The sequence below is a fragment of the Dromaius novaehollandiae genome, chromosome 5 (genome assembly GCF_036370855.1).
Source record: "Dromaius novaehollandiae isolate bDroNov1 chromosome 5, bDroNov1.hap1, whole genome shotgun sequence".
NCBI lineage: Eukaryota > Metazoa > Chordata > Aves > Casuariiformes > Dromaiidae > Dromaius > Dromaius novaehollandiae.
Genome location: NC_088102.1, coordinates 72,478,256 through 72,539,203, shown reverse-complemented (window position 1 = coordinate 72,539,203; position 60,948 = coordinate 72,478,256). Strand labels below are relative to the sequence as shown.

The 60,948-nt window shown below is 62.3% G+C and overlaps 4 protein-coding genes across 4 annotated transcripts in view; all 4 read right to left on the bottom strand.

Annotated features, from left to right (window-relative positions):
- Positions 1-948: 948 nt before the first annotated feature.
- LOC135328613 (scavenger receptor cysteine-rich type 1 protein M130-like) lies at positions 949-26,899 on the bottom strand. The gene is made up of 20 exons (XM_064513493.1): positions 26,800-26,899; positions 24,425-24,739; positions 23,687-24,126; positions 18,246-19,305; positions 17,803-18,111; positions 16,654-16,971; positions 16,363-16,575; positions 15,594-15,980; positions 15,180-15,317; positions 14,739-14,834; positions 14,395-14,478; positions 13,962-14,090; positions 6,005-6,319; positions 5,412-5,705; positions 4,990-5,310; positions 3,928-4,065; positions 3,488-3,583; positions 3,142-3,225; positions 2,713-2,841; positions 949-1,163 (listed from the first exon to the last, which is right to left on the bottom strand). The coding sequence occupies exons 1-20, from the start codon at positions 26,897-26,899 to the stop codon at positions 949-951; spliced, it is 5,181 nt and encodes a 1,726-aa protein (XP_064369563.1).
- Positions 26,900-27,146: 247 nt separating this feature from the next.
- Positions 27,147-33,333, bottom strand: LOC135328612 (scavenger receptor cysteine-rich type 1 protein M130-like; the record flags this gene model as incomplete). Its single annotated transcript, XM_064513492.1, has 13 exons — positions 27,147-27,254; positions 27,356-27,447; positions 27,629-27,757; positions 28,434-28,529; positions 28,875-29,012; positions 29,298-29,675; positions 29,944-30,279; positions 30,357-30,674; positions 30,974-31,288; positions 31,506-31,814; positions 31,960-32,274; positions 32,434-32,751; positions 33,303-33,333. Coding segments are annotated over 13 exons (2,883 nt in total), but the record flags the coding sequence as incomplete, so codon positions are not given.
- Positions 33,334-43,654: 10,321 nt separating this feature from the next.
- Positions 43,655-51,480, bottom strand: LOC135328611 (deleted in malignant brain tumors 1 protein-like). The gene is made up of 11 exons (XM_064513491.1): positions 51,414-51,480; positions 50,543-50,863; positions 50,058-50,372; positions 49,608-49,916; positions 49,051-49,365; positions 48,432-48,749; positions 48,021-48,353; positions 47,427-47,750; positions 46,609-46,704; positions 45,849-45,983; positions 43,655-43,794 (listed from the first exon to the last, which is right to left on the bottom strand). The coding sequence occupies exons 1-11, from the start codon at positions 51,478-51,480 to the stop codon at positions 43,655-43,657; spliced, it is 2,673 nt and encodes an 890-aa protein (XP_064369561.1).
- A 7,677-nt stretch (positions 51,481-59,157) lies between these two features.
- Positions 59,158-60,948, bottom strand: part of LOC135328610 (antigen WC1.1-like) — a 6,258-nt gene continuing 4,467 nt past the window's right edge. Inside the window, exons 10-12 of the mRNA XM_064513490.1 lie at positions 60,546-60,641; positions 59,893-59,976; positions 59,158-59,282 (exon numbers count right to left, since the gene is read on the bottom strand). Coding sequence (XP_064369560.1) covers positions 59,158-59,282; positions 59,893-59,976; positions 60,546-60,641 — 305 coding nt within the window. The remainder of the gene's footprint in view (positions 59,283-59,892; positions 59,977-60,545; positions 60,642-60,948) is intronic.

The following is a 60,948-nucleotide window of genomic DNA, read 5'->3' as shown; positions in this document are numbered from 1 at the left end:
GATGATCTGAGCAGAGCTCCCCGCCTGGGTGCTGCAGTGGGTGCAGGGTGTGTGGGCCCTTCCTATGCCTGATCCCGCATGGGTCTGGGTGTGTCACACTGTGCCAGGGAGCATGACAAGAGCCCTTCCTTGACAGGGACTGTCCTGTGCTGGGGGCAGCATCTGCTGCAGCCTCCTTGCTGCTGTGGGGCTGACCTCTGGCACCAGGTCCCTCCGCACTGCAGCCCTCCACATGGGGCAGGCACTGGGGCTGGCTCTGGGCTAGAAAGCTCCAGGGCGACACCAAGTCAAGCCCAGCCCCAGGCTCCATGGCACATTGGCAGGAGGGCCTGGGCTCCTCACAGCAGCCTGTGGGTGGATGGAGGTGCTATCCAGTTGCCTGCAGGCCTGTGCCCCTCAGCCCCACAGTCCCCATGGCAGCCACGCTTGCCGCATGCAGTGCCGAGGCAGGAAGGAGTTGGTTCCCCCACTGCACACCAGCCCCCAAGGGGAAGCAGCTGCAGCAGCCCGAGTGCTGCTCTGTGTCAGAGCACAGGCATCTGCTGGGCCTGCTGAACAGCCAGCATCTCACCACCTGCTTCTGTTTCTGCTCAGCCAGCTGCATTTCAGAGTATGATAACGCTAGGCTTCTGTGTATCAGTATCTCTTTGCAGTGCCAGTGCCACAGAGACCTGGAGCAAATCCAGAGCAACTGAGAGGCTCTTGGACAAATCTGAGGGATATGGGAGACCGGTGTTGGTTCCCTTGAGCCTGCTGGTCATTTGGGACATTTTGGGTAGGAGTGGGGACATCCCCCAGGTGAATATCGCTCTGCATGGGTGTTGTCACTGGTAGGGCTTTGCCTCCCCAGCATCTGCCTAAGTGCAGCACAGGCAGCAGGGAATGAAGGAGAGCCTACAGCGAGCACAAGAGTGGTCTGTTGTGAGGCTCAGGAGATGAGCTGATGTCTCAGGAGGATGGCCTGGATAAGCTGGCCTGAACTCCAGTGAAAAAGGGCACATAGAGGAGGAGGAAGGGAGGAGGAGCTTTGCCAACAAGGTCTCCCAGGCTGCTGTGCTTAGGGAAAGGGCTCAGGCAGGAGAGGAGGGTCCAGCAGTGCATTAGAATCATAACTGCCTGCAGGAACTGTCTTGTCATGTGCGCTTTGTATTTTTGTTTGTAATCTAAACGAAGAGGAAGCACAGTCAGCCTGAAAGGGAGCTCGATTTCTTAGGAGCTCCTCGTCAGTAGGGTTACTCTAACAGCATACCAATGCTATGTGACGCCTGTTTGACGCCATGGTTAAGGAGAAGTGCGAAAGGCTGAGGAAGGGCTGGTGTGGAGCCAGCGTCAGGAAATGTGGGAGGAATGGAGGGATGTCGTCCAAGCAGGCAAGGATGGGGCTGAGAAGGTCAAGGCCCATTTGGCTCGTATGATGCTTAAGGGATGGGAGCATCTGTCACACGAGGAAAGGCTGAGAGAACTGGGCCTGTTCGTGGTGGAGAAGGGAAGCCTGATGGGGGGGGGGTCTCTATTGATGGGTATAAATATGTGAAGGGAGTGTGTGAAGAAGATGGGGCTAGACTGCTTTCAGTGGTGCCCAGTGATGCCTGCAATCAAGGAGACAAAGCATCTGCCCTGCTCTCCCAGATGGGGGCTTTTACTAGGTGGCAAGCAGGAAGGCAGACCATAGCCTCCCTCCAAGACATCTCCAATTTTCACACTATTGTCCTGCCTTTGTGTTTGGGCTGCAGGCCTGCCTTACAGCAAGGGAAACCTCCAGCGAGGAGAGGAAGCCTGCCAGCTGCTCCACCACTGCTGCATCAGGCAGCGCTGCCCATGCTTGGCTCTTTCTATAGAGCAACGCTTGCTCCACTGCAGTCCCTGCCATGGGCAGTGTGCACCACCAGCGATGGCAAATGTCGACCTGGTGCAGCGCTGCTCTGGGGCGGGTGAAGGCAACAGTGGTCAGAGCGCCGTGTGTGGTGACATCCCAGTGTAGGACAGTGCGGGCGAAAGACCTGCAGCAGCAATAGCAATTAACTGGAGCCGTGTGAGGCCGGCAGGAGAGTTACTGGCTATGTGCAACAGAGCTCACTCTGAGCAGGACATGCTCCTTGTCCACCCCAGCCACCCCTGGCGATATGGCAATGTGCCCGAAGCCCTCACCTTGGGGCCGAGGCTCCAAACATTTTTTAATTTTTTTAATAGAAGAGAGAGAAATGCACAGTGGAAGCACAAACTCAGGCAGCGCCTGGAGGGCTGCGCGGGAGGGATGATGGAGGCATATCTCCATGGTGCCCATAGTCCCTGACTGGCCCGAGTGGGCGGTTAATGAGACAGACGATGCGTCCTGTGGCTGGCCTGTGGCTGCGTGGGTGCAGAGCCCCATGGCACCACACGTGTCCTCAGGGACTGCTGCAGTGTGGCCCTGCCATGCTCACAGCAACGTCCCGGGGCTGATGATGCCCACGTCATCGTAGCTCGCGTCCCTGGGAACCGAAGCCTGACCGTCAGTCGTGGCTCCTCACTGCTTTGGGTGGCTCAGCGAGGACCAGCTCCCCGCTGCGGACAGCATGGCCGGTGTCTGTAGGGGCCATTTCATCCCCCCGCTCCCCCTATGCCTAGGCACTGCCCACTGCTGCGGCACAGCACATGGGAGCTGTCTCTCCTGGCAGGACATCATGGCACTGGGAACAGCAGTGCTGCTGTGCAGGCTGCGGCACCTCTTACCTCCCAGCGTGGCCACTTCAGAGACATCTCTGTCACTTGGCCCCAGAGCAGCAGCCTGTCCCGGGTGCAGGACAGCTGTGGCATCATCATACCCATCTGGGGGGTCGTGCCTGGGCAGGGCAGGGGTGTCTGCGACAGACGGGGCAGTGAAATGAAGGCTGGGGCAGGGGTCATGTTGTGCCAGCCCCCACCGGCCACAGAGCTAGGGGTGCCGACATTGGGGCCTACGGCATGGGGCTGCCAGCTCTCGGATGGAGCCAGCAGCCCAGAGGCTCGTCCCTAGCCACGAGTGTCGGCCCAGAAAATAACCAAGGGCCACATGGCCATGCTGCACAGGCACCATGTGAGGCCCCAGGCTGGCACCGGCTGCAGCGCGAAGGCTGCACTTCTGGGCACGTTGCAGCACGGCCCTGCACTCCGGCCCCATACCTGCTGCTGTCGCGGGGCTGCTGACCTCCACGCTGTCGCTGGTGTAATACGGCAGCTTCGTCACTGTGCCCTCCGACACAGAGCCTGGAGGATGGGGCGTTAGGAGAGGCTGCCCAGTCCCACGGCCTGGCCAGCACCCTGGGCAGGACAGCCTCACCGCACAGTGTGGACTGTGAGGGGCCAGGATACAGCCCTGCACTGCAGCTCCCCGTGGCCAGCACATGGCTGGGCTCCCAGCACAGCTGCTGCAGCGGGTGCGTGGGGGCCTCAGCGCAGAGACCTCCCTCCCCTGGAAGAGGCGCCGGGCTGGGCTGGCCTCTTCCCACGGGAGTCAGGGTGCACACACCTGAGCCACTGGGCACCTCCTGGTACTCTGGCGTCAGAGTGTAGTCAAGCTCCTCATAGACGGCCTCAGAGATTGTGTCCCCAGCTCTGCCAGGGCCTGGAAAGCAAGGGCAGCCATAACCCCAGGCCATGAGCACAGCACATGGGATGGTGGGGGTCACCAGCTGTGCCCCCGATATCCCTGTGGCCCAGCTCCACTGCTGTGCCCCATCCACCGAGTGGCTCTGGTGCCCCTGCCTGGCCCTCGTGCCGCGCCAGGTCCTGCCGTCGCTTGGCACTGGCCTCCTGGCCTCCAACGCTGCACCTGCCCCCAGCCTGTGCAGCTGGGCCGCCCCATGGCCGGGCAGTCCCGGGAGCCATCAGCAGCCCCAGCCCTGACTGGCTCTGCCCTGGCGCCTCGTCCTGGTAGATTCAGCCCCGGAGAACCCTGGTGCGACCCACCTCTGTGCCGAGCCATGGCACGCCATGCCTGCACGGCGAGGGCCCCCAGGGCCAGGCAGAGCAGAGTGCCCAGGACAATGCAGAGGATGGTGGGCACCGGCATGGCCCCAGCACCCCCCGCGGGGCTCCTGTGGGCACCTGCGAGGACACCAACACGGCAGAGCTGGAAGGATGTCGGGAACCCTGTCCCATCCTGCATCACTGTGGACCCACAAGAGGATGCAGGGGAGCAGCTTGAGGGACAGGGAGGCCAAGGAGGGCACCCCTGTGCCTGGGGGGACTGCATGCAGCTCAGGGCAGTGCTCGGCAGCTGGGGTCTCCTTGCCAGAGCTGCTCCCCCTCCACTGGACTGCGCCAGCTGGAGGATCCCTGGGGCCACCACGCTGCCCTGCGCAGGCAGAGCTACCTGTGCAGGCTGCGCCGTCTGGGCATCCAGTTGCCATGGCTGGCGTGGGAGTCACTCTGGTGCCTCCAGGGTCCCCGTCGCACGTGATGTGGGTATCGCCAGGGGAGTCGCAGGGCTGCAGCTGCCAGGGTGCTGAGGGGCAGTGCCAGAGGGAGTTGGCCCCCAGCTCGCACTGCACCCAGGCCAGCCACGCGGGGCCTGAGCCCTGTGTGGTTGTGAGGGCAGATGCCAGCTGCCCGTGGCCCCATAGCCCAGCTGCTGGCACACCACGGCGGCTGTGGCCGGGCTGGTGCCATTGGCGCACACACTGCCTCATGTCCCATTGTAGAAGACCTCCAGGCACCCGGTGCAGCTGCTGCTGCCCACCAGCCGCAGGACTGTGAGCTCTGCAAGGGGGCAGCATGGTGGGGGTGCATGGCTCAGCTGGAGCTGGGCAGACACCCCCACTGTCCTGGCCACTCCACCCACCTCCCCTGGAACTAAGAGAAGCACCCCAAGGAGCGGACACCTCGAGGCAGTGGGGCAAAGGTGCCATCTCACCCCCCAGGACTGCCCAGGGTGTGGGGAGCTAGTCAGGGAGGTCCGTGGGGAGGGCTGGTGCTACGGCCGGTCCCACAGCCCTGCTGCCCCTGGACACGGTGGACCATGGCGCTGACCTGAGCAGAAGGCTGCCACGTCAGCGCCCTGCTTGCAGCTGTGATGCCCTGGGTCCGGGGCTGGGGCCGGGCAGTCCCAGAATGTCACCTTGGCCCCGGAGCAGCCACCGGCGCCCAGCCACACTGGCACCGAGCCCCGGGCATAGTGGGCCAAGCCGGGCGCTGCCAGGGCCTCTCCACAGCCCAGCTGGTGGCAGTCGACGGTGGCGTCCCAGAGGTCCCAGGCGTCCTCGCAGACATGGATCCAGGCCCCCTGCACGTAGACCTCCACTCTCCCAGCACAGCGCCCAGGGCCGCTCGCCAGCCGCACCTGCTGGCTCCCTGCAGCCAGAGACAGCCCGGGATGGGGCAGCCGCTCGGTCCCCCATGGCGCCCTGGGGCCCTTCCCGGCACACTCACCTGAGCACACAGACACCGCTTGCTTGACGTGGCCAGCAGTGTGGTGCTGGGCAGCGTGGAGTTGCACTGGGCCAGGCGAGCCTCCGTGCCCGTGCACCGGAGCCCACTCAGCCCCAGGGGGCTCGAGCCTGGCCCCGGCACTGGGGCGGTGTAGGCCTTCTGCACTGTGCCACACCGGAGCTGCTGGCACACCACACTGGTGCTGCTGGCGTCCCACTGCTGAGCCAGGACTTGGCCCCAGGCCCCACCCAGGGCCACCTCCAGGCGGCCATCACAGCGGCTCTCCCCATCCACCAGCCTCAGGGGTTCAGTGCCACCTGGCCCCACAGAGAGGCGAGATGTCCTGAGGCGCTGTGGGGACCGCAGGGTGCCAAGGAGCCCCATGGGATGCTGGGGGACAGCACAGCCCCACTGCCCTCCTCCTGCCCATGTGCCTGCTGCCCTGTGCCTGGGCTCAGCCCTCCTCCTGCCCTGACATGGCCCTGCTTCCCCAGACGGGCCCTGTGCCCCACAGCTCCTGGTGGCAGTGAGAGGGAGGGCCACACCTCCTTTTGGGGTGCCAGGTCCCCTCCCCACAGCAGGCCCTCCTGTCTGACACCACCTGCCCTGCACGCACCTGAGCAATTGACTGCGGCAGTGCGGCCTGGTGAGCAGGCGGGGGTCCCCAGCACCGTGGCAGGGCACTCTCCCAGGTGGGACTTGGTCCCGCTGCAGTGAAACGTGTCCTGCCACAGCGGGTCGCTCCCTGTCCCAAAATACCCTCTGTGGGGCACGGAGGCGGCAAAGCCGCAGCTGAGGTGGTGGCAGAGCACCTGGGCATCGGGCATATCCCAGCTGGCATCGCAGAGGGAGCCCCAGGTGCCGCGTGCCTCCAGCTCCACCTGCCCTGCGCACTCTGTGCTGCTGTTCACCAGCCTGAAGCCCGTGTAGGCTGGGAGGGAGAAAGGGTGCTGGAGACGACGGCTCTGTGCCCCGTGCCTCTACAAAGGTGGGAGTACTCAGGCATGGCAGCCCTCTGCCTCCCCACACCCTGCTGCCTCCCCGCTCCCCTGGGGACTGCCACAAGCCAGCCTGCAGCCTCCCTGCCACATCCCTGACCAGGGCACCCCTGTCTCTGCTGCCCTTCTCCCCGCACCCCCTGCTGCAACCTCTGCCTTGCACCCCGTGCTCTTATGGGAGCAGATGATGCCGGCATCACTGGCATTGGTGCAGCCCTGGCCATGGGGCAGCCTGCGGGCGCAGGCAGACAGGAGGGATTCGTTGCCTGCACACTCAAAGCCCCCATCCCAGATGGGCACGGCTCCTGCCCCAAAGCGTGCCGCCCCAATGATGGCCAGAGCTGCTCCACAGCCCAGCTCCTTGCAGATGACATGAGCGGTGTTGAGGTCCACGTGGGCCTTGCAGAGGGCAGGCAGCTCCAGCCCCGGGGAGCCCACAGGCACTCACCCCTGCAGAGCTGCACGCACAGCAGCAGCCCCAGCACTCTGACAAGGAGCTGGCTGGTGGTGGCCATCCCAAACACCTCCTGCCCCACAGTGCAGCCCCCAGCACCCGCTCGCCTCCTGGGCCACCAGAGACTGCTGTGGTGGTGGGGGCAATATATAGGCAGAAGCGCAGGCCCCGCTGCCAGGGGAGCCAATCAACGGCATTAGGCACCTTTTGAGACATTATCAGGAGGGTTATCTCCCATCTGACGGAGCCCCAGCCTCCAATAACCTTCTCCATCCCCGTGCATGCCCATATATGCGTCTCGGCTCCACTTCTGCCATCATGCGCTCCCCACCAGTGGGTGGGTGCCTGCCTGGCTGTCCCCGTGGGGAGCCTGATGATGATCTGAGCAGGACTCCCCACCTGGGTGCTGCAGTGGGTGCAGGGTGTACGAGCCCTCCCTATGTCTGAGCCTACGTGGTTCTGGGTGTGTCACACTGTGCCAGGGAGCCTGGCAAGAGCGACAGTTCTCTGCAGGGGGCAGCATCTGCTGCAGCCTCCTTGCTGCTGTGGGGCTGACCTCTGGCACCAGGTCCCTCCGCACTGCAGCCCTCCACATGGGGCAGGCACTGGGGCTGGCTCTGGGCTAGAAAGCTCCAGGGCGGCACCAAGTCAAGCCCAGCCCCAGGCTCCATGGCACATTGGCAGGAGGGCCTGGGCCCCTCACAGTAGCTTGCAGTCGGATGGAGGCGCTGCCTGCAGGCGTGTGCCGCACAGTCCCAAACTTCCATGGCAGCCATGCTCACTCCACACAGCACCAAGGCAGGAAGGAGTTGGTTCCCCCACTGCACACCAGCCCCCAAGGGGAAGCAGCTGCAGCAGCCTGAGTGCTGCTGTGTGTCAGGGCACACGCACCTGCTGGGCCTGCTGAACAGCCAGCATCTCACCACCTGCTTCTGTTTCTGCTCAGCCAGCTGCATTTCAGAGTACGATAATGCTAGGCTTCTGTGTATCAGTATCTCTTTGCAGTGCCAGTGCCACAGAGACCTGGAGCAAATCCAGAGCATCCAATGTGCTCTGGGGACAAATCTGAGGGTCATGGGAGACCGGTGTTGGTTCCCTTGAGCCTGCTGGTCAAGGAGACGTTCTGCCCAGGAGTGGAGACCTCCCCCAGGTTAACATTGCTCTGCATGGGTGGTGTCCCTGGCAGGGCCTTGCCTTTGTGATCATCACATTTAACCTCCCCAGCATCAGCCTGAGGGCAGCGCAGCCAGCAGGGAATGAAGGAGAGCCTCCAGAGAGCACAAGAGTGGTCTGTCGTGAGGCTCAGGAGATGAGCTGATGTCTCAGGAGGGTGGCCTGAATAAGCTGGCCCGAACTCCAGTGAAAAAGGGCTCATAGAGGAGGAGGAAGGGAGGAGGAGCTTTGCCAACAAGGTCTCCTAGGCCACTGTGCTTAGGGAAAGGGCTTAGGCAGGAGAGGAGGGTCCAGCAGTGCACGAGGATCAAGATGCCTGCAGGAACTGTCTTATCATGTGTGCTCTGCATTTCCGTTTGTATGCTAAAGCAAGAGGAAGCACAGTCAGCTTGAAATGGAGCTTGATTTCTTAGGAGCTCCTCATCAGTAGGGTTACTCTAACAGCACACCAATGCTATGTGACACTTGTTTGACACCATGGTTAAGGAGAACTGCGAAAAGCTGAGGAAGGGCTGGTGTGGAGCCAGCGTCAGGAAATGTGGGAGGAATGGAGGGATGTTGTCCAAGCAGGCAAGGATGGGGCTCGGAAGGTCGAGGCCTATTTGGCTCGTATGATGCTTAAGGGATGGGAGCATCTGTCACACGCGGAAAGGCTGAGAGAACTGGGCCTGTTCTTGGTGGAGAAGGGAAGCCTGTGGGGGGATCTTTATCAGTGGGCATAAATATCTGAAGGGAGGGTGTCAAGAGCTTTTCAGTGGTGCCCAGCGATAGGACAAGAGGCAACGGGCACAACCTGAAACCCAGGAAGTTCCGTCTGCCCAGCAGGATAAGCTTCTTTCCTGTGAGGGTGACAGAGCCCGGGAACAGGTTGCCTGGGGAGGTCGTGGAGTCTCCGTCTTTGGAGGCGTTGCAGAGGCATCTGGATAGGGTCCTGAGCGATGGGCTTTAGATGACCCTCATGGGCAGAGGCATTGGCCGCGATGATCTCCAGAGGTCCCTTCCAACCTCTGCCGTTGTGTGCTTCTGTGCTTCCGTGAACACAAGGCAGAGCGCAGGGCAGCTTCAGTCGTGCCACGCTGTCGGCCCTGTGCAGATGCACTGAAACATCACCCCAAGGCAAAAGGATCTGGAAAGCTCTGGCCACTTCAAGGCCTTCCTGACACAAAGGGCTTCCTTACCCTGTGCGGCATTGGCCTGAGGTTGCACTGCCACTGCCGAGCTGCTAGGCCCTGCTCCCTGCTAGTGCAGGTGCTGGTGCAGAACTGGGAGGGCAGAGGGAGACAGTGCCTGGGATGGTTCAGTCCAGCCTGCACCTGCGTTCCCCCCCTGTATGGCCTGTTTCTCCCCACCGACTGCAGTGGGAACATGGGAGGATGCCACTTCCAGTCTGTGCCCTTTTCAGGTCTGGTGAATCAGGCATGGCCCCAGCCCTGTCCCCTTGTTTCCCTCCCACACAACACCTGGAAGGGTGGCTGCTTCAGCATCTGCAGTAGGTAGCTAGGTGGATTTGGTTGTCAAGGGGACCTATGCTCGTGGCTGGCTGTACCAGCAAAGCAGTTCAGCCCAGCAATGCCTTGCAGGTCTCTTGGGCCTCCTCTAAGTTGTGGCAGCAGCCCTCACCCAAGGGCAGGGGAGTTCCCAGCACCTCGCTCCACCTCGGAATGCACCCTTCATCCAACATCACGGAACCCCCTTCCAAGGCAGGGATGAGGGTGGCCAGCACCTGCCCACAGTTGCGTCACAGCTGGTGGGAATCCTCCTCTGCCCAGGCAAGCTCAGCTGCCATGTGGGGACATTTTTTGCAGCTGCAGTGCAACAGACAGCTCCAGTGCCCCAGTGTGGGGATTTTCCCACTGTGTACAGACACCAGGGATGAGGTGCAGACCAGCAGCTGAGTCAGGGCTCTCGCAGGACACATCCTCCCTTGGCTGCAAAGCTCAGTGCATAGCCACTTGCTTCCCTAGTTGAAAGAGTAGCAGGTCACAGCAACAGAAGCTGTCGGGAAGTGGACTAGTGGCAGGGGCTTGTCAGACCTCAGCATTCCGGTATGGACTGCGTACAAATGCCGGCAGGCCTTGCAGAGAGACAAGAGTGGCATAGAAAGCTCATGCAGCATATGCACTGACCACATAGAGAGGAAAGAGCAGCATAGAAAGCTAATGCAGCGTAACCATTGAGCATGTAGACCTTCTGTGTTTAACTGGCGGAACATTCATGGGAGGTACCAAAGCTGTGAGCTGATTATGGAGATGGAAGTGCAGCAGCTGGGAAGCCAGAGAGGGATATTTAGCATTGAGAGACATGCCTTCAGCTTTCTTCCCAACCCTCCTTTGTACCCCTTGTGGGTGATGCCTCCAATCACGGACACAAACCGCGTGCCTTGCTGTCTCGGATGGGGCCAACGCTTGGTGGCATGCAGGAAGACAGGCCATGGCCTCCCTTTGAGGCACGCCTACCCATAATGCCACCGTCCTCCCCCACCGGTATGACAGCAGCAAAATTCCCTTCTTCCCTTGAGTGCAGCCAGTTCCTGCTACATTTCTTCCTTTAATCCCAATGTGTTCAGTCTTTCAATCGAACAAGAAAAAGAGAAGAACTGCCGCCGGAGACCACACGGCATGGTCCACCTCGATGGCGATACACTGTCCCGGCCCCACAGCATCCGACCTCAGGGGGCCTGCACGGCCACAGCCCTGCTGCCATGCCCACTCCCTGCCCATGGCTTTCACTGCCCTGGTGCTTCTGGGGAAAAGAGGCAGAAGGTATCCAAAGCCTCACAGCTCACGGGGTTTGCCACACTGGCCTCCAAGCAGCCCTGGTGCACCCAGGGCTGTGCAGGCGAGAGAGGGACACTGTGGTTGTCCTGTCTCAGTGTCTGCTCAGGTGAACCATATCTGTGTTTCAGTGCTTTCCAGCTCTGAATCAGGGAACGGGAGCCAGGGTTAAGCACATGGGAGGAGTCCCACAGGGCCCTCCCAAACCACTCTGACCCAAGCCAGGCTCTGTGCCGGCTCTTGTTGGGGCAGCAGGTCACAGGGGCCTTGAGCTCTCGTTTCAGGTTCCTCTTAAGCTCGGGGGTGCACAAGTCTAGAGAGTTCAACTCCGTACTTGCATCCCGCTAGGACACCACAGGGCCTGCTTGCTGTCTGAGCAAAAGGCATTGGCCATGCAGGGTCCCAGGTGGCTCGTGAGTCCATGTGGGCTGTGCCTGGAAAAAAACACCCAGACTGTGAAGGCCAGGGGAGTGAGTGCAAGTGCAGGCTCCAGGCACTTCTGGTCCAGCCCAGATGGAAGAGTCCAAGTAGGGGCAATGACAGAGCTTGGAAATCAAGTGTGCTGCACCCCCTGCTGTAGTGGGGCTGATTTCTTTCCAGTTGAGGTAGAAAACATAGTCAAACTGTGTATAAAGGACTGCTCCTGCCCACTCCACGGTGATCTTCCTCCTTGTCATTGTCTTTCCCATCCCTGCAGCTCCCAGCAGCACAGTGGTGTGTGGCGCTTGTCCTTCTTCATGAGGTTGAAACAGCCGTGCCATAGTAACAGCAGCGTTGGCTTGCTTGTTGCCTGTGGCTGCATGTGTGTGGCTTACACTTGTGGTTTCCTGAACTACTCTTAGAGCACTCCAATGCCAGGGGACATCTGTTTGACACCATGCTTAAGGAGAACTGCCAAAAGCTGAGGCAGGGCTTGTGTGGAGCCAGCCTCAGGAAACATGGAGGAATAGAGGGATGTTGTCCGAGTAGGAAGGATGGGGCTCAAAAGGTCCAGGCCGAGACCCCGGCCCCTTTGGAGTTTAATGTGTTGAGGGATGTGAAGCAAGCAGGGCTTCTTTAAATCCATCAATAACCAAAGGAGGAGAAGGGAAGTTGTGGGCTCACTGCTGACTGGGCAAAGTGCCCTGGTGACAAAGCATGTAGGAAAGGCAGAGATCCTGAATGCTGCTTTGCTGCATTCTTTCCTGCAAAGACCGCCCTCCGCATATCCCAGGCCCTGGAGAGCAGGGAGAAAGCCTCAAGAGAGGCTGACTTTTCCAGATCCAGAGTAGCAAGTGTGGATTCCCAAAGGGGGAAATCATGCTTAACCAACGTGAGAGCCTTCTAGGATGGGACGCCTGGCTGGGTAGATGAGGGGAGAGCAGGGCAAGTTGTCTCCCTTGACTTGAGCTTTGGACACTGTCTCCCATCACATCCTCACAGGCAAGCTGAGGAAGTGTGGGTTAGATGGGCAGACAGTGAGGTGGCTTGAAAACTGGCTGTCTGGCAGAGCTCAGAGGGTTGTGATGAGCAGCACAAAGTCTCGTTGGAGGCCTGTAGCTAGCGGTGTCTGCCGGGGTCTATGCTGGGTCCAGTATTGTTCATCTTCTTCCTCAGTGATGTGGATGAAGGGACAGAGTGCACCCGCAGCAAGTGTGCTGATGATCGAAAACCAGGAGTGGCTGATAGCCCAGAGGGATGCACTGCCCTTCCGAGGGAGCTCGACAGTCTGGGGAGATGGGCAGAGGGGAACCTCATGAAGCTGAATCAAGGGAAGTGCAGAGGCCTGCCCCTGGGGAGGAATACCCGCTGCAGCAGTAGAGGGTGGTGGCTGACCTGCTGGAAAGCAGCTGTGCAGAGAAGGACCTGGGAGGCCTGGTGGACAACAAGCTGACCGTGAGCCAGTACCGTGCCCTTGTGGCCAAGAAGGCCAAGGGTATGCTGGGCTGCATTAGGCAGAGTGTTGTCAGCAGGTGGAGGGAGGTGATCCTTTGCCTCTACTGAGCCCTGGGGAGGCCACATCTAGAGTGCTGTGTGCAGTTCTGGACTCCCCAAGACGAGAGAGACATGGAGCTCCTGGAGTGAGTGCAGCAAAGGGCTCCTAAGATGCTGAAGGGACAGGAATATGTGTCATAACCTCCCTCCAAGACATCTCCACTTGTCACACTATTGTCCTGCCCTTGTGTTTGGGCTGCAGGCCTGCCTTACAGCAAGGGAAACCTCCAGCGAGGAGAGGAAGCCTGCCAGCTGCTCCACCAGTGCTGCATTGGGCAGCACTGCCAATGCTTGGCTCTTTCCGCAGAGCAGTGCTCGCTCCCTGGCAGTCTCTGACGTGGGCAGTGTGCACCACCAGCAATGGCAAATGTCAACCTGGTGCAGAGCTGCTCTGGGGCGGGTGAGGGCCACAGCAGCCAGGGTGCCATGTAGGGAGGCATCTCGGCTTAGGACAGTGCGGGCGGAAGCCCCCTAGCAGCAACAGCGATTAACTGGAGCCATGTGAGGCCGGCAGGAGAGTTACTGGCTCCATGCAACAGAGCTCACTCTGAGCAGGACATGCTCCTTGTCCACCCCAGCCACCCCCGGGATACAGCAATGTGCCCAAAGGCCTCACCTTGGGGCCGAGGCTGCAAACATTTTTTTATTTTTTTAATAGAAGAGAGAGAAATGCACAGTGGAAGCACAAACTCATGCAGCGCCTGGAGGGCTGCGCAGGAGGGATGTTGGAGACACATCTCCATGGTGCCCATAGTCCCTGGCCGGCCCAAGTGGGCTGTTAGTGAGACAGACGATGCCTGCTGTGGTTGGCCTGTGGCTCATGGGGGCAGATCCCCATGGCACCGTGTGTGTCCTCAGGGACTGCCACAGCGCGGCCCCGCCATGCTTACAGTGATGTCCTGGGGCCACTGACACCAACATCGTCGTAGCCCATGTCTCGGGGCGCTGAAGCTGGTGCATCTGTCGTGGCTCCTGGCAGCTCCAGGTGGCTCAGCGAGGGCCGGCTCCCCGCTGCGGACAGCATGGCCGGTGCCTCTAGGGGGCATTTCATCCCCCGGCTGCCAGGTCCAGGCCAGTGGTCCCCGCCATGCCCAGGCACCACCCACCGCCGCAATAGAGCACGGGGGAGCCACCTCTCCCGGCGGGATGGCACAGCGCTGGGAATGGCAGTGCTGCTGTATGGGCTGTGGTGCCTCTTACCTTCCAGCACCGTGACCTCGGAGACATCTCCGTCGCTCAACCCTGGAGAAGCGGCCTCTCCCGGGTGCAGCACGGCCGCGGCATCGTCATACCCATCCGGGGGGCCATGCCTGGGCAGGGCAGGGGTGTCTGCGACAGACGGGGCAGTGAAATGAAGGCCAGGGCAGGGGTCGCGTTGTGCCAGCCCCCACTGGCCATGGAGCTGCGGGTGCCGACATGGGGGCTGGGCCTGCTGCATGGGGCTGTCAGCTCTCGAATGGAGCCAGCAGCCCAGAGGCTCGTTCCTAGCCACGAGTGTCGGCCCAGAAAATAACCAAGGGCCACGTGGCCATGCTGCACAGGCACCATGTGAGGCCCCTGCTGGCACTGGCTGCGGCATGACGGCTGCACCTCTCGGCACGCTGCAGCACGGCCCTGCACTCCAGCCCCGTACCTGCTGCTGTCGCGGGGCTGCTGACCTCCACGCTGTCACTGGTGTAATACGGCAGCTTTGCTGCTGAGCCTTCTGATGGAGAGCCTGGAGGATGGGGCGTTAGGAGAGGCTGCCCAGTCCCACGGCCTGGCCAGCACCCTGGGCAGGACAGCCTCACCGCACAGCGGGGACTGTGAGGGGCCAGGATACAGCCCTGCACTGCAGCTCCCCGTGGCCAGCACATGGCTGGGCTCCCAGCACAGCTGCTGCAGCGGGTGCGTGGGGGCCTCAGCGCAGAGACCTCCTTCCCCGGGAAGAGGCGCCGGGCTGGGCTGGCCCGAGCACGGGAGTCAGGGTGTACGCACCTGAGCCACTGGGCACCTCCTGGTACTCTGGCGTCAGAGTATAGTCGAGCTCCTCATAGACAGCTTCAGAGATTGTGTCCCCAGTTCTGCCAGGGCCTGGAAAGCAAGGGCAGCCATAACCCCAGGCCATGGGCACAGCACATGGGATGGTGGGGGTCACCAGCTGTGCCCCCGACAACCCTGTGGCCCAGCTCCACTGCTGTGCCCCATCCGCTGAGTGGCTCTGGTGCCCCTGCCTGGCCCCCATGCTGCGCCGCGTCCTGCCCCTGCTCGGCACTGGCCTCCTGGCCTCCAACACTGCACCTGCCCCCAGCCTGTGCAGCCGGGCCGCCCCATGGCCGGGCAGTCCCGGGAGCCATCAGTGGCCCCCAGCCCTGACTGGCTCTGCCCTGGCGCCTCGTCCTGGTAGATTCAGCCCCGGAGAACCCCAGTGCGACCCACCTCTGTGCCGAGCCATGGCGCGCCATGCCTGCACAGCGAGGGCCCCCAGGGCCAGGCAGAGCAGAGTGCCCAGGACAATGCAGAGGATGGTGGGCACTGCCATGGCCCCAGCACCTGCTGTGGGGCTCCTGTGAGCACCTGTGAGGACACCAAAACACGGCAGAGCTGGAGGGAGGCTGGGGACCCTGTCCCATCCTGCGTCACTGTGGATGCATAGGGGGATGCAGGGGAGTGGCTGGCGGGACAGCGAGGCCAAGGAGGGCACCCCTGGGCCAAAGGGCCAACTGCTGCATGAAGCAGAGGGGTGACAGTGCCCGGGCAGCTGGGGTCTCCTTGACAGAGCTGCTCCCCCTCCACTGGGCTGCGCCAGCCCGAGCTGGAGGGTCCCTGGGGCCACTGCGCTGGCAAAGCTACCTGTGCAAGCTGTGCCGTCTGGGCATCCAGTTGCCCTGGCTGGCGTGGGAGTCACTCTGGTGCCACCAGGGTCCCCGTCACATGTGATGTGGGTGTCCCCAGGGGAGTCGCAGGGCTGCAGCTGCCAGGGTGCCGAGGGGCAGTGCCAGAGGGAGTTGGCCCCCAGCTCGCACTGCACCCAGGCCAGCCACGCAGGGCCTGAGCCCTGTGTGGTTGCTGGGGCAGATGCCAGTCGGCCCGTGGCCCCGCAGCCCAGCTGCTGGCACACCACGGCGGCTGTGGCGGGGCTGGTGCCATTGGCGCACACGCTGCCCCACGTCCCATTGTAGAAGACCTCCAGGCGCCCAGTGCAGCCACTGCTACCCGCCAGCCGCAGGACTGTGAGCTCTGCAAGGGGATAGCATGAGTGGGGCGGGGCACAGCTGAGCCAGGGCTGGGCAGACACCCCCACTCTTATGACCACGCCGCCCACCTCCCCGAGGCACTAAGAGAAGCACCCCAAGCAGCGGACACGCTGGGGCAGTGGGGCAAAGGCACCATCTCGCTCCCCGGGACTGCCCAGGGTGTGGGGAGCTGGTCAGGGAGGCCGGTGGGGAGGGCTGGCACCACGGCCAGTCCCATAGCCCTGCTACGTCTGGCCCCAGTGGAGGATGCCACTGACCTGAGCAAACGGCTGCTGCGCCAGCACCCTGCTTGCAACCACGCTGCCCTGGGGCTGGGGCCAGGGCCGGGCAGTCCCAGAGTGTCGCCTCGGTCCCGGAGCACCCACCGGCACCCAGCCACACTGGCCCCGAGCCCCGGCCGTAGCGGGCTGAGCCGGGCACTGCCAGGGCCTTGCCGCAGCCCAGCTGGCGGCAGACGACGGCAGCGTCCCAGAGGTCCCAGGCGTCCTCGCAGACATGGATCCAGGCCCCCTGCACGTAGACCTCCACTCTCCCAGCACAGCGCCCAGGGCCGCTCGCCAGCCGCACCCGCCGGCTCCCTGCAGCCAGAGACAGCCCGGGATGGGGCAGCCACTCAGGCCCCTGTGACACCCCGGGGCCCTTCCCAGCACACTCACCTGAGCACACAACCACCGCCTCCTCGGTGTGGCCCGATGGCACGGCGCTGGGCAGCGTGGCATTGCACTGGGCCAGGTGGGTCTCCGTGCCTGCACACTGGAGCCCGCTCAGCCCCAGGGGGATCGAGCCTGGCTGCAGCACTGGGGCGGCGTAGGCCTTCTGCACCGTGCCGCACCGGAGCTGCCGGCACACCACACTGGCACCGCTGTCATCCCACTGCTGTGGCAGGACTCGGCCCCAGGCCCCACCCAGGGCCACCTCCAGGCGCCCGTCACAGCGGCTCTCCCCGTCCACCAGCCGCAGGGGTTCAGTGCCACCTGTCCCCACACAGAGGGGAGATGTCCTGAGGCACTGTGGGGACCGTGGGGTGCCAAGGAGCCCCACAGCTTGCCGGGGGACAGCACGGCCCCACTGCCCTCCTCCTGCCCATGTGCCTGCTGCCCTGTGTGTGGGCTCAGCCCTCCTCCTGCCCTGACATGGCCCTGCTTCCCCAGATGGGCCGTGTGCCCCACAGCTCCTGCTGGCAGTGAGAAGGAGGGGCACCCCTCCATTTGGGGTGCTGGGTCCCCTCCCCACAGCAGGCCCTCCTGTCTGACACCACCTGCCCCACACGCACCTGAGCAATTGACTGCGGCAGCGTGGCCCAGTGAGCAGGCGGGGGTCCCCAGCGCCGTGGCAGGGCACTCTCCCAGGTGGGACTCGGTCCCGCTGCAGTGAAATGTGTCCTGCCACAGCGGGCCGCTCCCTGTCCCAAAATACCCTCTGCGAGGCACGGAGGCAGCAAAGCCGCAGCCGAGGTGGTGGCAGAGCACCTGGGCATCGGGCATGTCCCAGCCGGCATCGCAGAGGGAGCCCCAGGTGCCGCGTGCCTCCAGCTCCACCCGCCCTGCGCACACCGTGCTGCCGTTCACCAGCCTGAAGCCTGTGTAGGCTGGGAGGGAGAAAGGGTGCTGGAGACGATGGCCCTGTGCAGCTACAATGGTGGGGGCACACAGGCATGGCAGCCCTCTGCCTCTCCATGCCCTGGGGGCTGCCACAAGCCAGCCCACAGCCTCCCTGCCCCGTCCCTGCCCTGGGCACCCCTGTCCCCGCTGCCCGTCTCCCCATGCCCCCCGCTGCAGCCTCTGCCCCGTGCCCTGCTCTCTTACGGGAGCAGATGATGCCGGCGTCACTGCTGTGCGTGCAGCCCTGGCTGTGGGGCAGCCTGCGGGTGCAGGCAGACAGGAGGGATTCGTTGCCTGCACACTCAAATCCCCCGTCCCAGATGGGCCCAGCTCCTGCCCCAAAGTGTGCTGCCCCAGTGATGGCCAGAGCGGCTCCACAGCCCAGCTCCTTGCAGATGACATGGGCAGCGTTGAGGTCCACGTGGGCCTTGCAGAGGGTTGCCCAGCCTCGGCCCTGCCTGACCTCCACACGACCCGAGCAGGCACTGTCCCCACTGACCAGCTGCACAAACCCTGCCGGGGAAGAGAGTCCGGGGTCGCCTGGAGGTCCCTGGGACATGTGGAGGGGCTGCCACCAGAGCTTTGGTGCTGGCACAGGTGGCCCCCGGGGGCGAGACAGCCTGGGCTGTGACCACCACAGCTCTTACCTTGGCAGACCACGCCAACATCCCAGCTATGGCTTCCATTGTACAGCTCCCATCCCTTGATAGTACATTCCCAGAGGGCGGACTCATCCCCGCGACAGTCAACGACAGCCAGATGAATTGGTCCAGACCCTTTCCCAAAGCGGCTCCAGGCATGGGCGCTTTTGGCTGAGCCACAGCCCAGCTGCTGACACACCACCTCGGCATCTTCCATGTCCCATTCGTTATCTGCCACCGTCCCCCACTGGCCCCGCAGCTTCACCTCCACTCTGCCGGCACAGGGACCACCTCCATTCACCAGCCTCAGCTCCACGGCATCTGCATTAGAGGTGCCCTCAGGGCATGAGAGTGCTGCCCTCCAGCGCCACTCCCACACCCGGGGAGTCCCTGGTGGGGAGGCACTGGGCATGGCCATAATGGCTCCCAACCGCGTGCAGCCAAAGGGCTGCCCCCCAGCACAGTCACCTAATCCCTCACCTGAGCATGTCACCCCCACGTCCCAGTCATGTCCGCAGTAGTGCTGGCCCCAGCCATAGTGGGAGCAGTGGTGGAGCGCTGTCTCGGTGCCACGGCAGAAGAAGGGTTGCAGCCAAATCCGGCCAGCACCTGCCCCAAATGGGGTGTATGGGGAAGTCCTGGCCACGGTGCCACATCCCAGCTGCCTGCAGACCACGGAGGCTCCGCGGACATCCCAGATGAAGTCATAGCTGCACACGGTGCCCCACTGGCCCTCGTGCTTCACCTCCACCCGGCCAGCGCAGCGGCTGCCTCCGTCAACCAGTCTCAGCTCCTCAGTGCCTGTGGGTGCCCATGTGGGACCACAAAGGAGGATGTGGAGCCCCCACATGATGCCACGGGTGCCTGGTGCAGCCTGCCCTGCCAGGTGGGCCCAGGGGGCTATGTCCCACAGCTGTTCCCTGCCCTGATGGCCTCCACTCCCCACTGTGGGGCTGGCTCTTGGGCCCTGGCATATGGCCGTGTATGTGGAAAAGCCCTGGGGGCACTGCAGGATGCGAGCTGTGAAGAAAGGCAGGGCCATATCCAGCCCCTGAATGTCCAGCACCTGACGCAAGGGGAAAACTGTGGGGCATGCATACTGCCACATGTGCTCAGTGTTTGGCCCCACTGCAAAAACCCTGTCCCCAGCACACCCCAGGCACCGCGAGTGCCCGAGAGCTGTCCAGGTGGGATGTCTCCACTGGTGTCCTTGGGAAGCCTGCCCAGCAGGTCACACACAGGCCCATGGGGGCCACCCCAGCCCCATCGTGTCTTCCCCATCCCCAGGGCTGCCTCCCACTCTCGGCATGAGGGCAGGCAGCTCCAGCCCCGGGGAGCCCACAGGCACTCACCCCTGCAGAGCTGCATGCACAGCAGCAGTCCCAGTGCGCTGGCAAGGAGCTGGCTGATGGTGGCCATCCCAAACACCTCCTGCCCAATGCTGCAGCCTCCAGCTCCTGCTTGCCTCCCAGGCCACCAGAGGCCCCCGCTATGGGGAGGGCAATATATAGGCAGAAGCGCAGGCCCCGCTGCCAGGGCAGCCAATCAACAGCGTTAGGCACCTTTTGAGACGTTATCAGGAGGGTTATCTCCCATCTGACAGAGCCCCAGCCTCCAATAACCTTCTCCATCCCTGTGCATGCCCATATATGCGTCTCGGCTCCACTTCTGCCATCACACGCACCCCACCAGTGGGTGGGTGCCTGCCTGGCTGTCCCCGTGGGGAGTCTGATGATGATCTGAGCAGGGCTCCCCACCTGGGTGCTGCAGTGGGTGCAGGGTGTGTGGGCCCTTCCTATGCCTGATCCCACATGGGTCTGGGTGTGTCACATTGTGCCAGGGAGCGTTGCAAGAGCCCTGCCCCAACAAGGACTGTCCTGTGCTGCGGGCAGCATCTGCTGCAGGCTCCTTGCTCACTGGTCCCTCCTCACTGCAGCCCTCCACATGGGGCAGGCACTGGGGCTGGCTCTGGGCTAGAAAGCTCCAGGGCGGCACCAAGTCAAGCCCAGCCCCAGGCTCCATGGCACATTGGCAGGGGGGCCTGGACCCCTCACAGCAGCTTGCAGGCGGATGGAGGTGCTGCCCAGCTGCCTGCAGGCCTGTGCCCCTCAGCCCCACAGTCCCCATGGCAGCCACGCTTGCCCCATGCAGTGACGGGGAAGGAAGGAGTTGGTTCCCCCACTGCACACCAGCTCCCAAGGGGAAGCAGCTGTGGCAGCCTGAGTGCTGCTCTGTGTCAGAGCACAGGCATCTACTGGGCCTGCTGAACAGCCAGCATCTCACCACCTGCTTCTGTTTCTGCTCAGCCAGCTGCATTTCAGAGTATGATAACGCTAGGCTTCTGTGTATCAGTATCTGTTTGCAGTGCCACTGCCACAGAGACCTGGAGCAAATCCAGAGTGACTGAGGGCCTCTTCAGACAAATCTGAGGGATATGGGAGACTGGTGTTGGTTCCCTTGAGCCTGCTAGTCAAGGGGACATTTTGGGTAGGAGTGGAGACCTCCCCCAGCTTAATATCGCTCTGTGTGGGTGGCATCACTGTCAGGGCTTTGCCTTTGTGATCATCACATTTAACCTCCCCAGCATCTGCCTAAGTGCAGAGCAGCAAGCAGGGAATGAAGGAGAGCCTCCGCCGAGCACAAGAGTGGTCTGTCGTGAGGCTCAGGAGATGAGCTGATGTCTCAGGAGGGTGGCCTGGATAAGCTGACCTGAACTCCAGTGAAAAAGGGCACATAGAGGAGGAGGAAGGGAGGAGGAGCTTTGCCAACAAGGTCTCCCTGGTTGCTGTGCTTAGGGAAAGGGCTCAGGCAGGAGAGGAGGGTCCAGTAGTGCATGAGAATCAAGCTTGCCTGCAAGAACTCTCTTATCATGTGTGCTCTGTATTTCTGTTTGTACTCTGAAGCAAGAGGAAGCACAGTCAGCTTGAAATGGAGCTCGATTTCTTAGGAGCTCCTCATCAATAGGACTACTCTAACAGCACTCCAATGCTGTGTGACACCTGTTTGACACCATGGTTAAGGAGAACTGCGAAAAGCTGAGGAAGGGCTGGTGTGGAGCCAGCCTCAGGAAATGTGGGAGGAATGGAGGGATGTTGTCCAAGCAGGCAAGGATGGGGCTCGGAATGTCAAAGCCCATTTGGCTCCTACGATGCTTAAGGGATGGAAGCACGTCACACGCGGAAAGGCTGGGAGAACTGGGCCTGTTCATGGTGGAGAAGGGAAGCCTGTGGGGGAATCTTTATCAGTGGGCATAAATATCTGCAGGGAGGGTGTCAAGAGCTTTTCAGTGGTGCCCAGCGATAGGACAAGAGGCAACGGGCACAACCTGAAACCCAGGAAGTTCCGTCTGCCCAGCAGGAAAAGCTTCTTTCCTGTGAGTGTGACAGAGCCCGGGAACAGGTTTCCTGGGGAGGTCGTGGAGTCTCCATCTTTGGAGGCATTGCAGAGGCGTCTGGATAGGGTTCTGGGCGATGGGCTTTAGATGACCCTCATGGGCAGGGGCATTGGCCGCGATGATCTCCAGAGGTCCCTTCCAATCTCTGCCGTTGTGTGCTTCTGTGCTTCCGTGAACACAAGGCAGAGCGCAGGGCAGCTTCAGTCGTGCCACGCTGTCGGCCTTGTGCCAATGCGCTTAATTGTCACCCCAAGGCAAAAGGATCTGGAAAGCTCTGGCCACTTCAAGGCCTTCCTGACACAAAGGGTTTCTTTACCCTGTGTGGTATTGGCCTGAGGTTGTAATGTCACTGCTGAGCTATCAGGCCCTGCTCCCCGCTAGTGCAGGTGCTGCTACAGAGCTGGGAGGGCAGAGGGAGACAGTGCCTGGGATGGTTCAGTCCAGCCTGCACCTGTGTTCCCCCCTCTCCCCGTACGGCCTGTTTCTCCCCACTGACTGCAGTGGGAACATGAGATGATGCCACTTCTGGTCTGTGCCCTTTTCAGGTCCGGTGAATCAGGCACAGCCCCAGCCCTGCCCCCTTGTTTCCCTCCCGCACAATGTCTGGAAGGGTGGCTGCTTCAGCATCTGCAGTAGGTAGCTAGGTGGACTGGGGAGTCAAGGGGACCTGTGCTCGTGGCTGGCTGTACCAGCAAAGCAGTTCAGCCCAGAAATGCCTTGCAGGTCTCTCAGGCCTCCTCTAAGTTGTGGCAGCAGCACCCACCCAAGGGCAGGGGAATTCCCAGCACCTTGCTCCACCTCAGAATGGACCCTTCATCCAACATCCTGGAGTCTTCTGCCAGGGCAGGGATGAGGGTGGCCAGCACCTGTCCACAGTTGCATCACAGCTGGTGGGAATCCCTCTCTGCCCAGGCAAGCTCAGCTGCCATGTGGGGACATTTTTCCCAGCTGCAGCACAACAGACAGCTCCTGTGCCCCAGTGTGGGGATTTTCCCACTGTGTACAGACAGCAGGGATGAGGTGCAGACCAGCAACTGAGTCAGGGCTCTCGCAGGACACATCCTACCTTGGCTGCAAACCTCAGTGCATAGCCACTTGCTTCCCTAGTTGAAAGAGTAGCAGGTCACAGCAACAGAAGCTGTCGGGAAGTGGACTAGTGGCAGGGGCTTGTCAGACCTCAGCATTCCGGTATGGGCTGCGTACAAATGCCAGCAGGCCTTGCAGAGAGACAAGAGTGGCATAGAAAGCTCATGCAGCATATGCACTGACCACATAGACCTTCTGTGTTTAACTGGTGGGACAATCACGGGAGGTATCAAAGCTGTGAGCTGATTATAGAGATGGAAGTGCAGCAGTTGGGAAGCCAGAGAGGGATATTTAGTATTGAGAGATGTGCATTCAGCTTTCTTCCCAGGCCCGCTTTGTACCCCTTGTGGGTGATGCCTCCAATCACGGACACAAACCGCGTGCCTTGCTGTCTTGGATGGGGCCAACGCTTGGTGGCAGGCAGGAAGGCAGGCCATAGCCTTCCTCTGAGACATCTCCATCTTGTTTTTTGGCTGCAGGCCTCCCTTACAGCAAGGGAAACCTCCAGCCCATGGCTGCAAGTCTCTGACTTACACTTGTGGTTTCCTGAACTACTCTTAGAGCACTCCAATGCCAGGGGACATCTGTTTGACACCATGCTTAAGGAGAACTGCCAAAAACCGAGACAGGGCTTGTGTGGAGCCAGCCTCAGGAAACGTGGGAGGAATAGAGGGATGTTGTCCAAGCAGGCAAGGATGAGGCTTGGAATGTCCAGGCCGAGGTCCCTTTGGAGTTTAATATGTTGAAGGATGTGAAGGACAGCAAGCAGGGCTTCCTTAAATCCACTGGTAATTGAGGAGGAGAATGGAAATTGTGGGCCCGCTGCCGACTGGGGCAGGGGCCCTGGTGACAAAGCATGTAGAAAAGGCAGAGATCCTGAATGCTGCTTTGCTGCAGTCTTTCCTGTGAAGACTGGCCCTCCCCACATCCCAGGCCCTGTAGAGCAGCTGCCGGTGCCCAGCCACACTGGTCCAGAGCCCTGGCCATAGTGGGCCAAGCCGGGCACTGCCAAGGCCTCACCGCAGCCCAGCTGGTGGCAGACGACGGCGGCGTCCCAGAGGTCCCAGGTGTCCTTGCAGATGCAGCTCCAGGCCCCCTGGACATAGACCTCCACTCTGCTGGGGCAGAACCTGGGGCCGCTCACCAGCCGCACCTGTCGTCTCCCTGCAGCCAGAGACAGCCCAGGCTGGGGCAGCTGCTCGGGCCCCTGTGGTGCCCTGGGGCCCTTCCCGGCACACGCGCCTGAGCACACAACCGCCGTCTCCTGGGTGCGGCCTGGTGGCACAGAGCTGTGCAGTGTGGCATTGCACTGGGCCAGGCCTTGGTCCCAGGCCCCACCCAGGGCCACCTCCAGGCGCCCGTCACAGCGGCTCTCCCCATCCACCAGCCTCAGGGGTTCAGCACCACCTGGCCCCACACAGAGGGGAGATGTCCTGAGGCACTGTGGGGACCGTGGGGTGCCAAGGAGCCCCACAGCTTGCCGGGGGACAGCACGGCCCCACTGCCCTCCTCCTGCCCATGTGCCTGCTGCCCTGTGTGTGGGCTCAGCCCTCCTCCTGCCCTGACATGGTCCTGCTTCCCCAGACGGGCTCTGTGCCCCACAGCTCCTGCTGGCAGTGGGAGGGAGGGGCACTCCTCCTTTTTGGGGTGCTGGGCCCCCTCCCCAGGAGGCCCTCCTGTCTGACGCCACCTGCCCCACACGCACCTGAGCAATTGACTGCGGCAACATGGCCGAGCGAGCAGGCAGGGGTCCCCAGCGCCATGGCAGGGCACTCTCCCAGGTGGGACTCGGTCCCACAGCAGTGAAAAGTGTCCCGCCACAGCGGGCCGCTCCTTGTCCCGAAACACCCTCCGTGGGACACGGAGGTGGCAAAGCCGCAGCCGAGGTGGTGGCAGAGCACCTGCGTGTCAGGCATGTCCCAGCCGGCATCGCAGAGGGAGCCCCAGGTGCCGTGCGCCTCCAGCTCCACCTGCCCTGTGCACTCTGTGCTGCCGTTCACCAGTCTGAAGCCCGTGTAGGCTGGGAGGGAGAAAGGGTGCTGGAGACGAAGTCCTCATGTCCCCTGCTCTGCAATGGTGGGGGCATGCAGGCATGGCAGCCCTCTGCCTCCCCATGCCCTGGGTGCTGCCGCAAGCCAGCCCACAGCAAACCTGGTGGAATAGAGGGATGTTGTCTGAGTAGGCAGCGGTGGGTCTTGGAAGTTAATGGCCCCTTTGGAGTTTAATGTGTTGAGGGATGTGAAGGACAGCAAGCTGGGCTTCTTTAAATCTATCGATAACCAGAGGAAGAGAAGGGAAAGTGTGCGCTCACTGCTGACTGGGGCAGGGGCCCTGGTGACAAAGCATACGGAAAAGGCAGAGATCCTGAATGCTGCTTTGCTGCAGTCTTTCCCATGAAGACTGGCCCTCCGCATATCCCAGGCCCTGGAGAGCAGGGAGAAAGCCTCAAGAGAGGAAGACATTTCCTTGGTGGAGGAGGATGGACTTAGGGATCACTGAAGCAAACTGGACATCCACAAGTCCATGAGCCCTCATGGCATGCCCCCAGGGGTGCTGACGAGCTGGCCAAGGTGCTTGCTAGGCCCCTCTCAGTCCTCTTTGAAAGGTGCTGGAGTTCAGGAGCGGTGCCTGAGGCATGGAAGAGAGCCAGTGCCACTCCAGTCTTCCACGAGGGCAAGAAGGAGGGTGCAGGGAAGTACACGCCGGGCAGCCTCACCTCGATCCCTGCCAAGGTGATGGAGCAGCTCATCCTGGACACCACTGGCAAGCATGTGGTGGCTAAGAAAGTGATCCAGAGTAGTGAGCGTGGATTCCCAAAGGGGGAAATCGTACTTAACCAACGTGAGAGCCTTCTAGGATGGGACACCTGGCTGGGTAGATGAGGGGAGAGCAGGGCAAGTTGTCTCCCTTGACTTGAGCAAGGCTTTGGACACTGTCTCCCATCACATCCTCACAGGCAAGCTGAGGAAGTGTGGGTTAGATGGGCAGACAGTGAGGTGGCTTAAAACTCGCTGTCTGGCAGAGCTCAGAGGGTTGTGATGAGCAGCACAAAGTCTCGTTGTAGGCCTGTGGCTAGCGATGTCTGCCAGGGGTCCCTGCTGGGTGCAGTATTGTTCATCTTCTTCCTCAGTGATGTGGATGAAGGGACAGAGTGCACCCACAGCAAGTGTGCTGATGATCCAAGGATGATCCTGAGAGGAGTGGCTGATACCCCAGAGTGCTGTGCTGCCCTTCCGAGGGAGCTCAACAGTCTGGAGAGATGGGCAGAGGGGAACCTCATGAAGCTGAATCAAGGGAAGTGCAGAGGCCTGCCCCTGCAGCAGTAGAGGGTGGTGGCTGACCTGCTGGAAAGCAGCCGTGCAGAGAAGGACCTGGGAGGCCTGGTGGACAACAAGCTGACCGCGAGCCAGCACTGTGCCCTTGTGGCCAAGAAGGCCAAGGGTATGCTGGGCTGCATTAGGCAGAGTGTTGTCAGCAGGTGGAGGGAGGTGATCCTTTGCCTCTACTGAGCCCTGGGGAGGCCACGTCTGGAGTGCTGTGTGCAGTTCTGGGCTCCCCGAGACAATAGAGACATGGAGCTCCTGGAGCGAGTGCAGCAAAGGGCTCCTAAGATGCTGAAGGGACGGGAGCATGTGTCATGCGAGGAAAGGCTGAGAGAGCTGGGCCTGTTCATGGTGGAGGAGAGAAGCCTGAGTGGGGGGATTTTTATTGATTAGTATAACTATGTGAAGGGAGTGTGTGAAGAGGATGGGGCCAGAGTGCTTTCAGTGGTACCCAATGATGCCCGCAATGAAGGAGACAAAGTGTGTGCCTTCCTCTCCTATATGGGGCATGTGCTTGTTGGCAGGCAGGAGGGCAGACTGTAGCCTCCCTCTCGGACGTCTGCCCCTGTAACGCTACTGTCCTGCCTTTGTGTTTGGGCTGCAGGCCTGCCTTACAGCAAGGGAAACCTCCAGTGAGGAGAGGAAGCCTGCCAGCTGCTCCACCATGGCCGCATCGGGCAGCGCTGTTGATGGTCGGCTCTTTCCACAATGCCGTGCTCACTCCATGGCAGCCCCTGCCATGGACAGTGTGCCCCACCTGCGATGGCAAATGTCAGCCTGGTACAGCACTGCCCTACGGCAGGTGTGGGCCACAGCAGCTGGGGCACCATGCGGGGAGGCATCCCGGTGTAGGGCATCGTGGACGAAACACCGGCAGCAGCGACTGTGATTAACCAGAGCTGGGTGAGGGCAGCTGGAGAGTTACTGGCTCTGCGCGAGAAGGCTCATGCTGAGCAGGACGTGTTTCGTGTCTGCCCCAGCCACCCCTGGGAGATGGCAACATGCCCAAAGCACCGACCCTGGGGCCAAGGCTCAAAAATTCTTGGTTTTTTTAATAGAAAATGCACAGTGGAAGCACACACATGGAAGGCTGCATGGAGGGCTTCATGGAAGGGATGATGGAGGCAGTTCTCCACAGTGCCCGTAGTCCCCAGCAGGCCCAAGCAGGCGGTCAATCAGGCAGACGATTTCCTCTGTGGCCAGGCTGTGGCTCTGTGGGGGCAGAGTCACACGGCACCACGCATGTCCTCAGGGACTGCTGCAGCGTGACCCCACCATGCTCACAGTGACGTCCTGGGGCCGCTGACACCAACATCATCGTAGCCCACGTCCTTGGGCACTGAGGCTGGGGCGTCTGTTGTGGCTCCCGGCGGCTCCGGGTGGCTCAGTGAGGGCCGGCTCCCCACTGGGGACAGGAAGGCCGGTGCCTGTAGGGGCTGTTTCATGCCCTGGCTGCCAGGCCTGGGCTGGGGCTCCCCACCGTGGGGCCCACCACTGCGGCAGAGTGCAGGGGAGCAGCCTCACCCGGTGGGACAGCACGACGCTGGGTATGGTAGGGCTGCTGCGCGGGCTGCAGTGCCTCTTACCTGCCAGCGCCGCTGCCTCAGAGAAATCTCCGTCACTCAGCCCCAGAGCAGCGGCCTCTCTCGGGTGCTGCATGGCCACGGCATCATCGTACCCATCCGGGGGGTCATGCTTGGACAGGGCAGGGGTGTCTGTGACAGACGGGGCAGTGAAACGAAGGCTGGGGCAGGGGTTGCATTGTGCCAGCTGCCACCAGCCACGGAGCTGGGGGTGCTGACATGGGGGCCCGCTGCGTGGGGCTGCCAACTCTGGGATGGAGGCTGCAGCCTGGAGGCTCGACCCTGGCCATGAGTGCTGGCCCAGAAAATAACCAAGGGCCACACGGCCATGCTGCTCCAGGTACTGCGTGTGGCCCCTGCTGGCACCAGCTGTGGTGCAAGGGCTGCATCTCTGGGCACATGGTAGCATGACCCTGCACCCCGGCCCTGTACCTGCTGCTGTCACAGGGCTGCTGGCCTCCACACTGTTGTCGGTGTAATACGGCAGCTTTGTTGCTGAGCCCTCTGACGGTGAGTCTGGAGGATGTGGTGTTAGTGGAGGCTGCCCAGCCCCATGGCCTGGCCAGCACCCTGGGCAGGACAGCCTCGCCATACAGTGGGGACTGTGGAGGGCAAGGAGATACCCCCCTGCTGCAGCTCCCCATGGTCAGCAGGTGGCCAGGCTTCAAGCCCAGCTGCTGCAGCAATGGGTGCATGGGGGCCTCAGTGCAGAGACCTCCCTCTCCAGAAAGAGGTGCCAGGCCGGGCCAGGCTGGGCCAGCAAGGGGCCGTTGGGAGTCACAGCCTGCCAGGCCCAGGGTGCACACACCTGAGCCACTGGGCACCTCCTGGTAATCCGGCGTCAGAGTATAGTCGAGCTCCTCATAGACGGCCTCAGAGATTGTGTCCCCAGCTCTGCCAGGGCCTGGAAAGCAAGGGCAGCCATAACCCCAGGCCATGGGCACAGCACGTGGGATGGTGGGGGTCACCAGCTGTGCCCCCGATATCCCTGTGGCCCAGCTCCACTGCTGTGCCCCATCCGCCGAGTGGCTCTGGTGCCCCTGCCTGGCCCCCATGCTGCGCCGGGTCCTGCCCCTGCTCGGCACTGGCCTCCTGGCCTCCGCTGCTGCGCCTGCCCCCAGGCTGTGCAGCCGGGCCGCCCCATGGCCGGGCAGTCCCGGGAGCCATCAGCAGCCCCCAGCCCTGACTGGCTCTGCCCTGGTGCCTCGTCCTGGTAGATTCAGCCCCAGAGACCCCCGGCACGACCCACCTCTGTGCTGAGCCATGGTGCGCCATGCCTGCATGGCGAGAGCCCCCAGGGCCAGGCAGAGCAGGGTCCCCAGGATGATGCAGAGGATGGTGGGCACTGGCATGGCCCCAGCACCCGCTGTGGGGCTCCTGTGGGCACCTGTGAGGACACCAACATGCGGCGGAGCTGGAGGGAGGCTGGGGACCCTGTCCCGTCCTGCATCACTGTGGATGCATGGGGGGGTGCAGGGGAGCGGCTGGCGGGACAGGGAGGCCAAGGAGGGCACCCCTGTGCCCAGGAGCCAACCCCTGCATGAGGCCGAGGGGTGGCAGTGCTCGGCAGCTGGGGTCTCCTTGCCAGAGCTGCTCCCCCTCCACTGGGCTGTGCTGGTCGGAGCTGGAGGATCCCTGGGGCCACCGTGCTGCCCTGCGCAGGCAGAGCTACCTGTGCAGGCTGCGCCGTCTGGACAGCCAGTTGCCATGGCTGGCGTGGGAGTTGCTCTGGTGCTGCCAGGGTCCCCGTCACATGTGATGTGGGTGTCTCCAGGGAAGTCACAGGGCTGCAGGTGCCAGGGTGCTGAGGGGCAGTGCCAGAGGGAGTCGGCCCCCAGCTCACACTGCACCCAGGCCAGCCACGCGGGGCCTGAGCCCTGTGTGGTTGCCGGTGCAGATGCCAGCCGTCCCGTGGCTCCGCAGCCCAGCTGCCGGCACACCACGGCGGCTGTGGCGGGGCTGGTGCCATTGGCGCACACGCTGCCCCACGTCCCATTGTAGAAGACCTCCAGGCGCCCGGTGCAGCTGCTGCCGCCCGCCAGCCGCAGGGCTGTGAGCTCTGCAAGGGGGCAGAATGGGGGGCCACAGCTCAGGCGGGCGTGGGCAGACACCCCTGCTGTCCCGGTCACCCCGCCCACCTCCCTAGGGCTCCAAGAGAAGCACGCCAAGAAACGGACACGCTGGGGCAGTGGGGTGAAGGCGGCATCTTGCTCCCTGGGACTGCCCAGGGTGTGGGGAGGTGGTCAGGGAGTCTGGTGGGGAGGGCTGGCGCTACTGCCGGTCCCACAGCCACGCTGCACTCGTCCCTGGTGGAGCACAGCACTGACCTGAGCAGATGGCTGCCACACTGGCGCCCTGCTTGCAACCACGCTGCCCCAGGGCTGGGGCCGGGGCTGGGGCTGGGCAGTCCCAGAGCATTGCCTCAGCTCCGGAGCAGCCGCCGGCACCCAGCCACACTGGCCCCAAGCCCCGGCCGTAGTGGGCCGAGCCGGGCGCTGCCAGGGCCTCTCCGCAGCCCAGCTGGCGGCAGACGACGGCGGCATCCCGGAGGTCCCAGGCATCCTCGCAGACGTGACTCCAGCTCCCCTGGACGTAGATCTCCACTCTCCCAGCACAGCGCCCAGGGCCGCTCGCCAGCCGCACCTGCTGGCTCCCTGCAGCCAGAGACCACTCGGGTCGGGGCAGCTGCTTGGGCCCCCGCGGCGCCCCGGGGCCCTTCCCGCACACTCACCCGAGCACACAACCGCTGCCTCCTTGACGTGGCCCGGTGGCACGGTGCTGTGCAGCGTGGCGTTGCACTGGGCCAGGTGAGCCTCCGTGCCCGCACACCGGAGCCCGCCCAGCACCAGGGGGCTTGAGCCTGGCCCCAGCACTGGGGCGGTGTAGGCCTTCTGCACTGTGCCGCACCGGAGCTGCCGGCACACCACGCTGGCACTGCTGGCATCCCACTGCTGTGCCAGGACTCGGCCCCAGGCCCCACCCAGGGCCACCTCCAGGCGGCCATCGCAGCGGCTCTCCCCGTCCACCAGCCGCAGGGGTTCAGCACCACCTGTCCCCGCAGAGAGGGAAGATGTCCTGAGGTGCTGCGGGGACCGCAGGGTGCCAAGGAGCCCCATGGGATCCCGGGTGACAGCATGGCCCCACTGCCCTCGTCCTGCCCGTGTGCCTGCTGCCCTATGCCTGGGCTCAGCCCTCCTCCTGCCCTGACATGGCCCTGCTTCCCCAGACGGGCCCTGTGCCCCACAGCTCCTGCTGGCAGTGAGAAGGAGGGGCACCCCTCCATTTGGGGTGCTGGGTCCCCTCCCCACAGCAGGCCCTCCTGTCTGATGCCACCTGCCCCACACGCACCTGAGCAATTGACTGCGGCAGCGTGGCCCAGCGAGCAGGCGGGGGTCCCCAGCGCCATGGCAGGGCACTCTCCCAGGTGGGACTCGGTCCCGCTGCAGTGAAAAGTGTCCTGCCACAGTGGGCCGCTCCCTGTCCCAAAATACCCTCCTCGGGGCACAGAGGCGGCAAAGCCGCAGCCGAGGTGGTGGCAGAGCACCTGGGCATCGGGCACGTCCCAGCCAGCATCGCAGAGGGAGCCCCAGGTGCCGCGTGCCTCCAGCTCCACCCGCCCTGTGCACTCTGTGCTGCCATTCACCAGTCTGAAGCCCGTGTAGGCTGGGAGAGAGAAAGGGTGCTGGAGACAAAGGCCCTGTGCAGCTACAATGGCGGGGGCACGCAGGCATGGCAGCCCTCTGCCTCTCCATGCCCTGGGGGCTGCCACAAGCCAACCCGCAGCCTCCCTGCCCCGTCCCTGCCCAGGGCACCCCTGTCCCTGCTGCCCGTCTCCCCATGCCCCCCGCTGCAGCCTCTGCCCCACACCCCACGCTCTTACGGGAGCAGATGATGGCAGCGTCACTGGTGTGCGTGCAGCCCTGGCCATGGGGCAGCCTGCGGGCGCAGGCAGACAGGAGGGATTCGTTGCCTGCACACTCAAATCCCCCGTCCCAGATGGGCCCAGCTCCTGCCCCAAAGTGTGCTGCCCCGGTGACGGCCAGAGCTGCTCCACAGCCCAGCTCCTTGCAGATGACATGGGCAGCGTTGAGGTCCACGTGGGCCTTGCAGAGGGTTGCCCAGCCTCGGCCCTGCCTGACCTCCACACGACCCGAGCAGGCACTGTCCCCACCGACCAGCTGCACAAACCCTGCCGGGGAAGAGAGTCCGGGGTCGCCTGGAGGTCCCTGGGACATGTTGGGGGGTTGTGGAGGGGCTGCCACCAGGGCTTTGGTGCTGGCACAGGTGGCCCCTGGGGGCGAGACAGCCTGGGCCGTGCCTGCCACAGCTCTTACCTTGGCAGACCACGCCAACATCCCAGCCATGGCTTCCATTGTACAGCTCCCATCCCTTGATAGTACATTCCCAGAGGGCGGACTCATCCCCGCGACAGTCAACGACAGCCAGATGAATTGGTCCAGACCCTTTCCCAAAGCGGCTCCAGGCATGGGCGCTTTTGGCTGAGCCACAGCCCAGCTGCTGACACACCACCTCGGCATCTTCCATGTCCCATTCGTTATCTGCCACCGTCCCCCACTGGCCCCGCAGCTTCACCTCCACTCTGCCGGCACAGGGACCACCTCCATTCACCAGCCTCAGCTCCACAGCATCTGCATCAGAGGTGCCCTCAGGGCATGAGAGTGCTGCCCTCCAGCGCCACTCCCACACCCGGGGAGTCCCTGGTGGGGAGGCACTGGGCATGGCCATAATGGCTCCCAACCGCGCGCAGCCAAAGGGCTGCCCCCCAGCACAGTCACCTAATCCCTTGCCTGAGCATGTCACCCCCACGTCCCAGTCATGTCCGCAGTAGTGCTGGCCCCAGCCATAGTGGGGGCAGTAGTGGAGCGCTGTCTCGGTGCCACGGCAGAAGGGTTGCAGCCAAATCCGGCCAGCCCCTGCCCCAGATGGGGTGTATGGGGAAGTCCTGGCCACGGTGCCACATCCCAGCTGCCTGCAGACCACGGAGGCCCCACGGACATCCCAGATGAAGTCATAGCTGCACACGGTGCCCCACTGGCCCTCGTGCTTCACCTCCACCCGGCCGGCGCAGCGGCTGCCTCCGTCAACCAGTCGCAGCTCCCCGGTGCCTGTGGGTGCCCATGTGGGACCACAAAGGAGGATGTGGAGCCCCCGCATGATGCCACGGGTGCCTGGTGCAGCCTGCCCTGCCAGGTTGGCCCAGGGGACTCTGTCCCACAGCTGTTCCCTGCCCTGATGGCCTCCACTCCCCACTGCGGGCCTGGCTCTTGGGCCCTGGCATATGGCCGTGTATGTGGAAAAGCCCTGGGGGCACTGCAGGATGCAAGCTGTGAAGAAAGGCAGGGCCGTATCCAGCCCCTGAATGTCCAGCACCTGACGCAAGGGGAAAACTGTGGGGCATGCATACTGCCACATGTGCTCAGTGTTTGGCCCCACTGCAAAAACCCTGTCCCCAGCACACCCCAGGCACCGCGAGTGCCCGAGAGCTGCCCAGGTGGGGTGTCTCCACTGGTGTCCTTGGGAAGCCTGCCCAGCAGGTCACACACAGGCCCATGGGGGCCACCCCAGCCCCATCGTGTCTTCCCCATTCCCAGGGCTGCCTCCCACTCTCGACATGAAGGCAGGCAGCTCCAGCCCCGGGGAGCCTGCAGGCACTCACCCCTGCAGAGCTGCACGCACAGCAGCAGTCCCAGTGTGCTGGCAAGGAGCTGGCTGGTGGTGGCCATCCCAAACACCTCCTGCCCCATGGTGCAGCCCCCAGCTCCTGCTTGCCTCCTGGACCACCAGAGACTGCTGTGGTGGGGAGGGCAATATATAGGCAGAGGTGCAGGCCTCGCTGCCAGGGCAGCCAATCAACAGCATCAGGCACCTTTTGAGACGTTATCAGGAGGGTTATCTCCCATTTGACGGAGCCCCAGCCTCCAATAACCTTCTCCATCCCTGTGCATGCCTATATATGCGTCTCGGCTCCACTTCTGCCATCACACGCACCCCACCAGTGGGTGGGTGCCTGCCTGGCTGTCCCCGTGGGGAGCCTGATGATGATCTGAGCAGGACTCCGCACCTGGGTGCTGCAGTGGGTGCAGGGTGTGTGGGCCCTTCCTATGCCTGATCCCGCATGGGTCTGGGTGTGTCACACTGTGCCAGGGAGCGTGGCAAGAGCCCTTCCTTGACAGGGACTGTCCTGTGCTGCGGGCAGCATCTGCTGCAGGCTCCTTGCTGCTGTGGGGCTGACCTCTGGCACCAGGTCCCTCCGCACTGCAGCCCTCCACATGGGGCAGGCACTGGGGCTGGCTCTGGGCTAGAAAGCTCCAGGGCGGCACCAAGTCAAGCCCAGCCCCAGGCTCCATGGCACATTGGCAGGAGGGCCTGGGCCCCTCACAGCAGCTTGCGGGCAGATGGAGGTGCTATCCAGTTGCCTGCAGGCCTGTGCCCCTCAGCCCCACAGTTCCCACACTGCCACACTCACCCCACACAGTTCTGAGGCAGGAAGGAGGTGGTTCCCCCACTGCACACCAGCCCCCAAGGGGAAGCAGCTGCAGCAGCCTGAGTGCTGCTGTGTGTCAGAGCACATGCACCTGCTGGGCCTGCTGAACAGCCAGCATCTCACCACCTGCTTCTGTTTCAGCTCAGCCAGCTGCATTTCAGAGTACGATAACGCTAGGCTTCTGTGTATCAGTATCTCTTTGCAGTGCCAGTGCCACAGAGACCTGGAGCAAATCCAGAGTGATTGAGGGCCTCTTCAGACAAATCTGAGGGATATGGGAGACCGGTGTTGGTTCCCTTGAGCCTGCTGGTCAAGGGGACGGTCTGGCCAGGAGTGGAGACCTCCCCCAGCTTAATATCGCTCTGTGTGGGTGGCATCACTGTCAGGGCTTTGCCTTTGTGATCATCACATTTAACCTCCCCAGCACCTACCTGAGTGTAGGACAGCCAGCAGGGAATGAAGGAGAGCCTCCAGCAAGCACAAGCCTCTGTTGCGAGGCTCAGGAGATGAGCTGATTCCTCAGGAGGGTGGCCTGGATAAGCTGGCCTGAGCTCTAGTGAAAAAGGGCACATAGAGGAGGTGGAAGGGAGGAGGAGCTTTGCCAACAAGGTCTCCCTGGTTGCTGTGCTTAGGGAAAGGGCTCAGGCAGGAGAGGAGGGTCCAGTAGTGCAAGAGGATCAGGATTTTATCCGAGTAGGCAGGGATGGGGCTTGGAAGGTCAAGGCCCATTTGGCTCCTAAGGTGCTTAAGGGATGAGAACATCAGTCACATGAGGAAAGGTTGGGAGAGCTTGGCCTGTTCATGGTGGAGAAGAAAAGCCTGGGGGGGGTGGATCTTTATCAGTGGGTATAAATATTTGAAGGGAGGGTATCAAGAGCCAGGAAGTTCTGTCTGCCCAGAAGGAAAAACTTCTTTCCTGTGAGGAAGCCCTGGAACAGGTTGCCCGGGGAGGTTGTGGAATCTCTGTTCTTGGAGAAATTGCAGAAGCGTCTGGATAGGGCATTCCCATGCAGGGAATGAAGGACAGCCTCCACTAAGCACAAGCCTCTGTCGCGAGGCTCAGGAGATGAGCTAATGCCTCAGGAGGGTGGCCTGGATAAGCTGACCCGAACTCCAGTGAAAAAGGGCACATACAAGAGGAGGAAGGGAGGAGGAGCTTTGCCAGTGAGGTCTCCCAGGCCACTGTGCTTAGGGAAAGGGCTCAGGCAGGAGAGGAGGGTCCAGCAGTGCATGAGAATCAAGCTTGCCTGCAAGAACTCTCTTATCGTGTGTGCTCTGCATTTCTGTTTGTACTCTAAAGCAAGAGGAAGCACAGTCAGCTTGAAATGGAGCCTTATTTCTTAGGATCTCCTCATCAGTAGGGCCACTCCAACAGCACACCAATCCTATGCGACACTTGTTTGACACCATGGTTAAGGAGAACTGTGAAAAGCTGAGGAAGGGCCGGTTTGGAGCCAGCCTCAGGAAATGTGGGAGGAATGGAGGGATGTTGTCCAAGCAGGCAAGGATGGGGCTCGGAATGTCAAGGCCCATTTGGCTCGTATGATGCTTCAGGGATGGGAGCATCTGTCACACGCGGAAAGGCTGAGAGAACTGGGCCTGTTCTTTGTGGAGAAGGGAAGCCTGTGGGGAGATCTTTATCAGTGGGCATAAATATCTGAAGGGAGGGTGTCAAGAGCTTTTCAGTGGTGCCCAGCGATAGGATGAGAGGCAACGGGCACAACCTGAAACCCAGGAAGTTCCGTCTGCCCAGAAGGAAAAGCTTCTTTCCTGTGAGGGTGACGGAGCCCGGGAACAGGTTGCCCGGGGAGGCTGTGGAGTCTCCGTCTTTGGAGGCATTGCAGAGGCATCTGGATAGGGTCCTGGGCGATGGGCTTTAGATGACCCTCATGGGCAGGGGCATTGGCCTCGATGATCTCCAGAAGTCCCTTCCAATCTCTGCCGTTGTGTGCGTCTGTGCTTCTGTGAACACAAGGCAGAGCGCAGGGCAGCTTCAGTCGTGCCACGCTGTCGGCCCTGTGCAGATGCACTGAAACGTCACCCCAAGGCAAAAGGATCTGGAAAGCTCTGGCCACTTCAAGGCCTTCCTGACACAAAGGGCTTCTTTACCCTGTGCGGCATTGGCCTCAGGTTGTAATGCCACTGCCGAGCTGCCAGGCCCTACTCCCTGCTAGTGCAGGTGCTGGTGCAGAACTGGGAGGGCAGAGGGAGACAGCGCCCGGGATGGTTCAGTCCAGCCTGCACCTGCATTCTCCCTTTTACGGCCTGTTTCTCCCCACTGACTGCAGTGGGAACATGGGAGGATGCCACTTCCAGTCTGTGCCCTTTTCAGGTCCAGTGAATCAGGCATGGCCCCAGCCCTGCCCCCTTGTTTCCCTCCCACACAACGCCTGGAAGGGTGGCTGCTTCAGCATCTGCAGTAGGTAGCTAGGTGGACTGGGGGGGTCAAGGGGACCTATGCTCGTGGCTGGCTGTAGCAGCAAAGCAGTTCAGCCCAGCAGTGCCTTGCAGGTCTCTCGGGCCACCTCTAAGTTGTGGCAGCAGCACCCACCCAAGGGCAGGGCAGTTCCCAGCACCTCGCTCCACCTCGGAATGCGCCCTCCATCCAACATCCGGGAGCCCTCTGTCAGGGCAGGGATGAGGGTGGCCAGCACCTGCCCACAGTCGCTTCACAGCTGGTGGGAATCCCTCCCTGCCCAGGCAAGCTCAGCTGCCATGTGGGGACATTTTTCCCAGCTGCAGCACAACAGACAGCTCCAGTGCCCCAGTGTGGGGATTTTCCCACTGTGTACAGACACCAGGGACGAGGTGCAGACCAGCAACTGAGTCAGGGCTCTCGCAGGACACATCCTACCTTGGCTGCAAACCTCAGTGCATAGCCACTTGCTTCCCTAGTTGAAAGAGTAGCAGGTCACAGCAACAGAAGCTGTCGGGAAGTGGACTAGTGGCAGGGGCTTGTCAGACCTCAGCATTCCGGTATGGGCTGCGTACAAATGCCAGCAGGCCTTGCAGAGAGACAAGAGTGGCATAGAAAGCTCATGCAGCATACCCACTGACCGCATAGACCTTCTGTGTTTAACTGGTGGGACAATCACGGGAGGTATCAAAGCTGTGAGCTGATTATAGAGATGGAAGTGCAGCAGTTGGGAAGCTGGAGAGGGATATTTAGCATTGAGAGATGTGCATTCAGCTTTCTTCCCAGGCCCACTTTGTGCACCTTGTGGGTGATGCCTGCAATCACGGACACAAAGCATGTGCCTTGCTGTCTTGGATGGGGCCAACGCTTGGTGGCAGGCAGGAAGGCAGGCCGTGGCCTCCCTTCGAGGCACCCCCATCCATAATGCCATCGTCCTCCCCCACCGGTATGACAGCAGCAAAATTCCTTTCTTCCCTTGAGTGCAGCCAGCTCCTGCTATGTTTCTTCCTTTAATCCCGATATGTTCAATCTTTCAATAGTGCAAGAAAAGGAGAAGAACTGCTAAAACGACCCCAGGTACTCACTGCTGTCAAGACCGCAGGCATGGTCGATCTCGATGGTGACACACTGTCCCTGCCCCACTGCATCCGACCCCAGGGGGCCTGCACGGCCACAGCCCTGCTGCCATGCCCACTCCCTGCCCATGGCTTTTACTGTCCTGGGGCTGCCGGGGGAAGGGTAACAGAGATCAGAAGGGGCTCAGAGCCACGCAGCTCACTTTGGGATTTGCCACACTGGCCTCCAAGCAGCCCTGGTGCACCCAGGGCAGTGCAGGCGAGAGAGGGACACTGTGGTTGTCCTGTCTGTCTGCTCAGGTGAACCACATCTGTGTTTCAGTGCTTTCCAGCTCTGAATCAGGGAACGGGAGCCATGGCTAGCACATGGCAGGAGTCCCACAGGGCAGGCCAAACCACTCTGACCCAAGCCAGGCTCTGTGCCGGCTCTTGTTGGGGCAGCAGGTCACAGGGGCCTTGAGCTCTCGTTTCAGGTTTCTCTTTAGCTTGGGGGCGCACAAGTCTAGACAGCACAACTCCATACCTGCGTCCCATAGGACACCGCAGGACCTGCTTGCTGTCTGAGCAAAAGGCATTGGCCATGCAGGGGCCCAGGTGGCTCGTGAGTCCATGTGGGCTGTGCCTGGAAAAACCCACCCAGACCGTGAAGGCCAGGGGAGTGAATGCAAGTGCAGGCTCCAGGCAGAGGTGCTTCTGGTCCAGCCCAGATGGAAGAGTCCAAGTAGGGGCAATGACAGAGCTTGGAAATCAAGTGTGCTGCACTCCCTGCTGTAGTGGGGCTGATTTCTTTCCAGTTGAGGTAGAAAACATAGTCAAACTGTGTATGAAGGACTGCTCCTGCCCACTCCACGGTGATCTTCCTCCTTGTCATTGTCTTTCCCATCTCCATAGCTCCCAGTAGCACAGTGGTGTGTGGTGCTTGTCGAAAGGTCAAGGCCCATTTGGAGTTTAATGTGTTGAGGGATGTGAAAGACAGCAAGCAGGGATTAAGCAGCATGACAGCCTTCTAGGATGGGATGCCTGGCTGGATAGATGAGGGGAGAGCAGGGCAAGTTGTCTCCCTTGACTTGAGCAAGGCTTTTGACACTGTCTCCCATCACATCCTCACAGGCAAGCTGAGGAAGTGTGGGTTAGAGGAGCAGACAGTGAGGTGGCTTAAAACTGGCTGTCTGGCAGAGCTCAGAGAGTTGTGATGAGCAGCACAAAGTCTCGTTGGAGGCCTGTAGCTAGCAAGCTAGCGGTGTCTGCCAGGGGTCCCTGCTGGGTGCAGTACTGTTCATCTTCTTCCTCAGTGACGTGGACGAAGGGACAGAGTGCACCCACAGCAAGTGTGCTGATGATCAAAAACCAGGAGGAGTGGCTGATACCCCAGAGGGCTGTGCTGCCCTTCTGAGGGAGCTCGACAGTCTGGGGAGATGGGCAGAGGGGAACCTCATGAAGCTGAATCAAGGGAAGTGCAGAGGCCTGCCCCTGGGGAGGAATACCCGCTGCAGCAGTAGAGGGTGGTGGCTGACCTGCTGGAAAGTGGCCGTGCAGAGAAGGACCTGGGAGGCCTGGTGGACAACAAGCTGACCGTGAGCCAGCACCGTGCCCTTGTGGCCAAGAAGGCCAAGGGTATGCTGGGCTGCATTAGGCAGAGTGTTGTCAGCAGGTGGAGGGAGGTGATCCTGTGCCTCTACTGAGCCCTGGGGAGGCCACGTCTGGAGTGCTGTGTGCAGTTCTGGGCTCCCCAAGACAAGAGAGACATGGAGCTCCTGGAGTGAGTGCAGTAAAGGGCTCCTAAGATGCTGAAGGGACAGGAATATGTGTCATAACCTCCCTCCAAGACATCTCCACTTGTCACACTATTGTCCTGCCCTTGTGTTTGGGCTGCAGGCCTGCCTTACAGCAAGGGAAACCTCCAGCGAGGAGAGGAAGCCTATCAGCTGCTCCACCAGTGCTGCATCGGGCCTCACTGCCAATGCTTGGCTCTTTCCGCAGAGCAGCACTTGCTCTGTGGCAGTCTCTGACGTGGGCAGTGTGCACCAGCAGCGATGGAGAATGTCGACCTGGTGCAGCGCTGCTCTGGGGCGGGTGCAGGCCACAGCAGCCAGGGTGCCATGTAGGGAGGCATCTCAGCTTAGGACAGTGCGGACAAAACACCCGCAGCAGCAACAGCGATTAACTGGAGCCGTGTGAGGCCGGCAGGAGAGTTACTGGTCCGTGCAACAGAGCTCACGCTGAGCAGAACGTGCTCCGTGTCCACCCCAGCCACCCCCGGGATACGGCAATGTGCCCAAAGGCCTCACCTTGGGGCCGAGGCTGCAAACATTTTTTTATTTTTTTAATAGAAGAGAGAGAAATGCACAGTGGAAGCACAAACTCAGGCAGCGCCTGGAGGGCTGCGCAGGAGGGATGATGGAGGCCCATCTCCATGGTGCCCATAGTCCCTGGCCGGCCCAAGTGGGCGGTTAATGAGACAGGCGATGCCCGCTGTGGCTGGCCTGTGGCTGCGTGGGGGCAGATCCCCATGGCACCACGCGTGTCCTCAGGGACTGCTGCAGTGTGGCCCTGCCATCCTCATAGCAACGTCCCGGGGCCGCTGACACCAACATCGTCGTAGCCCATGTCTTGGGGCGCTGAAGCTGGTGCATCTGTCGCGGCTCCCGGCAGCTCTGGGTGGCTCAGCGAGGGCCGGCTCCCCTCTGCAGACAGCATGGCTGGTACCTCTAGGGGCCGTTTCATCCCCCGTCTGCCAGGTCCAGGCCCAGGGCTCCACTTGTGCCCAGGCACTGCACACTGCCGCGGAAGTGCATGGGGGAGCCACCTCTCCCGGCCAGACAGCACGGTGCTGGGAACAGCAGCGCTGCTGTGTGGGCTGCGGCGCCTCTTACCTCCCAGTGCTGCCGGCTCGGAGACATCTCCGTTGCTCAGTCCCGGAGCAGTGGCCTCTCCTGAGTACACCACGGCCGCAGCATCACCGTACCCGTTTGGGGAGGGTTGTGCCAGAGCAGTGCAGGGGTGTCTGCAACAGACAGGACAGTGAAACCCAGGCTGGGGCAGGCGTTGCGTTGTGCCAGCCCCCACTGGCCATGGACCTGGGGCTGCCGATGTTGGGGCCCACTGTGTGGGGCTGCCAGCTCTCGGATGGAGCCAGCAGCCCTGAGGCTAGTCCTCAGCCATGAATGCCAGGCCAGAAAATAACCGAGGGCCACATGGCCATGCTGCCCAGGCACCACGTGAGACCACCAGCTGCATCAGAGGGCTGCACCTCCGGGCACGTGGCAGCATGGCCCTGTGCCCCGGCCATGAGAACAATAGAAAAGAGAGAAATGCACAGTGGAAGGACACACAAAGTCTGGCATGGCCAGAGGGCTGTGTTGGCGGGATGATGGAGGCAGATCTCCACAGTGCCCGTAGGCCCTGGCAGGCCTGAGTGGGTGGTCAATCAGGCAGCCAACGCCCTCTGAGGCTGGGCCATGGCTGCGTGGGGGCAGAGCCCCATGGCACCACGTGCGTACCCAGGGACTGCTGCAGCGTGGCCCCATCGTGCTCACAGCGATGTCCCGGGGCTGCTGACGCCAACGTCGCCGTAGCCCATGTCCCCAGGCGCTGAGGCTAGGGCGTTTGTCACAGCTCCCGGCAGCTCCAGGTGGCTCAGCGAGGGTGGGCTCCCCACTGGGGTCAGCAAGGCCAGTTTCTGTAGCGGCTGTTTCATCCCCTGGCTGCCAGGACCCGCCTGGGGATCCCCCCCATGCCCACACGCTGCCCACCACTGCGGCACAGCGCGGGGAAGCTGCCTCTCCTGGTGGGATGGCACGGTGCTGGGAACAGCAGCACTGCCACGCAGGCTGTGGTGCCTCTTACCTCCCAGCCCCGCTGCCTCAGAGACACCTTCCTTGCTCGGCCCCTGAGCAGGGGCCACTCCAGGGTGCAGCGTGGCCGCGGCATCATTGTACCCATCTGGGAGGTCATGCCTGGGCAGGGTTGTCTGCGACAGATGGTCAGTGAAACAAAGGCGGGGGCAGGGGCCGCGTTGTGCCAGCCCCCACTGGCTGTGGAACTGGGGGTGCCAATGTTAGGGCCTGCTGCATGGGGCTGCCAGCTCTCGAATGGAGCCAGCAGCCCAAGACTTGTCCCCAGCCACAAGTGCCAGGCCAGAAAATAACCGAGGGCCACATGGCCATGCTGCCAAGGCACCATGTGAGGCCCCTGCTGGCACCAGCTGCCTCAGAGGGCTGCAGCTCTGGGCACACGGCAGCACGGTCCTGCGCCCCGGCCCCGTACCTGCTGCTGTCCCGGGGCTGGTGGCCTCCACATTGTGGACGGTGCAACATGGCAGCTTCATCACTGAGCCCTCCGACGGGGAGCCTGGAGGATGGGGCGTTAGGGGAGGCTGCCTGGACCCATGGCCTGGCCAGCACCCTGGGCAGGACAGCCTTGCCACACAGCGGTGACTGTGGAGGGCCAGGAGATGCCTCTGCGCTGCAGCTCCCCACGGCCTGCACGTGGCCGGGCTCCCAGCCCAGCTGCTGCAGCGGGTGCGTGGGGGCCTCAGTACAGGGACCTCCCTCCCCACGGAGAGGCACTGGGCTGAGCCGGGCTGGCGAGGGAGGGGCTGTTGGGAGTCATGGCCTGCCAGGCCATTGCAGCCCTCTGCCTCCCGCATCCCTCTGCCTCCCCACACCCCTGGGGGGTGCCACAAGCCAGCCCACAGCCTCCATGCCCCGTCCCTGCCCAGGGCACCCCTGTCCCCACTGCCCGTCTCCCAGTGCCTCCCTCTGCAGCCTTTTCCCCGTGCTCCGTGCTCTTATGAGAGCAGACAACACTGGCATCGGTGCTGAGTGTGCGGCCCTGGCCATGGGGCAGTCTGTGGGTGCAGGCAGACAGGAGAGATTCGTTGCCTGAACACTTGAAGCTCCTGTCCCAGGGTGCATGCACCTGAGACACTGGGCACCTCCTGGTACTCCAGTGTCAGGGTGTAGTCGAGCTCCTCATAGACGGCCTCAGAGATTGCATCCGTGGCTCTGCCAGGGCCTAGAAAGCAAGGGCAGCCGTAACCCCAGGCCGTGGGCACAGAATGTGGGATGGTGGGGGTCACCAGCTGTGCCCGCAATAACCCTGTGGCCCAGCTCCACTGCTCTGCCCCATCCTCTGAGTGGCTCTGGCACCCCTGCCTGACCCTCGTGCTGCCCTGGGTCCTGCCCCTGCTCGGCACTGGCCTCCTGGCCTCTACTGCCACACCCACCTACAGCCTGTGCAGCTGGGCCGCCCCGTGGCCAGGCAGTCCCAGGAACCATCAGCAGCCCCCAGCCCAGACAGCCTCTGCCCTGGCGCCTCCTCCTGGTAGCTTCAGCCCCAGAGACCCCCGACATGACCTACCTCTGTGCCGAGCCATGGCGCGCCTTGCCTGCACGGCGAGGGCCCCCAGGGCCAGGCGGAGTAGGGTCCCCAGGATGATGCAGAAGATGACGGGCACTGGCATGGCCCCAGCACCCGCTGTGGGGCTCCTGTGGGCACCTGCGACGACACCAACATGCGGCAGAGCTGGAGGGAGTCTGGGGACCCTGTCCCATGCTGCATCACTGTGGATGCACGGGGGGTGCAGAGGAGTGGCAGGAGGGACAGGGAGGCCAAGGAGGGCACCCCTGTGCCCGGGGGCCAACCCCTGCATGAGGCCGAGGGGTATCAGTGCCCGGGCAGCTGGGATCTCCTTGCCAGAGCTGCTCCTCCTCCACTGGGCTGTGCTGGTCGGAGCTGGAGGGTCCCTGGGGCCACCGTGCTGCTCTGCGCGGGAAGAGGTACCTATGCCGTCTGTGCCATCTGGGCGGCTGGTTGCCATGGCTGATGTGGGAGTCCCTCTGGTGCCGCCAGGCTCCCCATCACACATGGTGTGAATATCCCCGAGGGAGTCGCAGGGCTGCAGGTGCCAGGGTGCCGAGGGGCAGTGCCAGAGGGAGTCGGTCCCCAGCCCACACTGCACCCAGGCCAGCCATGCGGGGGCCCAAGCCCTGTGTGCCTGCGGGGGCAGATGCCAGCCGGCCTGTGGCCCTTCAGCCCCACTGCCGGCACACCACAGCAGCTGTGGCGAGGCTGGTGACGTTGGCGCACACGCTGCCCCACGTCCCGTTGTGGAAGACCTCCAGGCGCTCGGTGCAGCTGCTGCCGCCCGCCAGCTGCAGGACTGTGAGCTCTGCAAGGGGGCAGCATGGTGCAGGTGCACGGCTCAGGCGGGCGTGGGCAGACACCCCCACTGTCCTGGCCACTCCGCCCACCTCCCTGGGGCACTAAGAGAAGCACCCCAAGGAGCGGACACCTCGAGGCAGTGGGGCAAAGGTGCTCTCCCCCCCCCCCCCCCCCGCCCAGGACTGCTCAGGGTGTGGGGAGATGATCAGGGTGGTTAGCCCCACAGTATGGGGGAGCTGCCTCTCCTGATGGGAAGGCACGGTGCTGGGAACAGCAGCACTGCCACGCAGGCTGTGGTGCCTCGTACCTCCCAGCCCTGCTGCCTCGGAGACCTTCCTTGCTCGGCCCCTGACCGGGGGCCGCTCCGGGGTGCAGCGTGGCCACGGCATCATTGTACCCATCTAGGATGTAGTCCCTGGGCAGGGCAGGAGTGTCTGTCCATGCAGTAGAGGGTGGTGGCTGACCTGCTGGAAAGCAGCCGTGCAGAGAAGGACCTGGGAGGCCTGGTGGACAACAAGCTGACCGTGAGCCAGTACTGTGCCCTTGTGGCCAAGAAGGCCAAGGGTATGCTGGGCTGCATTAGGCAGAGTGTTGTCAGCAGGTGGAGGGAGGTGATCCTGTGCCTCTACTGAGCCCTGGGGAGGCCACGTCTGGAGTGCTATGTGCAGTTCTGGGCTCCTCAAGATGAGAGAGACATGGAGCTCCTGGAGCGAGTGCAGCAAAGGGCTCCTAAGATGCTGAAGGGACGAGAGCATGTGTCATGCGAGGAAAGGCTGAGAGAGCTGGGCCTGTTCATGGTGGAGAAGAGAAGCCTGAGTGGGGGGATTTTTATTGATTAGTATAACTATGTGAAGGGAGTGTGTGAAGAGGATGGGGCCAGACTCTTTTCACTGGTGCCCAGTGATGCCTCCAATCAAGGAGACAAAGCATCTGCCCTGCTCTCCCAGATGGGGGCTTTGCTTGTTGGCAGGCAGGAAGGCAGACCATAGCCTCCCTCCAAGACATCTCCACTTGTCACACTGTTGTCCTGCCCTTGTGTTTGGGCTGCAGGCCTGCCTTACAGCAAGGGAAACCTCCAGTGAGGAGAGGAAGCCTGCCAGCTGCTCCACCACTGCTGCATCGGGCGGCGCTGCCCATGCTTGGCTCTTTCCACAGAGCAGCACTCGCTCTATGGCAGTCCCTGATATGGGCAGTGTGCACCACCAGCAGTGGTGAATGTCAAGCTGGTGCCGCGCTGCTCTGGGGCAGGTGTGGGTCACAGTAGCTGGGGCCCTGTGCAGGGCAACATCCCCGTGTAGGATAGCGTGGGCAAAAGACCCACAGCAGCAACAGTGATTAACTGGAGCCGTGCAAGGCCGGCAGGAGAGTTCCTGTCTCTGTGCAACAGGGCTCACGCTGAGCAGGACATGCTCCGTTTCTGCCCCAGCCACCCCTGGTGATACGGCAATGTGCCCAAAGCCTTCACCTTGGGGCCAAGGCTCCAAATATTCTTTTATTTGTATTTTTATTTAATAGAAAAGAGAGAAATGCACAGTGGAAGCACAGACAAACTCAGGCAGCGCCTGGAGGGCTGCGTGGGAAGGATGATGGAGGCATATCTCCATGGTGCCCATAGTCTCTGGCCGGCCCAAGTGGGCAGTTAATGAGACAGACGATGCCTGCCGTGGCTGACCTGTGGCTGCGTGGGGGCAGAGCTCCATGGCACCACGCGTGTCCTCAGGGACTGCTGCAGTGTGGCCCTGCCGTCCTCACAGCAATGTCCCGGGGCCGCTGGCACCAACATCGTCATAGCCCGCATCCCGGGGTGCTGAGGCTGGTGCATCTGTCGCAGCTCCCGGCAGATCCAAGTGGCTCAGCGAGGATGGACTCCGCACTGGGGACAGCATGGCTGGTGCCTCTAGGGGCCGTTTCATCCCCCGGCTGCCAGGCCAGGGCCAGGGCTCCCCCTGTGCCCAGGCACTGCCCACCACCGTGGTAGAGCACGGGGGAGCCGCCTCTCCCAGCGGGATGGCACAGCGCTGGGAAGGGCAGTGCTGCTGTGTGGGCTGCGGCACCTCTTACCTCCCAGTGCTGCCACCTCGGAGACATCTCCATCGCTTTCGCTCGGCCCCGGAGCAGCGACCTCTCCCAGGTGCAGTACGGCCGTGGCATCGTCGTACCCGTCCAAGGGGTCGTGTCTGGGCAGTGCAGGGGTGTCTGCGACAGACAGGGCAGTGAAATGAAGTTCCAGGGCAGGGGTCGTATAGTGCCAGCCCCCACTGGCCATGGAGCTGCGGGTGCCGACATGGGGGCCAGCTGCATTGGGATGCCAGCTCTCGGATGGAGTCAGCAGCCAGGAGGTGCGGCCCCAGCTTTGAGTGCCGGCCCAGAAAATAACTGAGCGCCACGTGGCCATGCTGCCCAGGCACGATGTGAGTCCCCTGCTGGCACCGGCTGCGGCGCGAGGGCTGCGGCTCTGCACCCCAGCCCTGTACTTGCTGCTGTCGTGGGGCTGCTGGCCTCCACGCTGTCACTGGTGTAATACGAGAGCTTTGTCACTGAGCCATCTGAAGGCGAGCCTGCGCGATGGGGCATTAGGGGAGGCTTCCCAGCCTCAAAGGCTGGCCAGCACCCTGGGCAGGACAGCCTCGCCACACAGCGGGGACTGTGAGGGGTCAGGATACAGCCCTGCTCTGCAGCTTCCCATGGTCAGCACGTGGCCGGGCTCTCAGCCCGGCTGCTGCAGCAATGGGTGCGTGGGGGTCTCAGTGCAGAGACCTCCCTCCCCAGGAAGAGGCACCGGGCTGGGCTGGCCTGAGCACGGGAGTCAGGGTGCATGCACCTGAGCCACTGGGCACCTCCTGGTACTCCGGCATCAGAGTGTAGTCGAGCTCCTCATAGACAGCCTCAGAGATTGCGTCCGTGGCTCTGCCAGGGCCTGGAAAGCAAGGGCAGCCATAACCCCAGGCTGTGGGAGCAGCACATGGGATGGTGGGGGTCACCAGCTGTGACCTTGATAACCCTGTGGCACAGCCCCACTGCTCTGCCCCATCCTCCGAGCAGCTCTGGTGCCCCTGCCTGGCCTCTGTGCTGCGCCGGGTCCTGCCTTCGCTCAGCACTGGCCTCCTGGCTTCCACTGCCACGCCTGCCCCCAGCCTGTGCAGCCAGGCTGCCCCATGGCCAGGCAGTCCCCAGAGCCATCAGCAGCCCCCAGCCCTGACTGGCTCTGCCCTGACTCCTCGTCCTAGTAGCTTCAGCCCCAGAGACCACCGGCACAACCCACCTCTGTGCTGAGCCATGGCACGCCATGCCTGCACAGCGAGGGTCCCCAGGGCCAGGCAGAGCAGGGTGCCCAGGACGATACAGAGCATGGTGGGCACTGGCATGGATCCAGCCCCTGCCGTGTGGGTCCTGTGAGCACCTGCGACGACACCGACACGAGCTGCACGGCTGGAGGGAGTCTGGCCATGTCCCATGCTGCATCACTGTGGACGCACAGCGGGATGCAGGGGAGTGGCTGGCGGGACAGAGAGGCTGCACCACCCCGAGCTGGAGGATCCCTGGGGCCACCGCGCTGCCCTGTGCAGGCAGAGCTACCTGTGCAGGATGTGCCATCTGGACAGCTGGTTGCCGTGGCTGATGTGGGAGTTGCTCTGGTACCTCCAGGCTCCCCGTCGCACAAGATGTGGGTGTCCCCAGGGGAGTCACAGGGCTGCAGCTGCCAGGGTGCCGAGGGGCAGTGCCAGAGGGAGTCGGCCCCCAGCTCGCACTGTACCCAGGCCAGCCACGCGGGGCCTGAGCCCTGTGTGGTTGTGGGTGTAGGTGACAGCCGGCCCCCAGCCCCACAGCCCAGCTGCTGGCACACCACAGCGGCTGTGGCAGGGCTGGTGCCGTTGGCGCACACACTGCCCCACGTCCCGTTGTAGAAGACCTCCAGGCGCCCGGTGCAGCTGCTGCCGCCTGCCAGCCGCAGGGCTGTGAGCTCTGCAAGGGGGTAGCATGGGGGCGTAGGCACAGCTCAGGCGGGGCTGGGCGACACCCCTGCTGTCCCGGCCACTCCGCCCACCTCCCCGGGTCACCATGAGAAGCATCCTAAGGAGTGGACACGGCAGGGCAGTGGGGCGAAGGTGCCGTCTCACTCCCCGGACTGCCCAGGGTGTGGGGAGGTGGGCAGGGAGGCCGGTCGGGAGGGCTGATGCCACAACCGGTCCCACAGCCCCGCTGGCCCTGGCCCTGGTGGAGCGCGGTGCTGACCTGAGCAGATGGCTGCCGCACCAGCACCCTCCTTACAGCCACGCTGCCCCGGGGCCAGGGCTGGGGCTGGTGCCGGGGCTGGGCATTCCCAGAGTGTCGCCTCGGCCCCGGAGCAGGCGCCAGCACCCAGCCACACTGGCCCCGAGCCCCGGCCGTAGCGGGCCGAGCCGGGCACTGCCAGGACCTCGCCGCAGCCCAACTGGTGGCAGACGACAGCGGCATCCCACAGGTCCCAGGTGTCCTCGCAGACGCGGCTCCAGGTCCCCTGCACGTAGACCTCCACTCTCCCAGCACAGCGCCCAGGGCCACTCACCAGCCGCACGCGCTGGCTCCCTGCAGCCAGAGACAGCTTGGGTTGGGGCAGCTGCTCGGGCCCCCACAGTGTTCCGGGGCCCTTCCCGGCACACTCACCCGAGCACACAACTGCCGCTTCCTCGGCATGGTCCGGCGGCACAGCGCTGGGCAGCGTGGAGTTGCACTGGGCCAGGCGAGCCTCCGTGCCCACACACCGGAGCCCGCTTAGCCCCAGGGGGCTCGAGCCTGGCCCCAGCACTGGGGCAGCATAGGCCTTCTGCACCGTGCCGCACCGGAGCTGCCGGCACACCACGCTGGCACTGCTGGCATCCCACTGCTGTGCCAGGACTCGGCCCCAGGCCCCACGTAGGGCCACCTCCAGGCGCCCGTCACAGCGGCTCTCCCCGTCCACCAGCCGCAGGGGTTCAGTGCCACCTGTCCCCGCACAGAGGGGAGATGTCCTGAGGCTCTGTGGGGACCGTGGGGTGCCAAGGAGTCCCACAGGATGCTGGGGGACAGCATGGCCCCACTGCCCTCGTCCTGCCCATGTGCCTGCTGCCCTATGCCTGGGCTCAGCCCTCCTCCTGCCCTGACATGGCCCTGCTTCCCCAGATGGGCCCTGTGCCCCACAGCTCCTGGTGGCAGTAGGGGGAGTGGGGTACCCTTCCTTTTTGGGGTGCTGGGTCCCCTCCCCCCAGGAAGCCCTTGTGGCTGGCACCACCTGCCCCACACGCACCTGAGCAATTGACTGCAGCAGCGTGGTCCGGCGAGCAGGCAGGGATCCCCAGCGCCATGGCAGGGCACTCTCCCAGGTGGGACTCGGTCCCGCTGCAGTGAAATGTGTCCTGCCACAGCGGGCCGCTCCCTGTCCCAAAATACCCTCCACGGGGCATGGAGGCGGCAAAGCCGCAGCCGAGGTGGTGGCAGAGCACCTGGGCATCGGGCATGTCCCAGCCGGCATCGCAGAGGGAGCCCCAGGTGCCGCGTGCCTCCAGCTCCACCCGCCCTGTGCACTCTGTGCTGCCGTTCACCAGCCTGAAGCCCGTGTAGGCTGGGAGGGAGAAAAGGGTGCTGGAGATGAAGGCCTCATGTCCCCTGCTCTGCAATGGTGGGGGCATGCAGGCATGGCAGCCCTCTGCCTCCCACACCCCGCTGCCTTCCCGCACCCCTGGGGGCTGCCACAAGCCAGCCCACAGCCTCCCTACCCTGTCCCTGCCCTGGGCACCCCTGTCCCTGCTGCCCGTCTCCCCGCGCCTCCCGCTGCAGCTTCTGCCCCACGCCCTGCTCTCTTACGGGAGCAGATGACGCCAGCGCCGCTGTTGTGCGTGCAACCCTGGCCATGGGGCAGCCTGCGGGCGCAGGCAGACAGGAGGGATTCGTTGCCTGCACACTCAAAGCCCCCGTCCCAGATGGGCCCGGCTCCTGCCCCAAAGCGTGCTGCCCCAGTGATGGCCAGAGCTGCTCCGCAACCCAGCTCCTTGCAGATGACGTGGGCGGTGTTGAGGTCCACGTGGGCCTTGCAGAGGGTGACCCAGCCTCGGCCCTGCCTGACCTCCACGCGGCCCAAGCAGGCGCCGTCCCCGCCGACCAGCCGCACAAACCCTGCCGGAGGAGAGAGTCTGGGGTCTCTTGGGGGTCTGTGGAACACGCTGGGGGCTTGCAGGTGGGTTGCCCCCATAATCCTGGTGCTGGCATAGCGGGGCCTGAGTGCGAGGCAGCCTGGAGGGACCCCATGGCTCTTACCTTGGCAGACCACACCAACATCCCAGTCATGGCGGCCAGGGTATGGCCCCCATCCCGGGACAGTGCATTCCCAGAGTGCAGACTCATCCCCACGACAGTCCACAAGAGCCAGTTGAATAGGTCCAGACCCTCTCCCAAAGCGGGTCGAGTCATGGGCGCTTTTGGCCGAGCCACAGCCCAGCTGCTGACACACCACCTCGGCATCCTCCATGTCCCATACGTCATCTGCCACCGTTCCCCACTGGCCCCGCAGCTTCACCTCCACTCTGCCTGCACAGGGACCACCTCCATTCACCAGCCTGAGCTCCACAGCATCTGTATTAGAGGTGCCCTCAGGGCATGAGGGTGCTGCACTCCAGCTCTACTCTTGTACCCCATCTGTGCCTGGGCAGGCCCCAGTGGGGAGGCCCTGTGCATAGCCATGCCATCTCCCAACTGCACGCAGCCAAGGGTCTGCTCCCCGGCAGAGTATCCTGATCCCTCACCTGAGCACGTCACCCCAACATCTGTGTCATGGCCACAGTAGTGCTGGCCCCAGCCGTAGTGGGGACAGTGGTGGAGTGCTGTCTCAGTGCCACGACATAGAAAAGGTTGCAGCCAAATCCGGCCAGCACCTGCCCCGAACGGCATGTATGGGGAAGTCCTTGCCACGGTGCCACATCCCAGCTGCCTGCAGACCACGGAGGCCCCACGGACATCCCAGAGGAAGTCATAGCTGCACACGGTGCCCCACTGGCCCTCGTGCTTCACCTCCACCCGGCCAGCGCAGCGGCTGCCTCCGTCAACCAGTCGCAGCTCCCCAGTGCCTGTGGGTGCCCATGTGGGACCATAAAGGAGGACATGGAGTCCCAGCATGGTGTCAGTGTTGTCTGGTGTAGCATGCCCTGCCAGGCTGGCCAGGGAGCTCTGTCCCACAGCTGTTCCCTGCCCTGATGGCCTCCACTCCCCACTGCGGGCCTGGCTTTTGGACCCTGGCATATGGCTGTGTGGGTGGAAAAGCCTTGGGTGCACTGCAGGACACCAGGTGTGAAGAAAGGTAGGGCCATATCCAGACCCTGAATGTCCAGCACCCAATGCAAGGTGAACACAGCAGAGGACATGTCCTGCCACATGTGCTCAGTGTTCGGCCCCACTGCAAAAACCCTGTCCCCAGCACAGTGCAGGCACCGTGGGCCCCTGGGGGCTGCCCAGGTGGTGTGCCTCCACTGGTGCCTCTGAGAAGCCCACCCAGCAGGTCACGCACAGACCCATGATGGCCACCCCAGCTCCACGGTGGCCTCCCCAACCCCAGGACTGCCTCCCACTCTCAGCGTGAGGGCAGGCAGCTCCAGCCCCGGGGAGCCCGCAGGCACTCACCCCTGCAGAGCTGCACGCACAGCAGCAGTCCCAGTGCGCTGGCAAGGAGCTGGCTGATGGTGGCCATCCCAAACACCTCCTGCCCAATGCTGCGGTCCCCAGCTCCTGCTTGCCTCCTGGGCCACCAGAGGCCCCCGCTATGGGGAGGGCAATATATAGGCAGAATCGCAGGCCTCGCTGCCAGGGCAGCCAATCAACGGCATTAGGCACCTTTTGAGATGTTATCAGGAGGGTTATCTCCCATCTGACGGAGCCCCAGCCTCCAATAACCTTCTCCATCCCCGTGCATGCCCATATATGTTTCTCGGCTCCACTTCTGCCATCACACGCACCCCACCAGTGGGTGGGTGCCTGCCTGGCTGTCCCCGTGGGGAGCCTGATGATGATCTGAGCAGGACTCCCTGCCTGGGTGCTGCAGCAGGTGCAGGGTGTGCTGGCCCTCCCTATGCCTGATCCCGCATGGGTCTGGGTGTGTCACACTGTGCCAGGGAACCCAGAAAGAGCCCTTCCTTGACAGGGACCGTCCTCTGCAGGGGGCAGCATCTGCTGCAGCCTCCTTGCTGCTGTGGGGCTGACCTCTGGCACCAGGTCCCTCCGCACTGCAGCCCTCCACATGGGGCAGGCACTGGGGCTGGCTCTGGGCTAGAAAGCTCCAGGGTGACACCAAGTCAAGCCCAGCCCCAGGCTCCATGGCACATTGGCAGGAGGGCCTGGGCACCTCACAGCAGCCTGTGGGTGGATGGAGGTGCTGCCCAGTTGCCTGCAGGCCTGTGCCCCTCAGCCCCACAGCCCCCATGATAGCCACGCTTGCCGCATGCAGTGCCGAGGCAGGAAGGAGGTGGTTCCCCCACTGCACACCAGCCCCCAAGGGGAAGCAGCTGCAGCAGCCTGAGTGCTGCTCTGTGTCAGGGCACATGCATCTGCTGGGCCTGCTGAACACCCAGCATCTCACCACCTGCTTCTGTTTCTGCTCAGCCAGCTGCATTTCAGAGTATGATAATGCTAGGCTTCTGTGTATCAGTATCTGTTTGCAGTGCCAGTGCCACAGAGACCTGGAGCAAATCCAGAGCAACTGAGGGGCTCTTGGACAAATCTGAGGGATATGGGAGACCGGTGTTGGTTCCCTTGAGCCTGCTAGTCAAGGGGACATTTTGGGTAGGAGTGGGGACATCCCCCAGGTTAACATTGCTCTGCATGGGTGTTGTCACTTGTAGGGCTTTGCCTCCCCAGCATCTGCCTAAGTGCAGCACAGCCAGCAGGGAATGAAGGAGAGCCTACAGCGAGCACAAGGGTGGTCTGTTGTGAGGCTCAGGAGATGAGCTGATGTCTCAGGAGGGTGGCCTGGATAAGCTGACCCGAACTCCAGTGAAAAAGGGCACATAGAGGAGGAGGAAGGGAGGAGGAGCTTTGCCAACGAGGTCTCCCAGGCTGCTGTGCTTAGGGAAAGGGCTCAGGCAGGAGAGGAGGGTCCAGCAGTGCATTAGAATCAGGACTGCCTGCAGGAACTCTCTTATCATGTGTGCTCTGCATTTCTGTTTGTACACTAAAGCAAGAGGAAGCACAGTCAGCTTGAAAGGGAGCTCGATTTCTTAGGAGCTCCTCGTCAGTACTCTAACAGCACACCAATGCTATGTGACACTTGTTTGACACCATGGTTAAGGAGAAGTGCGAAAGGTTGAGGAAGGGCTGGTGTGGAGCCAGCCTCAGGAAATGTGGGAGGAATGGAGGGATGTTGTCTAAGCAGGCACGGATGGGGCTGAGAAGGTCAAGGCCCATTTGGCTCGTATGATGCTTAAGGGATGGGGGCATCTGTCACACGCGGAAAGGCTGAGAGAACTGGGCCTGTTCTTGGTGGAGGACGGAAGCCTGTGGGGGGATCTTTATCAGTGGGCATAAATATCTGAAGGGAGGGTGTCAAGAGCTTTTCAGTGGTGCCCAGCGATAGGACAAGAGGCAACGGTCACAAACTGAGACCCAGGAAGTTCCGTCTGCCCAGCAGGAAAAGCTTCTTTCCTGTGAGGGTGACGGAGCCCGGGAACAGGTTTCCTGGGGAGGTCGTGGAGTCTCCGTCCTTGGAGGCATTGCAGAGGCATCTGGATAGGGTTCTGGGCGATGGGCTTTAGATGACCCTCATGGGCAGGGGCATTGGCCTCGATGATCTCCAGAGGTCCCTTCCAACCTCTGCCGTTGTGTGCTTCTGTGCTTCCGTGAACACAAGGCAGAGTGGAGAGCAGAGTCAGTCGTGCCACGCTGTCGGCCCTGTGCAGATGCGCTTAATTGTCACCCCAAGGCAAAAGGATCTGGAAAGCTCTGGCCACTTCAAGGCCTTCCTGACACAAAGAGCTTCCTTACCCTGTGCGGCATTGGCCTGAGGTTGCACTGCCACTGCCGAGCTGCCAGGCCCTGCTCCCTGCTAGTGCAGGTGCTGGTGCAGAGCTGGGAGGGCAGAGGGAGACAGTGCCTGGGATGGTTCAGTCCAGCCTGCACCTGCGTTCCCCCCCTGTATGGCCTGTTTCTCCCCACCGACTGCAGTGGGAACATGGGAGGATGCCACTTCCAGTCTGTGCCCTTTTCAGGTCCAGTGAATCAGGCACGGCCCCAGCCCTGCCCCCTTGTTTCCCTCCCACACAACGCCTGGAAGGGTGGCTGCTTCAGCATCTGCAGTAGGTAGCTAGGTGGACTGGGGGGGTCAAGGGGACCTATGCTCGTGGCTGGCTGTGCCAGCAAAGCAGTTCAGCCCAGCAATGCCTTGCAGGTCTCTCAGGCCTCCTCTAAGTTGTGGCAGCAGCACCCACCCAAGGGCAGGGCAGTTCCCAGCACCTCGCTCCACCTCGGAATGCACCCTCCATCCAACATCCCGGAACCCCCTTCCAAGGCAGGGACGAGGGTGGCCAGCACCTGCCCACAGTTGCGTCACAGCTGGTGGGAATCCTCCTCTGCCCAGGCAAGCTCAGCTGCCACGTGGGGACATTTTTTGCAGCTGCAGCGCAACAGACAGCTCCAGTGCCCCAGTGTGGGGATTTTCCCACTGTGTACAGACACCAGGGACGAGGTGCAGATCAGCAACTGAGTCAGGGCTCTCGCAGGACACATCCTACCTTGGCTGCAAAGCTCAGTGCATAGCTACTTGCTTCCCTAGTTGAAAGAGTAGCAGGTCACAGCAACAGAAGCTGTTGGGAAGTGGACTAGCAGCAGGGGCTTGTCAGACCTCAGCATTCCAGTATGGGCTGCGTACAAATGCCGGCAGGCCTTGCAGAGAGGAAAGAGCAGCATAGAAAGCTAATGCAGCGTAACCATTGAGCATGTAGACCTTCTGTGTTTAACTGGCGGAACATTCATGGGAGGTACCAAAGCTGTGAGCTGATTATGGAGATGGAAGTGCAGCAGCTGGGAAGCCGGAGAGGGATATTTAGCATTGAGAGACATGCCTTCAGCTTTCTTCCCAACCCTCCTTTGTACCCCTTGTGGGTGATGCCTCCAATCACGGACATAAAGTGTGTGCCTTGCTGTCTCGGATGGGGCCAACGCTTGGTGGCATGCAGGAAGGCAGGCCGTGGCCTCCCTTTGAGGCACGCCTACCCATAATGCCACCGTCCTCCCCCACCAGTATGACAGCAGCAAAATTCCCTTCTTCCCTTGAGCGCAGCCAACTCCTGCTACGTTTCTTCCTTTACTCCCAATGTGTTCAGTCTTTCAATCGAACAAGAAAAAGAGAAGAACTGCCGCCGGAGACCACACGGCATGGTCCACCTCGATGGCGATACACTGTCCCGGCCCCACAGCATCCGACTTCAGGGGGCCTGCACGGCCACAGCCCTGCTGCCATGCCCACTCCCTGCCCATGGCTTTCACTGCCCTGGTGCTTCTGGGGAAAAGAGGCAGAAGGTATCCAAAGCCTCACAGCTCACGGGGTTTGCCACACTGGCCTCCAAGCAGCCATGGTGCACCCAGGGCTGTGCAGGCGAGAGAGGGACACTGTGGTTGTCCTGTCTCAGTGTCTGCTCAGGTGAACCATATCTGTGTTTCAGTGCTTTCCAGCGCTGAATCAGGGAACGGGAGCCAGGGTTAAGCACATGGGAGGAGTCCCACAGGGCCCTCCCAAACCACTCTGACCCAAGCCAGGCTCTGTGCCGGCTCTTGTTGGGCAGAAGGTCACAGGGGCCTTGAGCTCTCGTTTCAGGTTTCTCTTTAGCTCGGGGGTGCACAAGTCCAGAGAGTTCAACTCCGTACTTGCATCCCCTAGGACGCTGCAGGGCCTGCATGCTGTCTGAGCAAAAGGCATTGGCCATGCAGGGCCCAGGTGGCTCATGAGTCCATGTGGGCTGTGCCTGGAAAAAACCACCCAGACTGTGAAGGCCAGGGAAGCGAGTGCAAGTGCTGGCTCCAGGCAGAGGCACTCCTGGTCCAGCCCAGATGGAAGAGTCCAAGTAGGGGCAATGACAGAGCCTGGAAGTCAAGTGTGCTGCACCCCCTGCTGTAGTGGGGCTGATTTCTTTCCAGTTGAGGTAGAAAACATAGTCAAACTGTGTATAAAGGACTGCTCCTGCCCACTCCACGGTGATCTTCCTCCTTGTCATTGTCTTTCCCATCCCTGCAGCTCCCAGCAGCACAGTGGTGTGTGGCGCTTGTCCTTCTTCATGAGGTTGAAACAGCCGTGCCATAGTAACAGCAGCGTTGGCTTGCTTGTTGCCTGTGGCTGCATGTGTGTGGCTTACACTTGTGGTTTCCTGAACTACTCTTAGAGTACTGCAATGCCAGGGGACATCTGTTTGACACCATGCTTAAGGAGAACTGCCAAAAGCTGAGGCAGGGCTTGTGTGGAGCCAGCCTCAGGAAACATGGAGGAATAGAGGGATGTTGTCCGAGTAGGAAGGATGGGGCTCAAAAGGTCCAGGCCGAGACCCCGGCCCCTTTGGAGTTTAATGTGTTGAGGGATGTGAAGCAAGCAGGGCTTCTTTAAATCCATCAATAACCAAAGGAGGAGAAGGGAAGTTGTGGGCTCACTGCTGACCGGGGAAAGGGCCCTGGTGACAAAGCATGTTGGAAAGGCAGAGATCCTAAATGCTGCTTTGCTGCAGTCTTTCCTGCAAAGACGGGCCCTCCGCATATCCCAGGCCCTGGAGAGCAGGGAGAAAGCCTCAAGAGAGGCTGACTTTTCCAGATCCAGAGTAGCAAGTGTGGATTCCGAAAGGGGGAAATCATGCTTAACCAACGTGAGAGCCTTCTAGGATGGGACGCCTGGCTGGGTAGATGAGGGGAGAGCAGGGCAAGTTGTCTCCCTTGACTTGAGCAAGGCTTTAGACACTGTCTCCCATCACATCCTCACAGGCAAGCTGAGGAAGTGTGGGTTAGATGGGCAGACAGTGAGGTGGCTTGAAAACTGGCTGTCTGGCAGAGCTCAGAGGGTTGTGATGAGCAGCACAAAGTCTCGTTGGAGGCCTGTAGCTAGCGGTGTCTGCCAGGGGTCCCTGCTGGGTCCAGTATTGTTCATCTTCTTCCTCAGTGATGTGGATGAGGGGACAGAGTGCACCCACAGCAAGTGTGCTGATGATCGAAAACCAGGAGGAGTGGCTGATAGCCCAGAGTGCTGTGCTGCCCTTCCGAGGGAGCTCGACAGTCTGGGGAGATGGGCAGAGGGGAACCTCATGAAGCTGAATCAAGGGAAGTGCAGAGGCCTGCCCCTGGGGAGGAATACCCGCTGCAGCAGTAGAGGGTGGTGGCTGACCTGCTGGAAAGCAGCTGTGCAGAGAAGGACCTGGGAGGCCTGGTGGACAACAAGCTGACCGTGAGCCAGTACTGTGCCCTTGTGGCCAAGAAGGCCAAGGGTATGCTGGGCTGCATTAGGCAGAGTGTTGTCAGCAGGTGGAGGGAGGTGATCCTGTGCCTCTACTGAGCCCTGGGGAGGCCACGTCTGGAGTGCTGTGTGCAGTTCTGGACTCCCCAAGACGAGAGAGACATGGAGCTCCTGGAGTGAGTGCAGCAAAGGGCTCCTAAGATGCTGAAGGGACAGGAATATGTGTCATAACCTCCCTCCAAGACATCTCCACTTGTCACACTATTGTCCTGCCCTTGTGTTTGGGCTGCAGGCCTGCCTTACAGCAAGGGAAACCTCCAGTGAGGAGAGGAACCCTATCAGCTGCTCCACCAGTGCTGCATTGGGCAGCACTGCCAATGCTTGGCTCTTTCCGCAGAGCAGCGCTTGCTCCCTGGCAGTCTCTGACGTGGGCAGTGTGCACCACCAGCAATGGCAAATGTCAACCTGGTGCAGAGCTGCTCTGGGGCGGGTGAGGGCCACAGCAGCCAGGGTGCCATGTAGGGAGGCGTCTCAGCTTAGGACAGTGCGGGCGGAAGCCCCCTAGCAGCAACAGCAATTAACTGGAGCCGTGTGAGGCTGGCAGGAGAGTTACTGGCTCCATGCAACAGAGCTCACTCTGAGCAGGACATGCTCCTTGTCCACCCCAGCCACCCCCAGGATACGGCAATGTGCCCAAAGGCCTCACCTTGGGGCCGAGGCTGCAAACATTTTTTTATTTTTTTAATAGAAGAGAGAGAAATGCACAGTGGAAGCACAAACTCAGGCAGCGCCTGGAGGGCTGTGCAGGAGGGATGATGGAGGCACATCTCCATGGTGCCCATAGTCCCTGGCCGGCCCAAGTGGGCAGTTAATGAGACAGGCGATGCCCGCTGTGGCTGGCCTGTGGCTGCGTGGGGGCAGATCCCCATGGCACCACGCGTGTCCTCAGGGACTGCTGCAGTGTGGCCCTGCCATCCTCATAGCAACGTCCCGGGGCCGCTGACACCAACATCGTCGTAGCCCATGTCTTGGGGCGCTGAAGCTGGTGCATCTGTCGCGGCTCCCGGCAGCTCTGGGTGGCTCAGCGAGGGCCGGCTCCCCTCTGCAGACAGCATGGCTGGTACCTCTAGGGGCCGTTTCATCCCCCGTCTGCCAGGTCCAGGCCCGGGGCTCCACTTGTGCCCAGGCACTGCACACTGCCGCGGAAGTGCACGGGGGAGCCACCTCTCCCGGCCAGACAGCACGGTGCTGGGAACAGCAGCGCTGCTGTGTGGGCTGCGGCGCCTCTTACCTCCCAGTGCCGCCGGCTCGGAGACATCTCCGTTGCTCAGTCCCGGAGCAGTGGCCTCTCCTGAGTACACCACGGCCGCAGCATCACCGTACCCGTTTGGGGAGGGTTGTGCCAGAGCAGTGCAGGGGTGTCTGCAACAGACAGGACAGTGAAACCCAGGCTGGGGCAGGCGTTGCGTTGTGCCAGCCCCCACTGGCCATGGACCTGGGGCTGCCGATGTTGGGGCCCACTGTGTGGGGCTGCCAGCTCTCGGATGGAGCCAGCAGCCCTGAGGCTAGTCCTCAGCCATGAATGCCAGGCCAGAAAATAACCGAGGGCCACATGGCCATGCTGCCCAGGCACCACGTGAGACCACCAGCTGCATCAGAGGGCTGCACCTCCGGGCACGTGGCAGCATGGCCCTGTGCCCCGGCCATGAGAACAATAGAAAAGAGAGAAATGCACAGTGGAAGGACACACAAAGTCTGGCATGGCCAGAGGGCTGTGTTGGCGGGATGATGGAGGCAGATCTCCACAGTGCCCGTAGGCCCTGGCAGGCCTGAGTGGGTGGTCAATCAGGCAGCCAACGCCCTCTGAGGCTGGGCCGTGGCTGCGTGGGGGCAGAGCCCCATGGCACCACGTGCGTACCCAGGGACTGCTGCAGCGTGGCCCCATCGTGCTCACAGCGATGTCCCGGGGCTGCTGACGCCAACGTCGCCGTAGCCCATGTCCCCAGGCGCTGAGGCTAGGGCGTTTGTCACAGCTCCCGGCAGCTCCAGGTGGCTCAGCGAGGGTGGGCTCCCCACTGGGGTCAGCAAGGCCAGTTTCTGTAGCGGCTGTTTCATCCCCTGGCTGCCAGGACCCGCCTGGGGATCCCCCCCCATGCCCACACGCTGCCCACCACTGCGGCACAGCGCGGGGAAGCTGCCTCTCCTGGTGGGATGGCACGGTGCTGGGAACAGCAGCACTGCCACGCAGGCTGTGGTGCCTCTTACCTCCCAGCCCCGCTGCCTCAGAGACACCTTCCTTGCTCGGCCCCTGAGCAGGGGCCACTCCAGGGCGCAGCGTGGCCGCGGCATCATTGTACCCATCTGGGAGGTCGTGCCTGGGCAGGGTTGTCTGCGACAGATGGTCAGTGAAACAAAGGCGGGGGCAGGGGCCGCGTTGTGCCAGCCCCCACTGGCTGTGGAACTGGGGGTGCCAATGTTAGGGCCTGCTGCATGGGGCTGCCAGCTCTCGAATGGAGCCAGCAGCCCAAGACTTGTCCCCAGCCACAAGTGCCAGGCCAGAAAATAACCGAGGGCCACATGGCCATGCTGCCAAGGCACCATGTGAGGCCCCTGCTGGCACCAGCTGCCTCAGAGGGCTGCAGCTCTGGGCACACGGCAGCACGGTCCTGCGCCCCGGCCCCGTACCTGCTGCTGTCCCGGGGCTGGTGGCCTCCACATTGTGGAAGGTGCAATATGGCAGCTTCATCACTGAGCCCTCCGACGGGGAGCCTGGAGGATGGGGCGTTAGGGGAGGCTGCCTGGACCCATGGCCTGGCCAGCACCCTGGGCAGGACAGCCTTGCCACACAGCGGTGACTGTGGAGGGCCAGGAGATGCCTCTGCGCTGCAGCTCCCCACGGCCTGCACGTGGCCGGGCTCCCAGCCCAGCTGCTGCAGCGGGTGCGTGGGGGCCTCAGTACAGGGACCTCCCTCCCCACGGAGAGGCACTGGGCTGAGCCGGGCTGGCCAGGGAGGGGCTGTTGGGAGTCATGGCCTGCCAGGCCATTGCAGCCCTCTGCCTCCCGCATCCCTCTGCCTCCCCACACCCCTGGGGGGTGCCACAAGCCAGCCCACAGCCTCCATGCCCCGTCCCTGCCCAGGGCACCCCTGTCCCCACTGCCCATCTCCCAGTGCCTCCCTCTGCAGCCTTTTCCCCGTGCTCCGTGCTCTTATGAGAGCAGACAACACTGGCATCGGTGCGAGTGTGTGGCCCTGGCCATGGGGCAGTCTGTGGGTGCAGGCAGACAGGAGAGATTCGTTGCCTGAACACTTGAAGCTCCTGTCCCAGGGTGCATGCACCTGAGACACTGGGCACCTCCTGGTACTCCGGTGTCAGGGTGTAGTCGAGCTCCTCATAGATGGCCTCAGAGATTGCATCCGTGGCTCTGCCAGGGCCTAGAAAGCAAGGGCAGCCGTAACCCCAGGCCGTGGGCACAGAATGTGGGATGGAGGGGGTCACCAGCTGTGCCCGCGATAACCCTGTGGCCCAGCTCCACTGCTCTGCCCCATCCTCTGAGTGGCTCTGGCACCCCTGCCTGGCCTCTGTCCTGCGCTGGGTCCTGCCTTCGCTCAGCGCTGGCCTCCGGGCCTCTACTGCCACACCCAACTCCAGCCTGTGCAGCTGGGCCGCCCCATGGCCAGGCAGTCCCCGGAGCCATCAGCAGCCCCCAGCCCTGACTGGCTCTGCCCTGACTCCTCGTCC

Excerpts from the sequence above, each read along its gene's own strand:
- LOC135328613 (XM_064513493.1), bottom strand. The coding sequence starts at position 26,899 with ATGCCCTACACCGGGATGCCTCCCCGCATGGTGCCCCAGCTGCTGTGG. Across the intron at positions 14,835-15,179 it reads CGCCATGGCTCGGCACAGAG|GCCCTGGCAGAACTGGGGAC; the intron begins GTGGGTCGCACT and ends CTTGCTTTCCAG. Across the intron at positions 3,226-3,487 it reads GGAGGTGCCCAGTGGCTCAG|GCTCTGTGTCGGAGGGCACA; the intron begins GTGTGTGCACCC and ends CCCATCCTCCAG.
- LOC135328611 (XM_064513491.1), bottom strand. The coding sequence starts at position 51,480 with ATGGCCACCATCAGCCAGCTCCTTGCCAGCGCACTGGGACTGCTGCTG. Across the intron at positions 49,366-49,607 it reads CGCTGGCGTCATCTGCTCCC|CCTACACGGGCTTCAGGCTG; the intron begins GTAAGAGAGCAG and ends TCTCCCTCCCAG. Across the intron at positions 48,354-48,431 it reads AGCGGCAGTTGTGTGCTCGG|GGAGCCAGCGCGTGCGGCTG; the intron begins GTGAGTGTGCCG and ends CTCTGGCTGCAG.